The sequence below is a fragment of the Dipodomys spectabilis genome, unplaced genomic scaffold (assembly GCF_019054845.1).
Source record: "Dipodomys spectabilis isolate Male_0828 unplaced genomic scaffold, ASM1905484v1 ptg000069l, whole genome shotgun sequence".
NCBI lineage: Eukaryota > Metazoa > Chordata > Mammalia > Rodentia > Heteromyidae > Dipodomys > Dipodomys spectabilis.
The window spans coordinates 10,801,170-10,863,914 of NW_024870746.1; the positions used below are offsets into that span (position 1 = coordinate 10,801,170).

Here is a 62,745-nt window from a genome sequence, read left to right on the forward strand (position 1 = left end):
GGGTAGTTTAAATCCCAACCCCCCTATGTCCGCTTAAAGCCCTAATGGACAGTGAATTTTGGATGGGCACCAGCCACATGGATTCATTTGTTCAGGAAAGGAAGAGTTCTGTGGACCTGGGGTTGTGTCCCTATTGAGATCTGTTTAAAAGCCTACAGAAATAATTTAGGCAGGGGCTGGGGGTTTAGCCCAGCGGAAGGGCGCTCGCCTGGTGCGTGCAAGGCCTTGGGTTCAGTCCTCAGCCCTGGGGGGAAAAGTAATTTAGGCATTGTTGGGGTCACAGGAGATCAGGTTCCCCAACCAGCCAGAAAAATGCTTTTGCAGACTGAGGTATTGAACAAGCTATACTGCCATAGCCCAAGAAAAGGTTTGTGCAAGTTCCTAAAAGTTAAATGTTGTATGTAACTTATAGTCCAGAGTAAAATATTGTTTTTAAGGACATCTAGTCCTGGCAACCCCTTGGTAAAATAGGCTAAGGTTATAGGTTCCTGGCTAGGCAGAGTCAGCGCCTCTGGTCAGCCTGAAGAAGTTACAAAAGGACTGGGAATGTGGCTCAGTGGTAGAGTGCTTGCCTTGCATGCCTGAGACCCTGGGTTCGATTCCTTAGCACCACATAAGCAAAAAGAAAAAAGCCAAAAGTAGCACTGTGGCTCAAGTGGTAGAGCTCTAGCCTTGAGCTGAAGAGCTGAGGGACAGCGCCCAGGCCCAGAGTTCTGGCCCCACGACCGGACCCTCCTCCCCACACAAAAAAAAGTTACAGAAGATGGACCTTTGCCCATCAATCCCTTTTTAGGGTCAGGGGACTGGAGTCATTTTTGGAAAAACGAGGCAGAATAGATAGAAGGAAGAGGCATGGGAAATAGTGGTAGAGGCCCCAGCCCTCTGTGTCTATCTAGAAAATCCTAGCCTTATCAAAAGGAATATCTAGTTTAAGAAAAGTTGGTCACCCTGGTAAATTGTCCCAGACCACTGCCTAAAAGGTTGCCTTAAAGACCAGCTGGACATCAGCCTGCCACGCCTGTCATGCATCTTTAACCAGTCTATGTAGAAATTTACAGCCCAGCATGAGGTGTGACCATCCACTTGGAACTGCTGAGAGACCCTGGTGCAGCTGCCCACCCTTCTGAGTAAAGTTCAAAGACAGCCTGACAGTCGTCTGGAGGGGAAATCTACATCATCACCCTGACCACCTCCATCATGGTAAAAGTGGACTAAACTCCTGCCTGATTCCATCACCCACAACTGCTTTCTGGTGGAAAGCTGCTTTGGGTCTCCTGAAACTAAGATCTTGTGGGACATTCTTTTGGTGATATCCAGTAACCTTCTCTACTCTCAAGTGGATATTGAGGGCAAGGACAACATCACTGGCTTGCCTTAAGCACTTCAAGGTATAGGGAACTGGAAATCCACTCTATAGTCACAGCCTATTTGGCTCTGGTATGGTAATAACCTGCTTCCTCCTGGGTATGTGTTAAAGAGCAGACCCCACCAGACTAGACCCTGTCTCATTAGTTGTGGGTGAGCCCAGAGTACTGTATCCCTTAACATCTCCTTCCCCTACCAGACAGCTACCAACAATGGCTGTAAAGGAGAGATCTTTATCAGTGGAGGTAGTGAGAGGAATGAGACCCAGCCCCACTCAGCCTTAAAATCTAGCAAGCTTCTCCATTCCAGTGATACCTTGAGGCAGCTGAGATAGCTTGGTTCCACAAGCCAATGGAAAAATGGGCAGTTTTAAACTCTAGCCACAAAGAAGCTCAAGGAATTGTAAAGAAAGAGGGTAGTAAAGAAAGCCTTGGAAAAGAAATTTAAAAAATGGTTTCCTTTAAATAAGAAAGTATTTTAAAAGTAAGGGTTGTCCTGAAATGCTTATTAAGGGAAGAAGACAAACCCCAGAAAGTTTAAGTATGTAGCAAATGGTATGAGTATGTCTTAAAATGGAGCTTATATACAGAGAGTCAGGATTGGTGCACTGATGTGAAATTATTCTTTATGTCTATCTGTATGGTGGGGTGGGCTCATTTCAACTTCATGGAGCAGCCTCTGCTTTTAGGTCAACTGCTGGTGTGAGTAGGAATTGCAGGATCCACAGCATGGGGGATGCCAGCCCTGATAGTTGGAGATAACAATCTCAGAGAACTAATCATTGAGGTAGTCTTAGAAGCATTCAAAGACCCTCTTGGCTAAAAAGCCAGATCGTCTCTTTGGCAGAGGTAATCCTCTAAAATGGCTGGGGACTAGACTTCCTTTTCATGGAACAAGGTTTATGCATGGCCTTAGGAAAGGCCTGCTGCTTTTAAACAAACCCATCTGATATAATTAGATACTTTAGCCAAAGTAAGAGAGGACCTGTGTGCCAGTGAGGACAACCGGCAACGATCCTCAAATTGATATCAAAGCTTCTTTGATTGGAAACCATGGCTAAGGGCTTTTATCTGGACCTTAGCAGGGCCTCTAATAATAATTTTAATAGCCTGGACAGTGGGACCATGCCTGGTAAACACATTGATTTAACAAAAAAATAGTGGGGCTGTGGCTCAAGTGGTAGAGCACCAGCCATGAGGGTAAAAGCTCAGGGACTGCACTCAGGCCCTGAGTTCAAGCCCCAGACTGGTACCAAATAAATATGTAAAGGACCTTGTACACTAAAATGTATAACTAAATATATCCAACACTGTATTAGTTCTGCAAAACTCATGGTCCTGTGTTCCCGATATATGCCCCTAGCTAAGGATACTCAGGGGTCAAGGATTTGACCCCTGACAAAACAAAAGGGGGGAATGATATGGTGGGGGATGTAAAGATGGAATATGATATTTGGCTTGGATTGTGTAAAATGGATAATGAATGATTTTAAGATATAAATGTAAGTGTGCTGTGGATAAGACTTCCCTGGTAACTCATTACTTTAGCTAGTAACTGTAATTCCAACTCTGTAACTCCATAACCCTGTCACTCTGTAACTCTGCTTCTGCTGTGTTCTGAGCAATGGGAGCCCTAACCCAGTGGATGATCACCACCCTTTGTTCTATTCCCCTGCTTCCCACCAGCAAAACCTTGGCAGGAAATTTAAACTTAAGGTGTGTATTTGTTGTAACAATCATTGGCTAAAACCAACACCCAGCATCCCTATTTCCCCGCCCTAGCCTCAAATGCTTAAAAGCCCATATGGGCTAGCGCTCTACCACTTGAGCCACAGCGCCACTTCTGGCTTTTTTCTTTTTGCTTATGTGGTTCTGAGGAATTGAACCCAGGGCCTCAGGCATGCAAGGCAAGCGCTCTACCACTGAGCCACCTTCCCAGCCCTCCCTGAGCTTCTTTTGCTCAAAGCTAGCATTCTACCACTTGAGCCACAGCACCACTTCTGGCTTTTTTTGTTTATGTGGTACTGAGGAATTGAACCCAGGGCTTCATGCATGCTAGACAAGCACTCTACCACTAAGTCACATTCCCAGCTCTATATAGGATCTTGTATGCATATATGTGTAATTGAAATAGGGCATATACATGCATGAGGTACCATGGTCAAGACTCTTTGAATAATTAACATGTACTTTAACAAAAATGGCTATCAAGAAGTTGAAACACATCCTGCGTGAGATATAGATCCTAATGGGAGGGGGCAGGTGAATGGAGTACATATGTGAAAATAGAAAATGAAGTTGTTGAGTCTGAGTTAGGAAGGGGAAGTGAGTAGGAGGGTGAACAGGAGTGGGGTTAAATATAAATTATATGCATAATGTTGAGAAGCACCCTTGTACACCTAATGGATGTTAACAAAAAAACAAAAGCAAAAATAACTAGCCTTGGAAAAAAGGGCTCATATTGGTTTGGAGCAGATTGTGGGGCAATTTATGTTCTAGATTATTATAGAAGACAATAGTGCAATTCCTTGATAATTAAAGGAGTCTAACAGTTGTGTGTTGTACCAACAGAAAATCTACTTAACAGGCCTGATGCAAAGAGTAATGAGAGTCTGACTAAACTCACTTAACTATGACTGAAACAGGATAACTTAAGAAAACTGAAGCCCAGTGAAGGCAACTCAGAAATATGGTATTTAGAAACTATATGGTATTTAGAAATGCTGTCTTTTGCTTCAAGGAGAGACAACAGGATGCATTCCTCCTTGAGGGATGCATTTCTTACCAAAGGATTAACTGTCTGACAGGATGCCCCAAAATGCAGGTAGCGGGGCGCCTCCTTGTCTCAAGGATAAAGATCTGTTTTATGGCAAGATGCATTCTTACCTGGAAACTCAATAACACCAGGTGTGGTTAGAGCAAAGACAAAGCATCCAGCTTTGCATAACTTGAAGCCAGACTCCCTGCCTTTACCCTATAAATACCCAACAGCCCAAGGAGCTGGTGTCTCCTTGTGTGTGTATTTGCATGTTTGTCTCTCTGTGTCTCTATCTCCCTATCAGAGCACCCATAGACCCTGCTAGAGCGTGCCCTTGCCCTTCTGTTTGTTTGCTTTTTTGTCTGATGCTTGCCTGCTTGGTTAGTCAATAAAGCTCTGCCAAGTTTTCTTACCATTGTGATTTGTCCAGAAATTCTTTTTCTGTGAAAAAAGTCAAGGACCCTAAGTGAAGAGTTCTTACGTTTAAAGGGAAGCTTCACTAAACCTCACCTCCATCCAGTGACATTAGGATCCATCACAACCATCCCAGGTGTTAGATCACATGGATTTTGCCAGAAAAACCACAGACATCCAGGTACAGAGAACAAAGAAAGATTTATTGTGGGGAAAGGGGCTGGCAAGATCCCTTCTCACAAGGGAGAAGTGAGAAGTGCAGTTATTGTCTGAGGTGACCTATATAACCTAGGAGGTTTAGGAGGAGCTAGAAGAGGCTAGGAGGCAGAGACTCTAGAGTGGATATGAGGACCAGGGGCTTCATCATGGTGGGCTAAGATTTATGGCTCCTGTCCAAATAGTAGATTAGGGGCCATACAGCTGCCCAGAGCGAAGGTCACTCTAAGGGGCTCTTGTTGCCTTATATGGTGGTAGCTTCCCCCAGAGAAGTGACATCCCAAGGTAAAGGGGGTTGGAGGCTGATTATTTTCTGCCTTCACTACATGGGCCTAGGGTTGCCTAGGAAGGGAGCATGCCAAGCTGTGGAGAGGAAAAGGAGTGAACTAAGCTATGGGAAGGGAGCTCATTTTGCTAACACAATGGGACAACACAGAGGAGAAAGATTATTGTAAGGTTTATTAGAGGGGCCATAAATCCCCCTGGAGATGGAGCAATATGATGTTTGCCCCCATCCAGGTGGATAGCCCTGGGGCAAGTCTCCTGTGCAGGTAGGTCTGGGGGAATTAGAGAGGGTGGCCAACTATGTGGAAGGAACTCTAGGGCAGGGAGGTGACATCTGGGTGGAGCTGAGGACCAGAGGTGGGGATAATGCTAACATTCCCAGCTTTGTTGTTTAGTAGTAATAATAATAACTAGGGGTATCAGGCTGGGAATATCAGTGGAAGTTGTTTCTTCTGGTGCTATTTCCTGTTGTAAAGGGGCGAAGTAGTCAGGGGTTCCTGTTTTGTTGTTTGGCTGAGTTCTGTCTAAGAAGCATTTGCTTGACAGTTTGGTTGGTAAAGATCCTCATTTTCCCCATGAGAATAGTTATCTAAAATGCAAAGCACAATGAGTAAAAGGCAAAAATTGTTGCTATCAGGCCCCAAAGAGAAATAAGCCAGGGAGGGATTGATTCCCAGAAGGGGCTATCAAAAACCCTTTTTCTGTCTTGGTTTAGAAACAGCATGGTACCTGACTCCCCATATCCTGGAGGGGGGAGTAAGACTTTTCTAGCTCTAGGAGGAACCTGAGGAGCCAACGGGTATCATAGTCTCTTTTGGCTACATCCTGCTGGCTTGGGGGCAATGAGGAGGCACTGGAGCTGGGGTCTTTAGGGTCTGGTTCTGCACTAGGCAAAGCAGGGTGGAGTAAGCAAAGTCTCTGGTTACCTATAGTAACAAGACGGCCTTGACTTGTTCCCAGGTGGTGTCCTGGGTGGAGACTGTTATCTTGTTAAAAGAGGTGGCTCACGCCTGTAATCCTAGTTACCCAGGAGGCTGAGGTCTAGGATGGAGGTTCAAAGCCAGACTGGGCAGGAAAGTCAATGAGATTCTTATCTCCAATAAACCACCAGAAAACCAGAAATGGCGCTGTGGTTCAAGTGGTAGAGTACTCACCTTGAGCTGAAGAGCTAAGGGACAGTGCCCAGGCCCAGAGTTCAAACCCCACAACCAACCAACAAACAAAAAACCTTCAGCTTGTATTGGTTACTCTTGCTCACCTCTCATTTCTTACATCCTAGTGCCGAAACCCAGGAGGAGTGGTCTAAGTTTGGATGATTCCACTATAGGGGTTGATTGGTGCCCAGCCCTTCTCTCCAGACCTCCTCAAAGCAAGCAACCTTTACTCTCCTTTGCCAGCCGTTTGAGACTTCTGCATGCCTCACAATTGGATCTGCAAGGGTGAGCATTGACCTCCTGTTTCTACGAGCCCCCACGTACTTTCGTTTTGTTCTCCAAAGACCAGATGACTGGCCAGGGAAAGCTCCCATTGACTTGTCTCACTGGGTAATGACCCTTTGAGGTATTGTCCTACTCTACTAGGAATTGTGTGCTCCCAGGGACAGCCAAAGCAACAGAAAATTCCTCTACCGATATCTTAATTGCCACCCCCTGCCTAAAATGAGTCAAACTGCCTCAAAACACCCCTTTGGGCTGTCTCTTGGAACTGGGTCTCTCAGACATTATTAAACCCAAGAGACTAACTTTCTATTAATGTGGCATGGCCTCAATGCCAATTGGACAATATGTCCCAATGGCCCAAGAATGGTACCTTCACTGTTAATATCCTTATAGACCTGGATAACTTCTATCATTGAAGCAGAAAGTCTGGAGAAATCTCTTATGCTCAGGCTTATTCTGCCACTTTTCCTGACAAAGACCTGCCATTCCACCCTGCTGACCATTCTTCTTCCACATTCCCCACCCAACTCCATAGCTCCATCTCCTTCTCTACCACTCTATCAACCCCCACCTTCTTCTTCTTCTACCATTCCCTCCACGCCCTCACCACCTCTCTCTCCACCTCATACACATTCTCTCACTGTCCATCAATCATCTGCTATGGCACCAGCCCATCTCTTTCCCTTTCAAGAGGTGGCTGGCTCTGAAGGCATTGTTCATTTCCACATTCCTTTTTCCCTCTTTAGCCTGTCCCAAATGAAGTTTAAATACCTTAATCAAAAACCTATTGGGCAGGAAGTTGTACCTCGCTACAATCCAGGGCAAAATTACCAGCCTGATCACCCCCAACAGACTCTTAGGGACAACATGGTCCTCTACCTCCTCCATAGCCTTGACCTGACTACCCACAAGTCTATCAACTACAAAGTGAGGGAGGTAATTTAGCATCCCAATGAGACTCCCAGTAAATTTTTGAGCTGTTTGGCAGACACCCACACACTCCCGTAGGCATGACTCTTCCATTCCCATTTTATTTCTCAGTCCTGCCCCAATAGGAGAAAAACAACAACTAAAAAGGCTTAAGGGTGGCCCAAGCACTCCCCAGGGGGGCTTCCTTCCTCTATGTCCTCATGGACTCCTCCCCCTCCTCATCCTCACTAGACTCCCTTTACATACATAAAGCCAAAATGACTCATTTTTTAAAAAAAATTGCAGTTAAGTCTGGCCACCTTACAATACTCTCAGAGATTTGGACAATTTTTACCAACACAATGGTAAATGATCAGAGGTTCCATACATTCAAGCTCTCTCTCTCTCTCTCTTAAATTTGGAGAAGTACTGCTTCCTCCCCTTAAAAAAGTCTGGCTTGTGTAACTCCCTAATTCTCTTTACAGGCCCGAGATTCATAACTAAGAAGAGACAAAGACCATGTGGAGGGTTTACATGTGATCCCCACTCTACTACCAAGTTTACTCCTCTACCCATCTAGCAAGTATTCAAAGGCCAATTAACATGTTAATATACCTCTTTACCAAAACTGTGTTAAAGGGTTTTTTGTTCTGGTTAATCTATATATGTGAAGAGTCTGTTGAATTCTATTTGTTGCTGGCAAAAGTTGTAAATCTTGAATTTTGTCTTGCATTTTGTTTGGTGTTCCCTATTTTTCTAGCATTGACCATGTGGTTCTATCATGCAATGGGCAAAATGTCTTTTGCCACTGGAATTCCAAAAAAACTACAGCCAACTTTTATTTATTTTTAATTTTTTTGTCAGCCGTTGATTTGAACTCTGGACCTGGGCACTGTCCCTCAGCTCTTCAGCTCAAGACTAGCATTCTACCATTGTCATAGTGTAAGTGAAAGACCCCAGCCCGTGCTTGCCCACTAGGTACCCCAAGAAAATTGCTGCCCCTTACCCTGCATACCTAAGGGGGTGGTGGGGCAGGATAAGCGCAGGCCGCTAACCAGGAAACGAAACCTCGAGCCTCTGAGTCACCGCCTGCAGACCCTAGCCTGACCCTAGTACATGCCTTAAAGCCAGACATTCCTGGAAAATAGCCGACCCACCTGTCCCTTCCTGTAAAACTTAACCCTAATGGCAGGGTAGGGCAGGATGTAATAAATCACTTGTCAAAATTAGGGAACAAGAAGTTTCGGGGCATTCTGACCAGAACCGGCATGTCAGGGCAAGTACCGGCATGTCAGGGCAAGTACCGACACGTCAGCTCCCCCCCCCAACCCCACCTACCCCATCTGGCCAGCTTAACCTGCCCAATCCCTATCCTGAGCGTAATTTGAAAATAACCAATCATCCCCCTGTAACCACGCATCTCGCTTCTGTAACCTCGCTTCTGCTGTCCATAAAAAGAGGGTGCTTTCAAGCACTCGGCGCGCAAGTCTCCCGATAGACTTTGTCGCCCCGGGTACCCGTGTAACCGGTTCTCAGACACTTGACTCGAACCTTGTGGATCTCGTGGTTAAGTGCACCTGGGAGCCGAGGCATGCCCGAATAAACCTCTTGCTGATTGCATCCGCACAAGTGGTCTCGTTGTTCCTTGGGGAAGGGTCTCTTCAGACTGAAGGACACCCCAAGCCTTCGGGGGTCTTTCATGTGGGGGCTCGTCCGGGATAGAGACCCCCACCCAGGGACCACCGACCCATTTTCGGGAGGTAAGCTGGCCAGCGTCTGTGTATTGTCTGAGTGTTGTCTGTGTGCTGTTTGAAGTCAATCTGTGTGTCCAATTACTGTGCGCTTGCGAATCTGGTGAGTTCGGCCGTACTCGTCCGTATCTGGCGGACCCGTGGAGGAGCTGACGAGCTCGTACTCCCGACCGCAACCCCCAGGAGACGTCTTGGGGGTGTCCGGAGCCTGAAACAGTGGCTCATCCGGAGCCTGAAACAGTGGCTCATCCGAGGGCCTGAAAAAGTGGCCCATCCGGAGCCTGAAACAGTGGCTCATCCGGAGCCTGAAACAGTGGCTCATCCGGAGCCTGAAACAGTGGCTCATCCGAGGGCCTGAAAAAGTGGCCCATCTGGAACCCGGTCCTTTTGGACGCGTGGTTCATCTGGGAGACGAGAGATCCGGACTCTCAATAAAGTCTCCATCAGGTTTTGCTTTCAGTTTGTTAGCAAAAACGCGCAGCGAAGCTAAATGTTCTAAGTGTTGTCAGTATTGTTTTTGTGTTTGTTAAAATTTAAGCATGGGACAGACTGTCACAACCCCCCCTTAGCCTTACTTTACAGCACTGGAAGGACAGCCTGAGCCTAGATTGTCAGGTTTTAGGAACTTGCTTGTTTGTCAATTATGAAATTGCCACTGACCACCTGTGAGTGGCCCCAGTTAGATTTCAGCCTTGGGCCTTGGCTCAGGGGGTCTGAGCGTGGGGGAGAACCTGCCAGTCTGAGGGGACGGCCGCTAGGGATTTTTCTTTTCCCTTGCCCCAGATGACTGGGAATTCTCCTCCGCCTTGGAAGGCCCCTGGGTCAACGTCTGCAGGAAAAAAAAAAAAAAAAAATCCTCCGGAGGTAAATAGGGGGTTTGAGCCCCCTGGTAAGTGAATGGTGGTGAAATGTCGCCCCATTCACTGAGACTTGATTTTGTCTTTGTGGCCACTTGGTTGTATTGTTAACTTTAGTGTGTGTTTGTTTTATGTTTTCTGGGGTAGGAAAGTTCTGGGTGAGTGTGACAGGCTCAATCAGTAGCCTCTGGATTCAGCTTGCTGAGTGAGAACAGCACAGAGTTCCAGTAGGGATAAACTGGGGCTCATTAGTCCCCAACTCAGCCTTCAGTTCTTGTCTAGTTCTGTTTTAGAATTGGTACCAGTTTTAAATGTGGATCCTTGGTTTTTGTGTTTATCTGTGTTTTTGTTATTTATTTAAACATCTCTGGGGGAATAAAAGTTCCAGCTGGGCTGGGTCACAGACCTGCTACGCCCACCCTCCCTGTGAGGCATGGAAGGTTACTGGGCTAGTTTGGTTCCCTTCAAGCCTCAGGCTGCATTTTCTCCTTGTGCAGGCTGCTAGCAGGGAGGGTGTAAAAGGCTGTGTGCCTGGTTTGGACTTTTTCAACTAGTCCTGACAATGTAAAAATCTGGACAGTTTAGTTTTAGGTGACCCCCTCCCCCAGCCCTCCTCCTACAGAAGGGATTCAAAAGACTAATTAGTGAATCGCCTTGCTAGATAAGCAAGCTCTGGGAAAATAAAGCCCAACAAAGGTACCTAGTTAAAAGAAATACTGTCTTAAATTTTTGTTTAAGAACTTTAAAAGGTGTACGTACGACTGATTTTGATTTTTGCGCGCTTTAAGATCTGTGTGAGTGCTTTGTGTGTGTCCGTGAACATGTTCAAAGATAAGAATTGTCAGCATGCTGTAACAATTGGGTAAGTTTAAAATTTAAAATTCAAAAGGTTATGAGGTTTGGACATTACCAAAGATTTTAAAAAATCTTCACATTGTTTTAAATGGCTTTGTAAAGATTCTTTAACTTGCAAATTAGAAAACCTGGTATTTTAAAAGACTAATGTTTTAAAATGCATGACTGTTTATACTGTAATCAAATTATCTGGCTTAACAAAAATGCATTGGCAGTTTGAGATCTAATTCCCTTGGCTAAAATTTGGAGATAAATATTAAAAATTTAAATGTAAAGGTTAGTTTAACACTGTCAAAGATGTTACCTGTTCTGTCTGTCTAAAACTGTATTTCATTCGAGAACCAAGAGAAGAGATGGAGAAAAGAAACCAACAGAAGACCTATCTTTAGGGGTAAGGGGTGAACAAGCAGAAGTGCAGTTCAGCTGGCCATGCATGGTGGGACAGGCCCTGGGAAGAGTCCACGCAGGGTGAAAGAGGGTAAGCTGGCACAAACGCAGTTCATCTAACCCTAAAGAGTCAGATTGGGTGTGCCCATTCCATAGAAGGGGCCGAACGGCCCATCTTTGTTCTCTCTTTTCTCTGCAGTCAGACACTGAAAACATGATGGTTAAAATAAGTGATGTGATGATCTGATTAGTATTGCTAAAACTGCCCCTTGAATGTGTTAACATTAAAATTAGGAAGGCCTTAAAAGGGAGCTAAAAAGTTATTTGTATAATGTAGCTTGCTTTTAATGTTTTACAATTAAGATATTTTTAAAAGTTATAGAGGTGTTAAGTCTAGCCTCGTGGTATAATGATGGTGACTGTAATTTTTACATTAAGGAAAAATTGTCATTTGAGTTTAAAAATCTTAATGTGTGTCTGCTTTAAAACAAGCAACCAAGAGGCAATGAGTGACACCTGGCCTCAAGATTTCAAGGGATCTTTTCAAAACGCAAATGAAAACTAAAGTATAAAATATTAAAGGTGATTAATAAGAGGCTTTTAAAAAAATTAATTAAAAAAGTGGATTTTTGGATATAAAGTTTAAATGTAAAATTGTTCTTGACATTGGCCTCAATGTACACAAAGGGAAAAATTAAAATTACCAAAATAATTGCTATTCTAGCTTGCTCTTATAGGTTTTTTAAGTTTCCAGCAAGCCCAGAGCAAAGCACAGAGGATCCTTACAAGTTTGTCAGATGTAACTTTGACTCTTAATAAGTTTCAGGTAAGAGCATGCTTAAAAGCTACTTCTATGTTGACCACCTTGTTGCTTTTAATTGGAGTAAAGTGGCCTTTCATAAGACGCATTGATCTGCAAACTGGTTCGAAGCCAGCCCGGGCAGACAAAGGTCCCTGTGAGACTGTCACCTCTCTTCAGCCAGCAGAGTACTAGCCCTGGACTAAAGAGTCAGGGGACAGTACTCAAGCGCCAAGCTCAAGACTCATAGTGGCAGAGTACTAGCCCTGGACTGAAGAGTTAGGGGACAGCATTCAAGCCCTGAGTCTGGGACTCAAAGTGGCAGAGTGCTAGCCTTGAGCTGTAGAGCTGAGGGACAGTGCTCAGGCCCTGAGTTCGAGTCCAGCAACCAGCTAAAGGGAAATGCCAATGAGGCATTTATCCCAATGTGGAGAAGACACTCCTGGGACAAAAGCAATGGAGGAGCATCCAGAGGCAGTAAGCCACTGCTTGGATGGCAGAAATGTCAGATCTTAGTGTCATTTGTGCGTGGCCTTTCAAAACTGGTCAGAGCCGGGAGGTCATAGGAAGATAGTTTGGAAGCATGCCTAATGTTCATGACTACCTTGTAAGAGACAGGAACTTGCCAATCCTCTATGATAGTAAAAAGCTAATGTTATAAAATGTGGGGGATAGTTTAAATCTCAACCCCTTTATGTGCCAAAAAGCTTTAATTGATTGGCTGACACTAGTTACATGAAGTTCATTTGCTCAGGAAAAAGTTTGCAAACCTGAGTGTGTTTCTATTGATATCTGTCTAAAGGCCTGCAAAGGTAACTTAGGCATCTTAGGCATTGTTGAGATCACATTCCTAAGCCATCTAGGAAGATGCTTTTGCAAACCAAAGTGCTGAACAAGCTACACTGCTGTAGCCGGAGAAAAGGTCTGTGCAGTTGTCAAAAGTTAAATATTGTTCTTAGTGACATCTAACCCTGATAGCCTCTTTGTAAAATAGGCTAAAGTTATAGGTTCCTGGCTAGGTAAGATCAACGCCCCTAAAGTCAGCTTGAAGAAGTTACAGAAGATTGACTTCGCCCTTCTACCCCCATTTTTAAGATCAAGAAAAAAAAAAAAAAGACATAAAAAATAGTGTTAACTGTTGTAGGTATGCAAGGTGTGGAGACTGCATCTGTCAGAGATGGCTACAAGACAGCCTTCTGAGCCTTCTGTGTCTATTTACAAAAATATCTGGTTAGTAAAAATGTTGTGATTTTGGTAAATTGTCCTGGGCTATTGTTTAAAGATCTTAAAAACCAGCAGGATCAAAGCCTGCCAAGCCTATGCAATGTATCCTTAACCAGTCTGTGTAGGAATTTACAGCCCAGCATGAGGTGTGACAGTCCCTTGGAGCCACTGAGAGATCCTGCTGCTGCTGCTGCTGCATACCCTAATGGTTAAAGTTCAACGACTGCCTGACAGCCACCTGGAGAAACTCCTGCCTAAAGATTCCATCACCTCAGTCTGCTTCCTGGTTGACTGCTGCTAAATCTACGATCTTGTCGGACATTCTTTTGGGTGATATCCAAAAACCCTCTCTTCCCACAGTGGATATTGGGGACAAGGATATCATTGGCTTACTTGTCTTAGGCACTTCAGTGCATAGTGACTGGAAATCCACTCTATGGTCACAGCCTAGTTTGGCTCTGGTATGGTAATAACCTGAGTGTGTTATCAATGGAGGTAATACTCTTAGCCTTAAAATCTAGCAAGCTTCTACATCACAGTGGTGCCTTAAGGCTGTTCTAAGATAAAGGTTCTGCAAGCAAAAGGAAAATTGTGCAGTTTTAAACTACAGCTACAAAGATGCTCAGGGATTGTAAAGAAAGAGGGTGGTAAAGAAAGCCTTGGAAAAGGGATTATAACCTCAGAAAGTTTAAGTATGTAGCAAATGGTATGAGTATGTCTTAAAATTGGAGCTTACAAGTACAGCTGGTACAAAGGATCATGGAACAAGTCCCCATGGTTCGCTACCCTGTTATCCTCCCTAATGGGACCACTAATACTATTAATGCTAATTCTTACCTTAGGTCCCTGCATTATAAATCGCCTGATACAATTTGTAAAAGACCGACTATCGGTCGTACAGGCCCTAGTACTAACCCAACAATATCATCAGCTTAAATTAACGGAGGAAACGTCGGGTGAATGAAGGATTTCATTCAGGCAAAAGGAAATGGGGGAATGAAAGACCCCAGCCCGTGCTTGCCCACTAGGTACCCCAAGAAAATTGCTGCCCCTTACCCTGCATACCTAAGGGGGTGGTGGGGCAGGATAAGCGCAGGCCGCTAACCAGGAAACGAAACCTCGAGCCTCTGAGTCACCGCCTGCAGACCCTAGCCTGACCCTAGTACATGCCTTAAAGCCAGACATTCCTGGAAAATAGCCGACCCACCTGTCCCTTCCTGTAAAACTTAACCCTAATGGCAGGGTAGGGCAGGATGTAATAAATCACTTGTCAAAATTAGGGAACAAGAAGTTTCGGGGCATTCTGACCAGAACCGGCATGTCAGGGCAAGTACCGGCATGTCAGGGCAAGTACCGACACGTCAGCTCCCCCCCCCAACCCCACCTACCCCATCTGGCCAGCTTAACCTGCCCAATCCCTATCCTGAGCGTAATTTGAAAATAACCAATCATCCCCCTGTAACCACGCATCTCGCTTCTGTAACCTCGCTTCTGCTGTCCATAAAAAGAGGGTGCTTTCAAGCACTCGGCGCGCAAGTCTCCCGATAGACTTTGTCGCCCCGGGTACCCGTGTAACCGGTTCTCAGACACTTGACTCGAACCTTGTGGATCTCGTGGTTAAGTGCACCTGGGAGCCGAGGCATGCCCGAATAAACCTCTTGCTGATTGCATCCGCACAAGTGGTCTCGTTGTTCCTTGGGGAAGGGTCTCTTCAGACTGAAGGACACCCCAAGCCTTCGGGGGTCTTTCATAAGAAAAAGTATCTGTCAAAGTGCTCTTGTTTTTAATATTGTTATTTTGTTAGTTCTGACATTTCCTGAAATTATTTGTTTTTTGACTTCAAATGTAACTATTATCTGTGCTGTTTGTGACAAAAATTAGAGAATAGCCTTCTTGGTAATGTATTATACTTAGAATGTGATCCTAACTCCTTGATAAGGAGGAAGGACATTTGGATTGAGATTTAAAAAACAACAACAAAACAACCTAGCAAACTTCTCTGAACTGGTAGCCTGTCTCTAGGTAGTGTAACCATAAATTTCCTTGAGGAGAGTCATTGTGCACTTCTGAGGTAACCAAGACTTAACTGGCTCCTCAGGTCAAAAGGAACAATGGCCACTTTTAAACTCAAACTACAAAGAAATTTATCAGATTTGGTGCAAACAAATATGTATAATATGTCTATTTCCCAAGCATGTAAGTTACCCTGGATACAGAGCTGACAACGGTTTTAATCTTAATTTGTATCCCAAAGTGCTCATCAGTTGCTCTTTTTAAACTTGTATCATACCACTATTGAGTTTTGTTAGTACAGATTTGATTCTTTGCAGTATTTTCAGTCAGACCCATAGAGGGGTAAATAACTTACAAATATTTATCAGTCAAACTTCAATTCTTAACAAGTTGCAGGTAGGCCCTGCTTCAGAACTATTTCTATTGGTCACCTTGTTGCTTCAATTGGAAATAAAAAGGGACTATGGGCAGCTTGCCCTTCCAAAATTAGCCAGAGCCAGGAGGTCAAGAGAAAATAGTTCATGAGCAGGCCTATCTAATGTCCATGCTGGTTTATCATTTAACTGTGTAGGAACTTATATCTATCCAATATCTGCTATTTCTAGTGGGTTTTGCATCAATCTCAGGCCTCCCACTGAGCCCTTAACCACTTGAATCCAGCCCCAGTTTCAGACTGGTTATTCCTAACCAGTCAACCATGCTCTCCCCTATCCAGTCACCAGATGTTGATCAGTCAGGAGTAGTTAGGGACATGATCAACCAGCTCCAGGACTGCCTGGAACACTGGAGACAGGAAGTGGGCAAGCAATCCAATTTTCTTCTTTTCCACCTTAAACAGATGGTTGCCTTCTCTTCTGGTGTTTGTAGGTCCTCTAATAATGTTTTTTCTTTTCTTATTGTTTGCCCCCTAACTTGTAAGTCTTCTTTCAGACTTCATCCAAACAGGCATGCACATGTTCAACTCCAAGGAACAATTACTGGTGCCTTCTCCTGGATCAGATGACATTTCTACCTTCTACCCTTAAACCTGATGCCAAAAACCAGCAGGAAGCAGCTAGAGAATGTCTCACCAACTCTCTACCCTCTGCCTTCCACTTTTAAACATATATATTGTTTTCCCTGTGTGATATACAAATTCCCGCTCCAGTTGCAACAGTCTAGTTGCTAGAATGTGACTCTCTCCCCAACTCCTGTAGCCCACTTGAGACCTTCATAACACCTCTTCTCCAAACAGACCTTACCCCCAAATTCCCATAGTCTATGTAATGTGACCCATATGACTGCCCCCCAAAATTCTGCTTAAGTTCAACCTACACCTGTCCATGACTGCTGTCTCTGTTCTTACTTGGAGCTGCCCAGCAGGTCTGTCCCCTTACCCCTAATAAAACCTTGGTTGGGCTGGGAAGGTGGCTCAGTGGTAGAGTGCTTGCCTTGCATGCCTGAGGCCCTGGGTTCAATTCCTCAGCACCACATAAACAAAAAGAAAAAAGCTGGAAGTGGCGCTGTGGCTCAGGTGGTAGAGTGCTAGCCTTGAGCTGAAGAGCTGAGGGACAGCGCCCAGGCCCAGAGTTCAGGCCCACTACTGGAACCAAAATAAATAAATAAATAAATAAGCAAAGCCTTGGTTGCTCTTGCTCACCTCTCCTATCTTACAATGGACAAATAGACATGTTTGTGCACAAATCAGGGGGTGCACTTAGATTTTAATAATAGCTCTTTTAAGTTGTTTTGAATTTTAGCGGCAAAAAGATATTTTGCCTAATTATGATAGAAACACGTGGTCAGTGAAGAAAACAAAAACTTTGCCAACAAAAAACTTTTCAGGAGACACATGAACAGAGAGAGACTCGTGGCCTGCTACAATGGCGCTGATCGGGGAGAGAGGTTCAGCTCACGGGGGGGGGGGGGGGGGGGGGGGGAGGGTAACAGAATTACATATCAAGTTGGCACAAAACTGAGTTGGGAAACAGCAGCTGAGCAAGCAGCTGCAGCTCTGGGCAGGGTGACAGGGAGCTTCAGGTCCCAGCCCCAGTCTCCAGGAATTCAGGCACTCCCATTACCTGAAGTGTGGGTGTGACTCCACTTCCAAGAGATTTACCACAAAGATGCCAAGATGGCACTTGTTAAATCTATAATCTGCCACAGCCACTTGGTCAATGCTAGAGAGAACTCAAGATTTACAGAATTTCTCTCAACAAGAACAGAAAACCTTTTAGCGAAAGTTCTTTAAAACAAGGAAATAATCCTTTGAGACTGTTGCTAACACCCAAACCATTTTCTTTTACAACATGACAGTTTTTGTTTGAACAAGTTTCTTGCACACAAAGATCTTAAAGTGAGAAAAATGAATCCTGAATTTTTAGTGGGAAGAGACATTTTTGTCAATCTTAATCTAGTAGACAACCAAGATTTAAGATAAACTTTTAAACAAATTGCTTTGTTGTACTGTAAGGGGAATCATCCCAGAAGCCACATTTTGAAATATAGAATATTGGCGTCTTTATTATACAGTTAACAGGCTGCAAGCAGCCGGTTGTTACAAAGGCCTCGCACAACTACACATAAAACAGCTAGGAAACATGCTAAAGAAGAAAGAAATAACAAAACAATACCAACAAGCCAATTCAGCTTCAATGGAGAGATAAATTGGGATGCCATGATGACTGGAGATGAGCCAGGAGACAGGACATGATCACAGAGACACACATGACATGGCAAAATGGTGGCTAACCTGGTCTGGGCCTAAATAGGTAGGCCCAGGAGGCAGATCCACAGGAAATTCCCAGTCCTAGGCATTGGACTGACAGATTCAGTAGCCTATGGACCAAGTGCCTGTACCTGTCTCCAGGGATCCGGGCACGCCCATTACCTGGGAGGTAGGTGATGGGCAGGGAGTTTTCTTTCCCCAGCATGAAGACAAGATGCCAGACCCCATCCACCATGTGATCAATATGGTGCCGGCTAGACCTGACCTCCTTACTTCAGCTTTAGCATTTTCCACATTTTCCAGGGCTTGCTTACTAGCAAGCATATTAGCATATTTGTTGGAGAATGCTGGAGTTAAATTCATTCCACCTGGTGCTTGACTCTAGTCTTTGGTCCAGTTCTGACTAAAGCATTTTACATACCTTTGGAAGAAGGGAAGTGGGGTGGGGCGGGGTGGGGGGTAAATTACCTGAAGATAATCTCAGCTCATCTGGTAGCCTTTCTTTTGCCAACTGTAATTGTTAGCAGTTTTACAGGCAGGCAGAGTTTTGGGAGAGAGTGAAAGGGGAGAGGGGGTGGCCTGGAGACTGAAGAGTTTAAAATGAAGGTCACCAAGGTCCTCGGTAGTACTGTCTGTAAGGTCCATTCCTGGATGGGCAGATCCCGCCCAGTACCTGCTTTACCTAGGCAACTGGGACACCTGGAAGAGTTCACATCTGCATCCGCTGAGGTCACATGGATCTGATGTGGCCACACCTTTCTCCCACCTGGTCCCGCCTCTTACCTGGTCCCACTTCCCTTTACCTGGACACAGCTTTCCCCACCTCTGCCCTAGATAAGGCCTAACCCAGGGCCAGATGCCCTCTTTGCCAGCCACATGGAGTGCCAACCTGGCCTGGTCCCAGCAGGTCTACTGAATAAACCTACCCCTTACCTGAATACCACGTGTGTGATGCTGTTCTTACTCAGCTACCTCTTTTTAAAAACCTAACACTGTCCAGCCATATGAAGGGAACATGGCAGCAAATGCAATCATCTGGGTCCCTTGACCTGGAAGGCCCTTGAAATGAGGTCCAGAACTTGGCCAAGTTTTTGTTCTGGGACCCTGTGGCCCCCAGGAAGGCCCTGTGGCCTCTACAGAAATCAGAAATCTGAACCTCAGAACTAACTGGTCTCTAACCTGGGAGTATAAACAAATCAACTGCTGCAGGATGGGAAGGAGGCAGAGCACTTGGTCAGGAGAAAGTTACTTTGGTGGTTCTCTGTGGACAGCAATGTAGGGCTGCAGGCTAGGGACTGGGGCAGCTAGTCAGACCCCTGACCAAAGTATGGGGAGCAAATCCACCAGGGAACCTAGCCAGGTAAGAGGAGGTGGGACCAGGTGGGAGGAAGGTGTGATATATAATCTTATTCAAGTGATAAATATCTTCTTAATCCTAGGAAGTAGAGGTAAACAGTAAATAACTTACAATTTGCATGGCCTTTTGTCTACTCCCAACCTCTCAGAAAATTTGGGGTAGAATTAGCCTATACCCAAGATAGAAATCTGAATTCCTATCAAGCCAGGACTGATTGACCTTTTCAGGAAACTCTCAGTGTTCTAAGAGTATATGGGAGAAGGCCTTCCAAACTTCCAAACCTTTTGGTTGTCACAGCTCAACTTTTGGGAGCTTTCACAGATTCTTTTCATGAAAGAAAGACTACAACTCATCCTCTTTCTCATCTTCACTGTAGTCAACGGTTCTTTTCTCTGTGTGTCTCCTACTCAACCTTTCTCTATCATAACTGTTAGGTTTTTGAAGTAGCCGAGTAAGAACAGCACCATGCACTTGGTATTCAGGTAAGGGGTAGGTTTATTCAGTAGACCTGCTGGGACCAGGCCAGGTTGGCACTCCATGTGGCTGACAAAAACCTGGGAAACAGCTGGGAAAGAGTGCTGGGAAAGAGAGAGAGAGCTGGGAAAGAGTGCATCTGGGCCTGGGCTAGGCCTTATCTAGGGTATGGGTGGAAAAAGGTGTGGCCACATCAAATTCAGATGTGACCTCAGCGGATGCAGATTTGACCTCTTCAGGTGTGCCAGTAGCCTTGGTAACGCAGGTACTGGGTGGAGACTTTGCTGCGAGGAGAGTGGCGTCTGCTCACCATCCAGGAGCAGATCTTACAATAACCTAAGTAAATATTTTCGTAAAATTTTAATTTTAAGCCAAAATTAAATTGCTATTCCCCTTCCCCCAAACACACCTGCTGGAAGAAAACAATTGCAACTAAAGTACAAAAAGTGTTGTAAGGTAAATCATCCCAGAAGCCACATTTTAAAATATAGAATATTGGAGTCTTTATTATACGGTTAACAGGCTGCAGGCCGCCAGTTGTTACAATGGCCTGCAGAACGCAAATACACATAACACAGCTAGGAAACATGCTAAAGAGGAAGGAAATAACAAGAACAACCCCAACAAGCCAATTCAGCTCCAATGGAGAGCTGAATTGGGACTCCATGATGACTGGAGACGAGCCAGGAGACAGGAGACAGCACACGATCACAGAGACACAAGTAGCATGGTGTCCAGCGGCTAGGCTGGTCCGAGCCTAAATAAGTCAGCGCAGGGGGCAGATCCTCAGGAAATTCCCAGTCCCAGACACTGGACTGACAGATTCAGTAACCTATCAGCCAAGTGCCCGCCCCTGTCTCTAGGGGTCTAGGCATGCCCATCACCTGGGAGGCGGGTGATGGGCAGAGGGTATTCTTCCCCCAACATGAAGACAAGATGCCAGACACTACCATCCACCATGTGGCCAATATGGCACCGGCCAGACCTGGCCTCCTTACTTCATTCCCTCCTTGTTTTCTTATGTACATGAAATCAAATCATTGATTTCTCTGTAAAAGGACTAAATTTTTGCCTAGGCTGTTTACTCCTGTAAGTTATAGAGTCTCCAGCAGTTATAGAGTCTCCAGCTCTATATGGTTGTACCCATATAGTCAGGGGACTTTGCCCTGACTTTCCCATGTCAGGCAGGTTATGATTTACAAATCTATGTCCCACAAAAGAATGTCCTGCAACCAAAGTCTTAGGTTAAGCAGATCCAAAACAGTCTTTCTCCAGGTATCAGCTGCAGGTGATGGAGTTAGGCAAGAAGGAGTTCAGTCCACTTTGACCACGGTGGAGGTGGTCAGGATGATGTAGTCTCCTCCAGATGCTGCCAGACCATTTTACTCAAACAGGAATCTCCAGGTTAGAAGAGAAGGGCTTGACAGCAGCAGCAATGTCTCCCAGCAGCTGGGGTAGAGTGTCACACCTCTTGCTGATGTACCTACCATTTCTGCATAAACTGGTTAAAGAAGCTTAACCTAAGGTCTGACTTTAGTGAAATTCCCCATTACCTTCCTGGTTGTACACTGACTCTTGCAGGCTGGAACCCCATTGGTTTTGAAGGCAGTTTAAGCAGTAGCTCCTCCTGGGTAATTTACCAAGGTGACAACATTTTAATAACCAGAAAACTTCTTCAAGCTGATTCAGGGGCATTGAGACTAGGTAGTCAGGAACCTGTAACCTTAGCCTATTTTACCAACGGGTTGCCAGGATGAGATGTTATTAGGAGCACTATTTTATTCCAAACTGGAAATTATATACAACATTTAACTTTTAACAAATGCACAGACCTTTTCCGGCTATAGCAGTGTAGCTTGTTTAGCACACAAGTTTACAAAAGCATCTTTCTGGCTGGCTTAGGAACATGATCTCTAGTGACCCTAACCATGCCTAAGTTGCCTGTGTAGGCCTTTAGACAGATCACAATAGGGACACAATTTCAGGTCCCCAAACTTCTTTCCTGAATAGGTGAATTTAAGTGGCTGCTGCCAGCCCAAAAGTTACTACCAATTAGAGCTTTGAGCAAATACAGGGGAGTTGGGACTTTAAACTATCCCCCACATTTTACAACCTTAGCTTTTTACTACTATCACAAATGACTAGCAAGTTCCTTTCCCTTTACGAGGTAGATAATCAGGGACATTAGGCATGCTTACAGACTATCTTCCCATGACCTCTTGGCTCTGACCAATTTTGAAGGACCACACACAAATGACTCCAGGATCTGACACCACTTCTGCTATCAGAGCAGTGGCTTACTGTCTCAGGATGCTCCATCATTTGCCACGGTCCCATGACTGCCTTTCTCTATGCTGGAATAAATGCACCCTTGGCATTTTCTGTGGTCAGTTGCTAGACTTGAACTTAGGGTTTGAGTGCTGTTCCTCAGCTCTTCAGCTCAAGGCTAGCACTCTTCCACTTGAGCTCCAAAGCAACTCTGCTTTTCCAGCACTTTGCTGGTGGCTTAGCGATGACAATCTCTCAGGGACCTTTCTCTGGCTGGGCTGGCTTCAAACCAGTTTTCAGATCAATGAGTCTTATATATATGGCCACTTTACTCTAATTAAAAGCAACAAAGATGGTCACTGGAAGTAGTTCTATAAGCTTTGTCTAACCTGGAACCTTTTTGTTGGTCATGGGGCTTGAACTCTTGGCCTGACACAAACACAGAAGAAATAGCAGGCTAAATAGTTGGGCTGACAGGAGGGTGCTAATGAGGAGCTAATTTTGTAGGTGGTGTAAAGATTCTCGTTAGGATACTGGAAAGAATTATGGCAATAAATAATGGTGATAATTGCACAGCTTTATAAATAGACTTTGTATCATTCAGTTGTATACTTGAAATTATTGAAATGATGCATGTTGTATATTTATTTTTTTCTATATTTCTAATACATTTTTATTTTTATTATCATTATGATATGGTAGAGGAAGTAAAGATGGAATATAATATTTGACTTGAATTGTGTAAAATGGCTAATGAACGATTTTAAGATATAAATATAAGTGTGCTGTGGATAAGACTTCCCTGGTAACTAACTAGCTATTTTAGCTAGTAACTGTAATTGTAACTCTTAACCCTGTAACTCTGTAAGTCTGCTTCTGCTGCTTTTTGAGCAATGGGAGCCCTAACCCAGTGGAACCATCACACCCTTTGTTCTATTCCCCTGCTTCCCCCCAGCAAAACCTTGGCACCAGCAAAACCTTGGCGGGAAATTTAAACTTAAGGTGTGAATTTCTTGTAACAATTATTGGCGAAAACCAACAGCCAACCTCCCCCTTTCCCCACACTAGCCCAAAATGCTTAAAAGCCGATGTGGGCTGGCACTCAGGGCTGTTTCCTCAGATCTGGACTCCAGGTGCGGTCCTGGTGTGTCAGCACTTTTCGCTCAATAAAATCTTTTACATTTTCACTGCGGACTGAGTGGTCTCACTGCCCCTCCCCACTACAATTAAAAGGTGATTTACAGAGGGGTTACAGTTACATAAGCCAGGGAATGAGTATCTTTTTTATGGACAATTTCACCCCTTCCCTTGTTCTCTTCTAGTTTTTCCCTCCCACCCCTATTGAATACCACTGTATTTGTTCACCCTTTGTTTCTCCATTTCTTTCTTTTTTTTTGGGGTCCAGTCGTGGGGCCTGAACTCTGGGCCTGGGCGCTGTCCCTCAACTCTTTAGCTCAAGGCTAACACTCTACCACTTGAGCCACAGCACCACTTCCGGCTTTTTTCTTTTTGCTGTGGTGCTGAGGAATTGAACCCAGGGCCTCAGGCATACAAGGCAAGCGCTCCACCACTGAGCCACCTTCCCAGCCCTGTCTCTCCATTTCTGTGCCCTCTTTACCCTCCCAAAGACAGATAGATGAACAAACATGACAAAAAGAAAACAGCATCAACGATAAAGAACATTTCCATTTCCTGGAATTCAGATGATAAATATTTTATTTGTTAAGACACATAGCACTGTGCCTTTGTGTTCCTACCCTAAGAGTATCCTCCTTCATCTCACTATGGATACTTTATCATGTCCCATTGTATTTTAGATCTAGCTTCTGCATATTGAAATAGAGATACTGGTCTAACTGCCATCTTGGCACCTTATTGAGCGGTGGGGGCTTTTCACCAAGCTCTGAAAAGCCTAGAAGTGAGATAAGCAGTTCTCTAAATATGCAAATAGATCATACTGTTTAGCTCTAGGAGAACTCTGCTCCAGAGAGTTGCAGATGTGCTGTTTAGCCCGTAGATGTTTGCTTTGCTTATGTAAATACTTTTGTTCTATATTTTACAATATTGTTTCTATATTTTGTTCTATATTTTGCAATATACAATAAAGAATAAAATAATTTTTAAAGATTAAAAACATTTTGAATAGCACCTCAAAGAAATGTGAAACTTCATTAAGCTTATGAGCTTACATGTAATGAGAGTAGCAGAAAGAGAGTACTCTCCAGAAAAGAACACAACAAAAATTGAAAGAAATAAAGATAGAAATTTGATGATGAACATTAATCTGCATACCCAAGTTGACCAGTGGACACAGTTCACTTAAGCACAGTTTTCTAATAACCAGATGCAATATAATAAAGTACTAAAGGCCGAGGACAAAGATGAAATCTTATGAGAAAGAGAAAAATATCCCAGAGTGGAGATTCAATATGATTCACAACTGACTGACCAAAAACAATGAGGCTAGGAGAGGGTGGAAATGCACTGTGATTAAAAGTGGTTTGTCCTTTCCCAAACTCATTCTGGATCACAGATGAGTTATTAATTGAAGTAGGGATGCTGAATTTAACCAGTGCCATCTTGGTATTAGGTTTAACTGGCACCATCTTGTCTTCATGGTGGAGGCAAGGAAGTCCTACCTTCTGAGTGATGGGAAAGCCTGAATTTCTAGAGGTAGGGGTGGGGACTTGTACAATAAGTTCCTGGACCTGCCAATCTTGGGTCATGAACTCTCAAGCTCCCTGTGTCTGACGTGACCCTGGACTAGCTCAGGCTCGAGTTTGCCAGGCCTTCTGTCCCATGTCCTGTGTCTGGTCTCCTGGCTCTTCTCCCATCACCATGACATCCCACTTCAGCTCTACACTGGAGTTGATCTAGCTTGTTGGTATTGTTTTTCTGTTTCCTCTCCTGCTCTTATTGTTTAGTTTTCGACAGTGTTAAGGGTATTCGCGGGTCTGCAGGTCTTTACGACAAGAGTCTGCCTGCATTCACCAGCTTTCCAATAGACTCCCAATATGACCTCTCAAAATGTGACTTCCCTGTTTACTTTCCATACAACAGAGTGTAAACTCAATCCAACAAAAGCAATGTGCAGGGGGCCCAAAGTCATCTGGGTGTTGTTTTCAGCTTTGCAATAACCTTCTGTGAGAGGAACTGTTTTTTGTCAGAGATAATGCTAAGTCTCAGAGATAATAAGCAACCAAACTGATTTATGCCATTATTAGTGTTAGGAAATTGAGTTGTGAGGGTATTAGAATAAAGAACAAGCAGAAAGCAAACTCAACAGACCAGATCAACTTTAACAGAAAGTTGAAGAGGGATGCTGTTAAGAAAATGGAGGAGAATAGAAAAGGAATAGACTGGACTCAATCATCAACAGTCTAGGATAGTTCATTGCCAACGAGGGTCACAGACCTTCCTGCAGATTTGGAGGTTGTACAAGGGCCTGGATTTTGGGGTGGGCTTATATAGGTCTTAATAAGGAAACAGAATTTTTTTTTTTTTTAATGGACTATGGTTTCTTTGGGGCCAAGGATGGTGTCCTTGGCCAGGCCCAAAGTAGAATGCTCTACCTGGGGTGAAGAGGTTTTAGTTAAGCCAAAGTTAGAATGACCTGTCTGCAGACAAGCAGATGACCAGGCACCTGATATTTTGCTTGACTTGGGGGAATAAGGCAGGAGTCAATCTTTCATATTCCATCTTTAGATACATAAGAGGATTGGGATAAGAGGGGAGAGGCAAGTCCTTCACATAGGGTGTTTGGATACATAAAAAAGATTGGGCCAAGAGAGGAGCAACATGGAGTTGACAACAAAGCAGATTCCTATCAGACACCATGGTGACTAGAAGAGAATCAGGAGGCATGTGGAATTCTGGGGACAGGGGTGAAGGGATTGAAATAGGGTCATGTTAGGGTACAGAGTCACAGGGAGCTGGAGAGTTCAAAGGGTAGGAGCAGGGTTGCAGGGACCTCCAGGGTTCAAAGAGTTTTGCAAGTTTATGGAGCAGATCTGGCCCTGGAAAACTTTTTTTTTAATATTTAAAATTTTATTGTAAAGGTGATGTACAGAGGGGTTACAGTAGCATAAGTCTGGTAATGAATATAACTGGGAACCTATAGTTTGAAAAGTCTCCTGCCAGCCGGGCGCTGGTGGCTCAAGCCTGTAATCCTAGCTACTCAGGAGGCTGAGATCTGAGGATCGTGGTTCAAAGCCAGCCCGGGCAGGAAAGACCGTGAGACTCCTATCTCCAATAAACCACCAGAAAACCGGAAGTGGCACTGTAGCTCAGGTGGTAGAGCGCTCGCCTTGAGCTGAAGAGCTGAGGGACAGCACCCAGACCTGAAGTTCAAGCCCCTCGACCGACAAAAAAAAAAAAGTCTCCTGCCCCATCTTATAGGTATCCATCACCTGAGAGGGTGGGGGAGTGGGCTTTCATATTTAGATTAAGATTCTGGGCTGGAGAAAGGGGTTGGAGAATTTCAGAAAGATCCCCTAGGGGAGGGTAGTCAGTGGGCCAAGCCCTGGGAGCAATGTTGAGTTATGAGAACAAAGCAGATTCTTTTCAGTTTGGATGTGTGGCCCTATGCAAATCACTTCTACTTGAGGAACAAAAGTGTAATTAATCAAAATCGTCTCTAAGGTGCTTTTTTTGTTGTAGGATTCTAAGAGATGACAAAGCTAAAATGGACTGAAAATAAATTATCCCAGGAACTAGGAAGCCTGTAGGAGAAGCGATGTTGCTTCTGATACAGAATTTCCAGCTGCTGCTTTGGGGGAGGGGAGAGAACTCACACAACCCTTTTGGCTCAGTAGCCAACAGAGACCACTAGGCCAGACTAAAGTCCTGCTATGGCCAACTCAAGTTTATGTCTCAGGAGTTTCATAAATGAAGCCCAGCCCAATGAAGGATGAGCTTGAAGAATTTTATTCAGAACAGACCATATATGGCTCAAAGGCCACTGATGTTAATGTTAGGTCCTGGCCCCTTTCCTAGAAGTCCCTGCCCAGCATCCTTAGCCCAGGTAACTGGCACACCTGGGAGCAGTGGGAGGTCTCCCAGGTTCTGAGGTCACTTCCTCTTCCTCTAAGGTCTTGTCCTGAACTGCTTGGGTCACTGGCTCCTTCTGACCGTGAGGGTTTCCCAGGTTCTGAGATCACCTCCACATCCACCATGGCCACTCCTCCCTGCCTTCTCTCTACATAACCTGAGTCTTGCCATGAGTCAGCCCTCTACAAACCTCCTATCTCCTGCTGACCTCCCATTTTGTGTGTGTAGACCTCCCATTTTGTGTGGACCCATACATAGTTCAATTACCCCAAATAAACTTTTCAGCTTGAACAACAGCATGGCAGTCTCGTTTCAGAGAACCTTACAGTTACCATTGCTGCTCTGTCAAGTTGGTCTGTCCACTCTGGCTGTCTCTGTGTCTCTTTTTTTGTGTCTCTTGCTCTTTCTGTGTCACATTTTCTCAGGGGGTCTGATTCTAGGGCTTCTTATATCCTGGCCTGTGCTCTGATAGGTTGTTCCTATTATAATTAGGTGTTTTGAAAGGAAACACTTTATTGGTTGGGCCCCATAACATTCTGATTGGTTGTTAATAACTAATTAGGCCCCAAGATGCAGTTTGGAGGCCCTGGGTTCTAACTAATTTACTTTTTCACTTCTTATAGTAAAATAACCAAGTGTGTCTACCTGCATTCAAATACACTTAGGGCAGGGACTAGAGTAAACCCATGTAGCATTTGGAGACCTTGATCAGATGTATATGTGTACAAATCTCCATATATCTGATCTGTATTTTGTCACCACTATTGTTATGTGCTTGCTATGTCCCAGGCACTGTGTAAGTCTTCAGACATTCACTCCTTCTTGTTCTCTTGCCAGGACTATGCAAGCTATCCTTCCTTCACAGCTGTGAAGCACTGGAAATGACGGACAGAGCTATGGCAGCATCTAGGATCATAGAAACTGGTTGTCTAAAGAGCAGGTGCTGATAAAAAGAAGAGTTAGCCTACTTTCTAACCTTTGGCCTTGGGAGAAAGGGTGCTTCTTGATTTCCACACAGCAGGTACACCCCAGGCAAATTTTACTGTTTGTATTGCTACTTTAAAGACTTTAAACAAATCAAAATAAATTCACTAGAAATGAATTTTTGTTCAGGCCATAGGAAGGAGAGTAGGATTTACAAAATATAAAGAAGTTGAAACCTATTTAGTCAATTATATGTTTCTGTGAATGACATTTGGTGACTGTTGGAAAGTTCATCCTTGATTTGTATTGCCTTTCTACATATAATTTGTGCTTTGGGCTTTGAGACTATGATTTACACCCAAAACAGAGGTATGTATAACAAGTTGAGGCACACCTTGCAGTATCATCTTTATTATTACTATTTTTTATTTTTTTTTGTCCGTCCTGGGGGTAAACTCTGGGCCTGGGCGCTGTCCCTCAGTTCCTCAGCTCAAGGCTAGCGTTCTACCACTTGAGCCATAGCACCATTTCTGGCTTTTTTCTGTTATGTGGTGCTGAGGAATTGAACCCAGGGCCTCACACATGCGAGGCAAGCACTCTACTGTGGGGCCAACTTCCCAGTCCCGCAGTATCATCTTAAAGAGTTTTTTTCAGGAATTGATATGGAGAAAGTTCATAAAAAGGAGGTGTTTTTTGGTGCTGGGGAAGGGAAGGACCCCAGGGCCTCTGCATGCTAAACATATACTCGACCCTGAGCTAATAGTACTCATCTCCACCTCCATTTTTGTACAGGAATTCCGTTGAGAGAAAACAGAGAAGCCACAGTTTGACAGGGCAAATTGGGAGTCTTTATTAGAAAGTTGGTGACCGTAGGTGGACTCCAATCTCAAAGACCTTCAGCCTAGTACAGAGCTTTCACAAAGCTTTTAATAACAGAAACCACGTTTGGGGTGGAGATCCAAATTAAACAGAAAAGACCATATAGAGAAATGCTTAGGTACCAGCAGAACTTTCCACCTAGGGAAGTAGGTCAGGAGTCACCTTAAACTTTCCATATAGGGGGATAGTTCTCAAACTAAGGCCAGCATACTCTGTAGCAAATGCCTTCCTAGGGATGAACAGCATGTCTGCAATTCAATGAATGGCCTCTTTCATCTTTAGGCTTTTCAAACTGGGTGGAAAGCAAGGTACAGCCATCCATGTACCTTGCTGGCTGTAAGGACAAGGCATAATTGCTTAGACCCAACCTCCCTTCCTTCCTTCCTTCCTTCCTTCCTCCCTCCCTTCCTCCCCCTTCCCTCTTTCCTTCCTTCCTTCCTTCCTTCCTTCCTTCTTTCCTTCCTTCCCTTCCTTCCCTCCTTTTCTTCCTTCCCTCCTTTTTTTCTTTTAAAGAAAAAGTAAAAATTCCAGTAAAGTTCCTTGGGTTTCTAAGGCTGTGAATCTATTACATAATAGCCACCTAGAGAACACAGAAATGATTTTTACTGTGATTTTACCTTCTGAACACAGGTAGGGACACACTGCAACAGTCTTTATTTCTGGGCTTTTAATGGATGACTGGAATACCGTGATGTTGCTAGGACTGTTGCCACCCTCACCTTTCAGAAGTGTTACTTATGTGATCTCTTTTCTCAAAGTCCATGTTGCTTATAGTGTTAGGAGAGAGCATGGCGAACATCAGTGAAGGATTTGCTATTCCTCAGAGATTTTGTTATCAGCATCTTCCTGTCACAGTCAAACCTTTAAAAAAAATAGGTGAAGTTGACTGGTATGATTTGTGTGTGTGTGTGTGAGAGAGAGAGAGAGAGAGAGAGGAAGGGGGAGGAGGAGGGAGAGAGGAGAGAGGAGAGAGAGAGAGAGAGAGAGAGAGAGAGAGAGAGAGAGAGAGAGAGAGAGAGAGAGAGAGAGAGAGAGCACGAGCAAGCACACTCTGGGGCCTGAATTCAAGGAATGGAAATTGTATTGAGCTTTTTTTTGCCCAAGGCTACTGCTTTGCCACCATAGCTTCATTTGTGATTTTTTGGGTGATTAGTTGGGAGTCTCATGGACTTACCTGCGGCTTCAAACTGCAAACCTCAGATCTCAGGCTCCTGAGTAGCTAGGATTAAAGGTGTGAACCACTTGCACCTGGCAATGCGATTTTAATGAACATTGATGAGCTTTGAAGAAAGAAGGAATTGTGAAGACTTTGTATTATTCCCTGGTAGGGTCTAAGTATTGGTAGTCATTTGACAGCAGGTCTTATACTCAATAGGGGCTTCAGTCCTAAAAAGTCTTAAAAATGGCCTCTTGTAGCCAGGTGCTTGTGGCTTTGGCATGTAATCCTAGCTACTTAGGAGGGTGAGATCTGAGGATCATGGTTTGAAGCCAGCCCAGGCAAAAGAGTCCATGTGACTCTTAACTCCAATTACCCAAGAGGTGGAAGTGAAGCTGTGGTTCAAGTGATAGAGCACTGGTAGTCTTAGCCTTGAGCAACAAAAGCTCAGGGAGAGCACCAACTCCCCAAGTTCAAGCCTCAGAACTGGCACACGCACATACAAACAAGTCCTCTTCTACTTCTATGCCTACATTGAAATGACTGCCATAAAAACTACTTCCTTTGAACACAGTCTTTTGTTGATCTTAAGTTCATATGCAATTTTTTTTTTCTTGTAGTACTGGGGATGGAACTCAGCCATACACTTGGTAGCTCAGCAGTCTACCACTTGAGCCATCCCCGCCCCCCCCCTTCCCCCGCCGGTCTCTACACACTTCTCTTCTTAGCATTTAGTGTTTGGTATTGGAAGTGGCCACTTCCACTGGGTGTGTAGAACAATCATATACATGTGAAGTTTGGTGTCTCATAGGTCCCAGAAATTTTAGCAGAGTCCAGTGCAGCACAAAGAACAAAACTTTAGGTAGATGAGTCGATTAAATTCCACTGAAATTACTTGTCTAACACTGGATACGTTGCTTCCCTGAGTTCAACTACCCTATGTGGAGTAAATTCTGCTTTCTACGTGGCTGTGGTGAAATCTACAATATGTAAAACACATATGGTATAGTGCTTCCAAGACAGTAGCTACAGCTGGGCATGCTGGGGTACACCTGTAATTCCAGCAACTCAAGGATGAGACAGGACAATTTTCAATTCGTCACATCATAAGATCCTGTCTCAAAAAGACCACACACATACACATCAAAAAACAAAATCAAAAAGGCATTTGCTAATGCAGAGCTCCAACTCTTATGCATGAAATACAAAGAAAACAAGCATCACTGGTAACAACACATTTATTTCAGTATCCTGCTGTGTGACCAGGAGGTGTTTTCTGTGTTCCAATGATTGATTAGATTATAACAATTAAATTTCCAGAAGGTAACCTAGTGATTATTGTTGCTCAGAAGCATAAGTTAAACAGACATGGTACCACATAAAGGAATTTTTAACACCTCAAACCTTTTGGTAGTTTTGAATATGGATCATTAGACTTTGGCAATAGACGTATTAAGATAAATATACTTCTAAACCTCATGGTTTTCTTCTGACACAACAGGAAAGATCTGGACTTACTCTCCGAAGTTCAGAAATCTACCAAATAGTCTTAGAAATTTACAAAAGGCCATTATCTGAGGCTGTTCTACTTATCACCCATGTGCCTGTATTCTATTCAAAGGGAGAATCAGGGTAGGCAACTGTTAATGTCATTTTGTGGAATCAGTGCTTGCTCCAAGTAATGATTTCCTGCAGATGACAGGGTATAAATAGTTTTAACTTAGAACTTTTGTGTCCTTATCAAAGAATTTAGAAAGATTCTGAGTCAAAAACTGGACAGCATGTTCAGCTGGGTTTCCTGTTAGAATCAGCCATTTCTAAGCAATTGCATCATACAGGGCATTTCCTTTCAGGCCTTTTATTCTTGCCTTCAAATCTTACAGCATATATTTTTAAAGGGTTTGATACATGTAACAATTGGGTACTCATTGCTAGAAGAGGACATACACATGTGCTGATCACCAAGTATGATTTATATTACATTAAATTAAAATTATATTGTTGGAAATAAACAAAAGGGAGTTCCCAGATCCAGAGAACATTATGGCTAAGGAAATAGAGAACTCAAAAAAAGGAATCCACCTCCAAGAAACTAATTCAGTATAATAAAATAGAATTAAGTGCCCTGTCTTAGGAAAAAGCTCATTACTAATAAGAAACAACGGGGACACCATACATCATTTCTTTGGAGATTAAAGTGCAGGCTATGAAATGGCATATAAAATAATGCATAAAATAGTGCAATCCTAAGGTGCCATTCTTTTTTTTTTTATGACGCATAGCCTATTCTCACATGTCCATTTTCTTTCAAAAATCCAGCTGTAGTGACACCTTTTAGCTTATTTATTTAGGCATTACTTATACTCTGTTTTACCCACTTTGGGGGCTACATAGAATATTTTAACATTTTTAACACATAGAATAATAGCGCATACATCTTGAAATTACTAGAGATTAAGGCAAGCCCCTGTAAAGTTCAGTACTTCAAAAAATATATCTTACAAAAAAGTTGCTTCCAAAATCAGTGGCTTTAGACCTGTTGGCACTCCAATAGTCTTTAAACAGTAGGATTGCCCCAAATACATTTGCGTTTGCATTTCCAGGCTCTGTACATCAAAAGGTTGAGAAACAGGTTCTATGTAACCTCAGGATGTGCAAAAACCAAGTTGGCATCCATGTGGGAGAGAAGCAGAAGATCCATTTGGGGAAGGGCGGGGGGGAGGGCAGTCCTTCATTTCTTATAGATGCTTTTTCACATTTTCATCCATGTGTGTAGTTTTGTACCATGAATTTTATGTGGGAATGACCCAAACAGAAGTTTCCTCTAAAAAACAACTAAGGCAGATGATGGAAATGCTTTATGAAGTGTTGTACTATAACAACTCACAGCATTTAAACTAGAAATGTACAAAGTGTTCTCTCTTAGGTATAATTTTCCCATCACATGTCAGTTTTAGTTGATCAAAATAATTTGTGATTTGTAGAACCCTAAATACAAGCGAAAACCTCTACATAATGGTTGTCTTGATAAATGGTGAAGGCAATATCCTAATATGTTTTACCTATTCTGAGTAAGACTTAAAACTGTAGTGCTTTATTCTCCTAGTGAGGGAATATACATGCATTAAGTACAACTCAACCTTAAAAACATGGGTCTACAGGTGTATGCTGTAGAAATCTGGGGTTGGGAACAGAAAATTTACTTTCTAATAGTGTATATTCGTTATCAAAGTCATATGCTCATGAAACTAATGGAAGACTAGATACATTTAGGCTATTTAGATGTAGTTTAAAAAGAAAGTCAGGAAAACTTTCAATAATTGAAGACATATTCTGTGGCTATATCCCTTTGATGCATAAGGATCATAATTTATAAACCTGTGCTCTGATACTTAAAAAGTCTTCCTGCTACCAGAAAAGTAGACTGTTAAAGTATGAGTATTCCAGTAGGCCTCCTACAAATACAAAATTACAGTAATATGGCTAAATCCTCTGATTAAAAAAAAAAATGAGACTCGCTGAAAAAATGAGTTCCAGACAAGGACTTCTACGGATGACCTTGGCTGACAAATGTTTCTACGACATTGTTTATTTTAAAGTTACCTTCTCAACAAACCATAAAACACTTGGATGTTACTTTTTTTTTTTTTCATTGAAAACATACTACAGAATAAATGGAGCAACACATAGAAATGATCAAAAGCTAAGGACAATATAAAAATGGAAAGTTTCATTTGGTAAGGTTACCTAAAGGATGAATAACCATGTTATGCTGGACGGATTTTTTTTTAAAGGCAATAATCTTGTGCTTTTATTCTTCAACTCTGGTACTTACCAAAACCTTAGGTTTTACACAAGTGTCAACTCCCACCTAGTAAGGGACAGTTTTCTATATCACAACTAAATTTACTTTAACTAACTGAAGCTCAAAGCAACAGTTGTTAAAAAGAAGTTAAAAGAAAAATAACTACATAATTTAGCTCATGAAGATAAAACTAAAACAGTGATTAAGTTGAATGTATCAGAGACATACAACTAGAGAAAAGAACTATTATACACAATTTGGAAGTTGTTAAAGTGACCACTCAGAAGGTTGAACAGTGCAAGACATGCATTTCCAGTTACAAGCTCAAAAGAGTGCAAAAAAAATTTAAAGCTTTTGTTTAAAGTTTAAGGAAAGCATGAAATTAATACTTGAAAAAAAAAAAAAGCTTCTCTTAGGTCATCCCCCAGAAATGAAATGATCAAATTGTTTTTCATGGTACAATTTTCTTCAATGAAATTTCCTTTAGTGGCAAACTTGCCTCCAAAAAAGTTGGGTCCCCTACTGAGTTACCACATTTAGTCCATGAGCACACAGTGATAAGTGAGGATCAGTACTAGCTCCTGGAGATTTGATACCAATAGAAAGAGCCTTGGATTTGGGGTTCTGCCTTGGACAACATGCCTGAACCCTACAGAGAATAAAGCAATGGGCTTTAAGATTCTCTTGTTCCTGTAAAACTGGAGGACAAATGGACTAACAATTCTCCCCCTAGAGGCAAGCTGTTGTGGTGGAAGATGTTAAGCGCTAAGTCAACAAAGATGCCACTCTAAAAAGTGGATAAGTACAGAGGTTCAAGATTAATACCAGTGCAAGAGCTTTTTAAGTGAGTTGACTAGGCAATGCATGCATCCATCCATGCGAATGTAAGACATGGCCCCCAAAGAGAACTGAAAACATGTATATAACAACTGGAGACATCCCTTGCCAGTAGTTTATAAAAATATATAGTCAATACTGTAGAGGCTCCTTCTACAGTCAATACTATGGAAGTCCATTCAGTTACCCATTACTTCAATACCAAAAAGCATCAACTACTTTTCAGACATTCCAGACGAAAAGGTCACTTATAACAAAAAGTCATTTTTTTTTAAAACAAGATAGTGTCCATTTAAAAAGGTTTTTTTCCTCTTTCAAGTGAACAGGACATTTTCTGTATTAAACTTAACATCTAGTCTGTCAAGACTGGGTTTAAAATCCTTATGTAATGTGCATATATGCAGAAACAAACTTACTTTAAACATTATCTGCACAGAAAGAAGTTAGTTCCCCAAACATTATAGCATGGGTCTGTTTAGTACAAATCTATTGCAAAGTAAAAACATTCTGTGCATCAGTTCCATCAGAAGCAGGAAAAGAATGTCCCAACTGTAAGAGTTCAAGTGTAAGTTGAGTTTTGAAAGCCTAGAAACCTAAGGACACCATGTTTCTCTCAGCATCCTGATATGCATAATTGTTTAAGCTACCAAGCCATAATGTCTTCCTCTGGAACTAGAACCATATTCCAAAGACGTTACTTCCTATTCCGAAGACGTTTGGATTTCCTAAGACAGTCTATGGCTTCTGTTGCCTTTCTTCGTTTCCGAGGAGACTCCTCATTCTGCCCAGACCCTGAGGAGTTTCCTACTGCACTTTCCATTACTTCACGTAGCTTGCGTTCCAGCTCAGCCAATCGTGCATTCTGTTCACCTATGATCTGGGTCTGCTCTAGCAGTTTCTGGTCTTGGTCTTGAAGCTGTTTCTGCTGCTCTTGCACTTTGGTGCGAAGCTCAGAAATTTCACGCCTGAGAACAGTCACCCCAGCTCCATTGGTTTTAACCTGCTGCTGGAGTTTGGTAACCTCTTGTCTTGAAGGGTTTTGCTTGGAGAAGAGCTGCATTGTTGTTAGGGCTGCAGATGGTCCTGGAACTGGAGAAAAAAAAAAAAGCATCACTTAACAGGTTTCCCTACTAGCACTATTTAGACTTACATTAAAATAGAGTATCAATTTCTTGTTTGCAAACTATTTCTTCTAATGGACTCATCAAATACTTTGCTTTAATTATAAATGAGTTTGAATTGCTATTTTCCTGCTCATGTGGCAACATGTAGACTGCCAGCAAATTAATGGAGAAGATAATTTAATGGCATAAATATTGTTAAACATTTTTAGGACCTAGCAAGAAAACAATTATTTTCTAGCTGGGTCCCAGTGGCTCATACCTATAACCCAAGCTGTTTAGGAGACTGAGATCTGGGGATCTCTGTTTGAAGTCAGCTGGGGCAGCCAAATCTGAGATTCTTACCTCTAATTTCTCAGAGATATCTAAGGTGGTAGAGCACTGACACTGAGTGAAAAAGCTAAGCAAGAACAAGAGGCCCTAAATTCAAACCCCATTAGTAGTAAACACAGCCACTCCCCCTGCTCCCCCAAATTATATTTCCAAGTGGGAATTGATGGCTCACACCTATAATCCTTGATACTCAGGAGGGTGAGATCTGAGGATCATGGTTTGAAGCTAGCCTGGACTGAAAAGTCCCTTGGAGACTTATTATCTCCAACTGACCACTCAAAAACCAGAAGTGACACTGTGGCTCAAGTAAAGTTCTAGCCTTGAGCACAAAGAGGCTCAGGGACAGGGCCCAGGCTCTGAGTTCAAACCCCATAACTGACCAAAAAAAAAAAAATTTCCATCTATCTTATTTTATATAAGATAAACATTTATATAAACAAACATTTGAACACCAAGTATAGTCTCAAACCCAGGGTTCAAGGTCTAGTAATACCAAGAAGTACACATCTTTCCTGCTTTCCTCATTTCATTGCAGTACTGCGGTAAATTCAGGTCCCCTCACTTGCCTATCCTGTTCTTACTGTTCATTCTGCATGTAGTTACATGCAAAGGTTCTACTTGGCCAAAGTAGAAGCAAGGACTCCACCAAGGAGTAGGTCTCATCACACATGATCAGGAAGAATTCGACATGGTACAGGAAGGCTTTGGAACTAAACTTTTAGAGGGATAAAACTGGAACAGAAAATGGGCTTAGAATTCACTAACTTACTCTAATTAATTAAAAAAATTCTTATCTCCTCAAAGTTCTCTACAAGAATTAAATGAATCTATTCCTTAAGCCCATCATGCTAATTTTAACTTTGTGTGTATAAATAACCATAATATTTTCACTGCTTGAAGTATATTCCTCTTCTCTCGCCCAACTCTAAGGCTTAACCAATTCTTACCTTTCGACAACTCAGACCAGCAAATATTGACTTTATCTTCCTTAAGACTCTGCCATATTTGGCATGTAATTGAACACTGCTTTAATGTATTTCTCTTGCCCAGGAGAATTTAATTTGGATTCTGGACTTGCCTTATTCTCTGAATTTATATGAAATTGCATGATCCCTTAGTGTATATACCACATACTATACTTCTTTTAGTTTCTACAGTGCTGTAAGGAAATATGTACTTATTAAAAATATATACATTAATGCTGAGATGCCATAGGCTTTTATTGTTAAATCAGAGATCCACTGAAAAATGCAAGGAGTAATCTGAATAAAACAAAAAGGTTTATTAAATTGGCCCTCTAAAGTATTTGCAAGGATTAGGGATAACAAACAATTCAGTCTTTCATAGATAAGGACATAAATCTCAGTGGGCTTATAAGCTTTTACAAAATAACTACAATAGAAATATAAGAGTGCAAAACAGTCTTATATGTCCTGTCTTTCAAAGTAGCAGCCAGATACTTTGGCGGCAGAAATAATTTACTGGATTATATAGATGAAGAATATTTTGGAGCCAGGTCTGGTGGTACATGCTTATAATTCTAGCACTTATAAGCTAAGACTGGAGGATGAAGAAATCAAGACCAACCTAGGTTATATAGCAATATCCTGTCTCAAAAAATTAAAGAGTATTTTCAAGTTTTATCTGGAATACTTTTGTCTTGAAAAACTGAGAAACAGGGCTGGGAAGGTGGCTCAGTGGTAGAGTGCTTGCCTTGCAATGCATAAGGCCCTGGGTTCGATTCCCCAGCACCACATAAGCAAAAAGAAAAAAAAAAAGCCGGAAGTGGTGCTGTGGCTCAAGTGGTAGAGCGCTAGCCTTGAGCTGAAGAGCTGAGGGACAGCGCCCAGGCCCAGAGTTCAGGCCCCACAACCGGACCCAAAAAAAAAAAACAAAAACTGAGAAACAAATCAGTGTGTGTGTGTGTGTGTGTATGTGAATAAAAGTTACATATAACTTTTTACCCAGTAATGCTATCTTAACAAAAAAAGTTACAAAATTATGCATGAGAATTAATTATAAACTGAAGATATTATTATCAAGAGATACCTGGAGGAGAGCCCATGAGTCTTCCAGACACATCTGACCCTGGCAATTTCCTCTTTAGAATGGGAACAATCTTCTCATCAAAGTACTCCATTGCCATGGAGGAAATATCCCTTAACTCTTGAAGGACTTCATGAGCTCGTTGAGGGGCTCTGGTAGAATTGACATATCTCAGTACACGATAAATTTCATCAATCACCTAAAATAATGAATTCTCATTAGCACCAGTTTATTTACTTATTTTTAAAATAGCTAACCAGGCATAGAACTGATCACTTGTTTTGCAATTCATGTAAAGGCCTACCAGGTATGTTAATTCATACTGGTCATGCAGAATATAACCTACTGGTATATATAAATGCAATATAAGTTTTTGGGCTTTTTATAATACTTTGTTTTTGTACAACTGTGGGGCTTGAACTAGGGGCTTGGGAGCTGTCAGGGACAGTACTCTGACAGTGTTCTAAAGAGCTCAAAGCTAGCACTCTACCACTTTGAGCCATAGAGCCATTTCTGGTTTTATGAGTCTCAGACTTTCCTTGTCCAGGCTGGCTTTGAACCTGGATCCTCAGATCTCGGCCTCCTGAGTGGCAAGGATTACAAGCGTGAGCCACCAGTGCGTGGCTGTCATAATACTTTATATTTAAGAGTATATTTAAAGAGTCAAGATAAAATATGGCTTCTTCTCTGAAGGGAATCAGAGTAATTGGGGAGATACAACCATATACATTGTGACCAAGTACAAAAAGTTGCTACAGTAACTAGAGGACTAAACACAAAAACAAAATCCTGCATGGGAAAAGTGATAGTTTGGGGAAATAACCCATACTCATACTCTGCTAATCCTCCAAACCATATTCTATTCCCCAAAACTTCAGGAAACTCATTCTGATTCCACTTTCTCTTGCACTGCCCTACATGCTCTATTCCTTCAAGTTCTTTTTCACTAAGAATTGCCCTGGATTAGAATAGTCTCCCCAGATCACACTTTCTTGCTATCAGGAAAGAATAGCAAAAAATTCTTTTTCAATTTAACAGTAACTGCAATGGAGGAATCTAAGGCATGACATATATTGCTTCCCAATTCCCTCATTTCTTGCTAAACTGTAAATGAATTTCCTCAGGTATTTATGCTGTTAATGTTAATCCCTGTGAGGGTATCCTCAGTAATTCCTATGCCTTCACTATAGAATACAACATCAATTCCAATGGGTCTTTACCCTACAAGAACTGTGGAATAACAATCCAAACCATTCTATTACCAAAATCTCCAGCACTCTGCTTCCCACTCCATTTCTGCAGCCAGTTCCCAACACTGGACCAATTTTATACTCTGCTTACTCTTCTCCTTCAGAGAGTAAACATCTGTTTACTAAGAGAAGCATAACCTAGAAGAATACCTGGACCAAACTCACAGTGCTTAGCAATTTCTAGACTCTCAGTGTAATATAATGATCCTTGTCAGTCTAGAATTATATATACTTAGTAAATGTCAGTATATGTAGATTTTAGGTCTCTTTAGGAATAGTGAGGCAATCTTATGACTTTAAAAAGTATTTACATTGTGAAAAATCCTACCTTGTAGACCACAGTTTTAACAAGAACACATGGATAGCTAGCTGGCTGTTATCCTATCTCCTCAGGAGGCTGTAATCGGATGATTCAAATCTATCCTGGGCAGTAAAGTTCATGAGACTGCATCTCTAGTTAATCAGTAAAAAGCCAGGATGATGACCAGATTGGCTCACATCTGTAATCCTAGCTACTTGTGAGTCTAAGATCTGAAGATCATGGTTCCAAGTCAGCTTGAGCAGGAAAATCTACAAGACTCTTATTTCCAATTAACCACCAAAAAGCTGGAAGAGGAGTTATAGCTCAAATGGTAAAGTGTCAACTATAAGTAAGCAAGCTGAACTACCAAAAATGCAAACCTAAGTACTAGCAAGAGTGTTGGGAGCTGACAGTAAAGTTTAAAGGTCATCTTGACCCCGGTGCTCACTTGAAGGCAAGTACAAGAAACTGGCTTACTTAAAAAATACCAGGTGCCCGGGATTGCTTTGCTATGTCTGCAGAGTTTGTTTTACTTTTTACCAGTTGACCGTGTCTTATTTTTACTGCACTCTGTTTTTACTGAAAATTTCCTTGTTTTTCTGGACTACTGTAACCTTATGTTACCTCTTGACTTCTAATAGTATATATTAGGGAAAGGTAAAAATAAACGGTGCTGTAGTCTTGAGCTGCAGACCTCCCAACCCCATCCTTTGTCTTATGTCTTTATTTTTCTGCATCCTCGCCGCCTAATTCAGGCTTCCCTTTCGTTGCCGGCAGGCTCCTGCACAAGAGCAAATCAAAAAACTAAAACTAAAACAAAAAACCCAACTCTAGCCAGGTGCCGGTGACTAACACCTGTAATCCTAGCTACTCAGGAGGCTGAGATCTGAGGATCATGGTTCAAAGCCAGCCCGGGCAGGAAAGTCCGTGAGACTCTTATCCCCAATAAACCACTAGAAAACTGAAAGTGGTACTGTAGTTCAAGCAGTAGAGTGCTTGCCTTGGGCTGAAGAGTGCAGGGACAGTGCCTAAGCAGAGTTCAAGGCCCAGCGCCCAAGCCCAGAGTTCAAGGCCCACCACCAACCAAAAACCAAACCAAACCAAAACAAAAACAAACAAACAAAAAAACCCAACCTTCCCAACAATAACAAAAAAAATGGGTCATCAGGGATACTTGTGATAAGAAAAAGCAGGGACCATCTCTATCTTTTTTCAAAATAGTTCACTATCACTGCTCACATACACATACTTCAGTAGGTGCAAACTGAAGATGCAAATGTGAGTTTATTAAAAAGTTAAATTTCTATATGACAAACTGAAGATTTGAGAGATGCACACAGGAGCAAGCTAACCATCTAGAACACCTTTGTTCTCAGAGAAGAGGAATGGAATATCAATGTAGTGTTCAGGGTTGGCCAATTATACCTCTATTTAGCCTGGATAAGGCACACATTCATTTACTACATGCTGTTCATAACTGTCTCTCATAGCTGTGAGAGACCATATGACCCATAGAGCCAAAAATATTCACTATTTGGTTTTTCTACTGATCCTTATATCAGTGGCAAGAATCTCAAAACTGTGATAAATATAGGGCAATCTAACTTAAATCACATGTTGCTGTTACCAATACTCAGTTCAATAACTGGGAAATAAAAAGCTGACTTTAGATACATATGCATATATATTATATGTGCATATATCACCAAAAATGAGTTGTGCTCTTATGAAGTATGAAAGTCCTTTTAACTTCCATAATTCAGGGATGCCACCTTAGAATAATTTGCTAGAGAAATCATAAACCAAATTATAAATTAAGCAGAAAGAACACTATTGTGGGACCTAGTAAAAAGGAGTTAGGTCACTGGGACATGTCCTTAAAGAGCTGGCTTCTTCTTGTCTTCTCTGCTTCTGGTTACCATGGCCTCCACTTCATATGCTTCCATAATAATATACTGTGTGGCCATAGGCCCAAAGCAATAGGCATTTGAGCCAAATCTTTCATCCCTGAAATTTGTTACCATAATGGATAGATGAGAAACACAATGTTCTTATTCCAGTATGTGAAAATTAAGTATTACATTTTTCACATTTTAAAGGCAGTATCTGAAAGTGTAAGAAATTAAAAAGTCAAACAAACAAAAATGAGAGTAATAACAAAATAATCCAAACATTGCCAACTCTAATAAGTTAGCAAATTTAGTCTAAATAAAATGAAAAGTACCAGTAACATAAGAATTGTGAATATACATATTTTCTTTTAGGCAAGACATAAGCTTTAAGAAGGTACTTTCAAGAAATTAAATAATCCAAAATGAATTAAGTATAAAAAGACATATCTGAATTTTAAAAGTAATTTTTTGGTCATTTTCAGTCAAGTATAGGTTTTCTGGAAAACAAAACAAAACCCAGAAACAGAATACTGTGAAAAAACAGGTACTAGTAAAGAAAACCAGAAGAAAACAACAGAGAAGTAAGATTTGTCTAAATCACCACATAAACATCTCTATGCCCCCCGTTTTCTTAGTCTTCAAGTAACACATGGAAAGTGCTCTGAAAATGAGAAATTGTTTCACAAACAAAATCAGCAACAAGAGAAAAAGCTAGTAGACGTCCACATTATGAGGTAAAAGTGGGTACAAATATCCTTTCTAGTGAAAAGGCAAGGTATGCCAGGGACAAAGATACGCCCGCTCAGGAAATGCTATGAGGACCAACTACATCTCGAATACTAGAGACAGCGTCCACCACTGCCACCTTGGCTTTGTTTAAAGTGAGAAGTCAACAAATGGTTACCAGAAAAGAATAGGACTCAATTGGACCTAATCTCATTTGCTTAAATGCTAAGGATCATCAATCCAATCATTTCTTGACGAACTAGAACATGTAATGGAAACTACTGTAAAGGCCTAATGTTAAATATTTTGATCTTTGCAGCTCCCCTGCACTTGGTCACAACTGCTCTACTCATTAGTTACAAAAACGTCAGGATGTTCCTTAAAGTTCTTATCATTCAAAATGAGACATACAGTCAACACTATGAGTATGGAGAAAACAACATATAGTGGTTAAAAGGACCTTTCAGTATTAAGCCTTAGGTATCAGAACCTAAAGTTTCTTGTCGGTCATACTTCTATAGCCCCCACAAAAGCATTTGTTAGGTTAGTTGAAGAAAGTGCCAAATACTGAGAAATATTTTGAGTAAAATTATGATAGGATTCCATTAAAATAAACATAGAAAATTTAAAACTGGGAGACAATACATATACAATATTGCCAATGCTTATGATCCATAAATAATTAAAAAAAAAGAACTTCCACTTTTTACTAAGTATTAATCAATTCTAATCATGCTAAGGAATCTTTCTGTCAGACATCAACCAAACTATAAAATACTTTTTTAAGTTCATAGTCATATGTCATTTGAATTTATTCTTAATTCAAGAAATGAGGTATTATAAAAGGTTTAAGGAACACGCAGTATGGTAGGATTTTGTTGTTGTTGTTGTTGATCATGGGGCTTGAACTATGGACCTGGGTACTGTCCCTGAGCTTTTCAGCTCAAGGCGGGCGCTCTAACACTTGAGCCACAGCGCCACTTCTGGTTTTCAGGTGGTTAATTGGAGATGAGAGTCTCATGTACTTTCCTGCCCAGGCTGGCTTTGAACTGTGATCCTCAGATCTCCGCCTTCTGAGTAGCTAGAATTACAGGTATGAGCCACCAGCACCTAGCTATGGTAGGATTTTATTAACTTAGTAATATACTTACTTCTTTGTTAAAGAGGGCCATTACTTAGTTCTGAGTGTATTAATGTATAAGAATTGCTCTATGTTGACTGTAACCCCTTTTTACATCACTTTTACAATAAAATTTAAAAAGTAAATTAAAAAAGGAAAAACTAAAATTAAAAATAAAAACAAGGATAAAAACCGAAAAATTGTTTATTCTGGTCAGACTTGCAAATTTATAAAGTTGTCATTATGAAATATTTCTCAAGCAAAACAAAAATGAGCTTGTCCTCCCACTTCACCTCCCAAAAATTATAACAATCTTGAAGGCAGGACAATCCCTATGTTGTTCACTGCAATATCTCTGGCATCTCTGCAAACATTAAAAGTTCACATTTTTTTGAGTATGAATTCTTACTAAGCTTCTTTATAGAATACCAGAGCCTCTGTATATTTTATAATTAGAATTTCAAATATAAAGACCACATGAATGACACATATTCACATTGATAACTGTACAAAAGTTAAACAAACTCATTCTTTCAGAGATGTAGGAACAATTCAAACCTTTCAAATACCACTTTGTAGGTTTCTAACAATCAAATTTACATACAACCACAATCCAGCTATTCTGGGCAAGAGTCTATTTTACCTTTCCTGGGATGAAGCAACAGAGATTGGAATCCACGTACTTCATAAAAGTCATATTTAAGAGTGACAACCTGGTTTCCACAGCAGCAAGGATGTCTGCATGACGAGCTAGAGAATGGTTCCTCCTTTCTGACTCTCTCCTAAAATAATAATAAAGATAAAACAGCAACCATTAAAAAGCAGTAGTGTGGATTAGGATGTGAAGCAATAAAAATTCCTTAATGATGGTGGCCCCTCTGTGCAGCACCTTTATAATAATAAAATTATTTTTTGAAAAACTCCTCAATGAAACAGTCTTAGACAAGTCATTTTAGACTTCTTCAATGCCATCATTAACTGTTCTGATAAATGAAGCACATTATGAAGACATTCTTGATAAGAACTAGCACTCACTGACAAAGGATGTTATCAACTGACATAAACTGATTAATTGAATGGTAACCTTTTGTGCAACTAAAGGTAATTAAACATAATTAAAAATTATATACATACATGTGCGTATGTGTATATATACATATATATACATACATACAGAGAGAGAGAGAGAGAGAGAGACAGAGACAGAGAGACAGAGAGAGTGAGAGAGAAAGCTGATGGGAAAAAAAATCCATTCTTTACCAGCCACTGGTGGTCATCCTACCTACTCAGGAGGCTGAAATCAGAAAAATACCATTTGAAGCCTACCTGGACTAAAGAGTCCATGAGGAGACTTCATCTCCAATTAATCAGCAAAAAGGCCAGGCTAAAGGTATAGCTGAAATGGTAGAGTACCCGCCATGAGCAAACAAGCCAGGTGAAGTTATAAGTGCCTGAGCTCAAGTCCTAGTATAGGTACACACATGTATGTATACATGTATTACCTACATACACACACCACAAACACATGATGACAGCTATTGTAGACCATTTGCCTAGTATACACAAGACTATGTAGCCCAAACAGGCCTCATACCTTCCATTATCTCAGTTTCCTGAGTGCTAGGATTACAGGCTTGCACCACCACATCATCTACTTTTTGTGTTACATGTAAGAAACCACTGTCTATTCCAAACTCATGAAGATTTACTATTGTATCTTCTTCTAAGGATCCAAGAATTTACTACTGATATTTACTCTTAGAAGTTGATGGTCCAAGGTGGGCACCAATGGCTCACGCCTGTAATCCTAGCTACTCAGGAGGCTGAGATCTGAGGATCACGGTTCAAAGCCAGCCTGGGCAGGAAAATCCATGAGAATCTTATCTACAATGAACCACTCAGAAAATAGGAAATGGTGCTGTGGCTAAAGCGGTAGAGCGCCCGCCTTGAGCTGAAAAGCACAGGGACAGCGCTCAAGCCCAGAGTTCAACCAAAACAAAAAAAAAAAAAGAAGTCAATGGTCCATTTTACTTACACTCTTGCTTGGGCTTCTTATTTTCAGCTGGTCCCTACCACTTGAAGTACTCTTCCAGTCCAGCATTTTTTTGGTTATAGAGTCTTGAAGACCTTTCTGCCTAGGTTGACTTCCAACTGGGATTCTCCAGGTTTTAGGCTGAGTAGCAAGACTACAGATATGAGCCACTGGCAACCACCAAGCTTCATTTTTTTCACATGTAGTTACTCAGTTGTCCCAGCATCAGTTTTTTTGTTGGTCGTGGTGCTTGAACTCTTGGCTTGGGCGCTATCCCTGTGCTCCTCAGGTCAAGGCGAGCGGTCTACTACTTGAGCCACAGCACTACTCGGTTTTTTCCTAGTGATTTATTGGCGATAAGAGTCTCATGGACTTTCCTGTCCAGGCTGGCTTTGAAATGTGATCCTCACATCTCAGAGAGCCTCCTGAGTAGTTAGGATTACAGACATGAGCCACCGGCACCCAGCTTATTTTTATTTCTTTGAGACAATGTCTCTCAATTACCCAGGTTGGCCTTGAACTCATGATCCACCTGCCTAAACTCATGGAGTGCTAAGATTATAGACGTGTGCCAACTATGCTCAATTTTTAAAAACACTACTGTTTCCAAACTGAATTGTCTTAGCAATCATAGTGAAATCTGTCCTTTGCTACAAAGTTGAGACAATAAAAAATAAACAACATGCTCCAACTATAAACCAATGTCAAAGCTTGCTATAACGTACCTTGGAAGTTGTGCTTTAACTTGTTTCTGACACAGATTATGGTATCTCTCCACTTTCAAAAATCCCTGATTCAACATTCTCTGACAGACCAAGTCCATTCTTTTACAAACCTATGAGAGAGAAGGGAGATAGAATTACAAAAAAAAAAGTCAATAACCACATTATTAACAATGGATTTAGATAATCTGATGACTGAACATTTTGGGTGCTAGTACTGTTATACAGTTTGCTGTCTGAATCTCTTGAGTCAGTGTATGTGGGTGAATCTCTCTCTCTCTTCAGTCCATCATGGGGCTTGAACTCAGGGCCTGGACACTGTTCCTGAGTTTCTCTTGCTAAAGACTAGCACTCTACCACTTAAGCTACAGCACTACTTCCGACTTTTTCTCTGTATGTGGTACTGAGGAATCAAACCTAGGGCTTCATGCATGGCTAGGCAAGCACTGTACCACTAAGCCACCTTCCCAGTCCGGGTGAATCTCTTAAAACATGTATTCTTATAACATCTCATTAAAAACATGTATTCTTATAACATCTCATTAAAAAAAAATTGTTCTTAATCTGAGTAAATGTCATTCACTTTAGGTAATAAGTACAGTGATCCTTCACCTATTATGGGAGTTACGGCCCAGAGCCCCCACACGATGGGTGAATATCCACAAAGTAGCAGGGTTATTTTGTTGTCCCTCACTATCTCGTGGTTCACTTATTGGTACTTCAAGGATTTTCACCTATTGCAGAAATCAGGGGTGGGGGGGGTGGGGAGGTGTCTCTGGAATGTAGTTCCCATAATAGGTGAGGGATCACGATATACAATGAAGCTACAATAACCAAACCTGTGATATAGTGTGGGAAGACTGAAGTCCTAAAATCAGTCTAACTATGTACATGAAGGTTCTCAATAGTTTGAAAGAACAATTTCCATTCAGCCAACAATGTGTAAATTAAATTTAAGTCTAATCTCACAAAACTTACATAATAAATAACTAGAATAAGAATACTTATTTTTTCCTAGTGATTTGGGTCAATTATATCCTCCAAAATATTCCAGTTTATAGCAACAAGCAACTACTCTGAGCCCTTAAGCCAAAGACTAGAAGTCAGAACAGTTGGTGTGAGTCCAGTCTGCTTTTTTGTTTTGTGCTAGTCCTGGGTTGAATCAGGGCCTGGTGCTGTCTGAGATTTTTTTTTTGTTGTTCAATACTAGTGTTCTAGCACCTGAGCCACAGCTCCACTTCCAGCTTTTTCTGAGTTGTTAATTAGATAAGAGTCTCATGAACTTTCTTGCCCAGGGTAGCTTTGAACCATGATTCTTAGAGGTCAGCCTCCTGAGGAGTTAGGATTATAGGCATGAACCACTAGACTAATATATATATACGTTCTTGTACACGAAGCTATCACTTAAAAGCTGATATAGCAGGTATAAAATGTGGATATTATCTAACTCAGTTACTAGGATTAAATAAAATATATGCTAAATCACTTGGTAAACTTTGAGCTGCAATACAAAGTTGTTAGCTCAATAAAGTGTATCTTCATATTAATTTTAAATCTTTGTTCCACTTATTTAACTGCCATACTTGAGATATCCTAGCATCTTTCTTAATTAAACCTAGTACCTAAAACTTGTTTTTGGATCCCTAACAATTTTGTAATGGTTCAGTCATCAGTCTGGACGTTGAGAATACGGAGTCACTAGAGCTGGGAATGTGGCTTAGTGGTAGAGTGCTTGCCTAACATGCATAAAGTCCTGGGTTTGATTTCTCAGTACCACATAAACAGACAAAGCTGGAAGTAGTGCTGTGGCTCAAGTGGTAGAGTGCTAGTCTTGAGCAAAGGAAGCTCAGGGACAAGGCCCAGGCCCTGAGTTTAAGCTCCAGGACTGACAAAAAAAATAAAATAAAGAAAAAAAGAAAATACAAGTCACTGAAGTGACTGCCTATCAAGACCAAGTCAATTATGCTGAAGTGTCTCTTATGCTTCTTCCTCTCTCACAGCATCCACGTACACATGCTTGATCTATACTGTGGACATGAAATGCTGACTAAACCACTGATAAGTCTGCTTTCTCCTGAAAATGTAGAGGCCAAAATTCCTGCAAATTGGGCTGAACTTTATTTAGACTTTAATATTCTAGCATTAACACCACACTGCCACATAGTATGCCACATATACTGTATTTGAAGCAAATATGTATTTCCAATCTCTAAAGTGTATGCAAATATGTATTTCCCATCTCATAATTAAAAAACAAATTTTAAGTACTGAATAATTTATGATAAATGAATATAGTAAAACTTTTTCCAAAGATTTTAAACAAGTTATCAGTATTTATTGAGGATACGGTATAAAAAGGCCAATAAGCCCAACACATACTAACATGTTTTTAATCAAAACAAGTCTTCCTTCCAAAACTATTTAGTGAGGGATATTATTTTACACTTTGGAAATTTCCATTATATGCTTGCAAATGATTAAGTAAAAACATAAAAAACAAGAGTTACTTAGACTTTATGGACCCAAGGAGATCTTATTGCTCTAGGTTTCCTGGACCAAACTTCAGACAGTCTGTACCCTAATCCTGAATAACCACAATGAACTTTATGAGAAAAATAACTTTTGTTATACTACTAAGGGAAGAATAAGGTAGTTCATCCATGTGTATGATATGAAGGAAACAGAGCTAAATTCCCATATTTCACAGTAAAAACACATCAGATGTCTAATACCAGACTGCCTCTGGTGAGTAAAACTTGGGGACTATAATTTTTGTTGTTGTTGTTTGTTGTGTGGCTTGAACTCAGGGCCTGGACACTGTCCATGAACTCTTTTGCTCAAGACTAGTTAGCCCTACCACTTTGAGCCAAAGCTCTTCTGGTTTTCTGGTGGTTAACTGGAGATTGGAGTCTCAGTCTTCCCTGCCCAGGCTGGCTCTGAACAGCAATCCTGAGTAGGTAGGATTTCAGGCCTGAGCCACTAGGACCTGGCTTGTAATATTAACTTTTTACAGCCATTTGACACATTAGATCATCACATGGAGAGACACTAAAAAGAAAAAAAAGTATCCTTAATAACCTTGTACAACACTTTCTTGTCCTTATAGACTCTATCTTGTTAAGTTCTGAGATGAAACTTTTTTCTAAATTTTTAAATTGTTATTCTAAAGGTGGCATACAGAGGGGTTATAGTTACATAAATCAGGTAAAGAGTACATTTCTTTTTGGACGTGTCACCTCTTCCCTCGTTCTATCCCAGCTTTCCCCTCCTGTCCCCACCCAGTTCATTTTCCCGTACTGTTCAGTGAGCACCACTGCTGCATTTGTTCACCTTTGTCCCTCCATTTCTGTGCTCCCCTTGCCATCTCAAAGACAGAACAGCAAGACAAAAAGAAAAGAAAACAAAAACAACCAGTTCTTGGAAACAAGTATTTTAATATACTTTTTTTTCCTTTGAGACATTGTCTTACTATGCAGCACAGACTGACTTTGAACTTTGTGATCCTACTTAGCATCTAGATGCTGGGATTATTGGTGTACCATTATCTGGCTATGCAATGATGTGTTTGTGGCAGTACTGGTATTTGAGCTTGGAAAGAAAATTTTATCAATCACTTATTTACAGAAAAAGAAGAAGGGCAATTACTATTATAATTTTCAAGGAATGATTAAAATTATTTTGAGTTTTGTTTTATGTAATACGCCTAATTCTACAAATTCTGGGGTTTACGTATCTTTTACTAATCATCTAGAAATTCAATTAAACATGAGCACTAACTAGTGTAAGTACGGAAGTATGGTTGACGAGAATACGAACAGCCACATAAAGTCAAGAAAGGGAGACCTCACAGGAAAAAGGAAGAGGGAGCAAGGACTACAGAGTTCTAAGTGACAGTGCAGGCAAAAGCATAAAATCTGGAATGAGCAACCAAAGACCTATAAATATTTCTCAAGATTAGCAGGTGTATGGACTATGGTAAGAATTTCCAATGCTTGAGCAGGGAAACCAAATGATAGTTTTAAAATAATTTTAAAATGAAAAGAGCAGGGCTGGGAAGGTGGCTCAGTGGTAGAGCGCTTGCCTTGCATGCATGAGGCCCTGGGTTCGATTCCTCAGCACCACATATGCAAAAAGAAAAAAGCCGGAAGTGGCACTGTGGCTCAAGTGGTAGAGTGCTAGCCTTGAGCTGAAGAGCTGAGGGACAGCGCCCAGGCCCAGAGTTCAGGCCCCACGACCGGACCCAAAAATAAATAAATAAATAAAATGAAAAGAGTACTTATCTTTTGAAAGATCTAGCACTAGGATAGTCAGCTGACTTATTTTCAATGAGCACTGTAATATTAGAATATGACTCCTAGAAAGATATGGTTCTGAAAATTTCACTGGTGATAACTGAAATCAATATACATGAACATCAAAGGAACAAGTCAATTATAAAAAAGGCTTATAAATAAAGCTTTAAAAATGACATTCACAGTATCAAAGGTAGTAAAAGAAAAAACAGATCAGAAGAAAGGAAATCCCAAAGACAAATTAGAACAGCGCTAGAAAAGTCAATGTCAAAAATATGCAAAGCATTAGTAGCTAGTATAAGACAATCAATGTTTTAATTTGGTCCTCCTTTCATGGATGTTCAATAAACCCTGACAGTACAGTATAGAAAAGCATATATATATATATATATATATATATATACACACACACACACACACACACACACATATATATATATATATATATATATATATATATGTCTTTTGTTTTCAGATTCAGAAGGAAGCAAGGTGACCATAGGAAAATAGGAATATACCATATTCCCCAAGGCAAGTAATTTAATGATCACTGCTAACAATGTTGCATGCTAACTTGCACCTCTAGATTACCTCACTTAGATTATGGATATAGCTCAGTGGCAGAATGCCCAAAGGTCTTGGGTTTAGTCTTAGGCTCTTCAAAGCACACCAAAACAAAACCAAAGAAATCTCATTTAAAGCATAGCTCTAAATTTAGAGGTATATTAATGATTTTAAAGGAAAAAACGTTTCTCTGATTAAAATCAAACGAACAAAAATCTTAGTAATTTGACAATCTAAGATGGTTAAGTTAAAAATATGGAGACTAATAATAACAAAACAAAGATAATGACAATGTCAAAATTATCAGGGCTCATAGCAGCAAAGGGTAGAATGATGAGTAGACAAGGCTGGAAGGACTGGGGATGTAGTAGAGCACCTCCTAGCAAGTACAAGGTCCTAGGTTCAAAGAAAGAGAGGGCAGGGGAAGGAAGAATAAAGGTTTGAGGAAATACATTTACCTTGATTCAAACATGATACAATGTATTTGTGTCAGAAAACCAAATGGGCCAGACATTGTGATACAAGCCTGCAATTCTAGTGATCTAAGACACAGCAATTCTAGCAATCTGAGACACAGGTGGAAGGATGCTGAGTCCAAGGCCAAGCCTGGGTTTAACAATGAGTTCTAGATTAGCTTGGGACACACAGACACACAGCAAAACCCTGGCTCAAACAAAACAAAACCCTAGAAAAAAAAGTAGGTAATACTATGTCTCAGTTAAAAAGAATGGTTGACCCTAGAAACACAAAGAAAAAACAAGAAATGTGACTGCTGTTGTAGTGAATAGCCTGTATTTTTTTTTTACCTTTTAAGTATTATGATCCAATGCAAAAATACATTTCTTTTCTCTCTCTTTCTTTCTTTTTAGCAGTACGGAGGTTTGAATTCAGGACTCTGCACTTACTGTATTATTTTTTCCTTTCTTCTTTTTTTGGGGGGATCAGTTGTGGGGCTTGAACTGAGCCTGGGTGCTGTCCCTTAGCTCTTCAGCTCAAGGCAAGTGATCTACCACTTGAGCCACAGCACCACTTCTGGTTTTCTGGGGATTAATTGGAGATCAGCATCTCGTGGACTTTCCTGCCCAGGCTGGCTTTGAATCGTGATCCTCAGATCTCAGCCTCCTGAGTAGCCAGGATTACAGGTATGGGCCACCAGCACCTGGCTTCTTAAGTTTTAAGTATTATGATCCAATGCAAAACCACATTTCTTCTTTTTCTCTTTTTAAAGTGATATCGGGTTTGAATTCAGGGCTCTGCACTTGCCAAACAAGTATGTAACTCTGGCGTGTGCCACAACACCTAGCTGGATCCCCTTATATAATATGCTCATCAAGTTTAATCTATTTTAAATTTAAAATAAGAGGCTTTATATGTCATAAGTTTTTCAATGTACACCTCTCTCCTTTTAACAGACTATTAGGGTACTAAAAGATTACTAACAATATAATTACAAAACATGCAAATCTCAAAATAAAAGAACCTATTGAATAAATTATTATGCAAAATGATACTTATTTTAGGTCCTTAAGTTGCTGCTTTATTATATGAGAATACATCTATTTTTTTCTCAGTTTGCTTATTCAGGATTTAAAATGTGTTTGTTCTTGGGGCTGGGAATGTAGCTTAGTGGTAGAGTGCTTGCCTAGCATGCATGAAGCCCTGGGTTCAATTCCTCAGTACGACATAAACAGAAAAAGCTGGAAGTAGCACAGTGGCTCAAGTGGTAGAGTGCTATTCTTGAGCAGAAGAAGCTCAGGGACAATGCCCAGGCCCTGAGTTCAAGCCCAGGAGTGCCATTTTTTTTTTTTAAATTGTGTTTATCCTTTATAGTACTCTCTAACTTAATTGTTAACTTGTATTTAGTTATAATCTTTTTAGATTTGTGTACCTTGATGGTCTTTCTTAATACCATAAGACAATTAGTTACACTACAAATCTGGGAAACCTACAATTTTGCTCACTCTTGACAGCGTGGGTCAGACTAGGTGATGTCTAATAACTGTAACTCAAAGCATAGTTTTCTTTTAGCCACCTTGAAAGATAGTACTCTGGATTTTAAAAGACTTTAAAGCATGCTGTAAGTAAAGCTCTCCTGGGGGGAAAGTATTGTTATAATACACATGCAGTGGCAGATATATTCTGATTTTACAAAAGTTAAAATATGAAACGAAACTATCTTAGTACCAAGAAAGTAGTGTAATGGAAACCAGTATTTAAAAAGGTGTTCATTTGGTGCTTCTACAGTTTCAAATAAATTGAGAAATGATTTTTCTTCATGTAACTCAGAACCTATTATTAAAGTGCCTATTAGACACCTCAGTTCAAACTTTTTTTTCTCCAATACTGTGGAGCTTGAACTCAGGGACTCCTGCTTGCTAGGCATACCCTCTACCACTTGAGCATACTCCCAGATCTTTCTGATTTATCTTTCAAAAAGGCAGCATCTCACTTTAATTTAACCTCCCCTCCCCCTACCAAAGGTCTAGACAGTAATCCTACTTATGTTTTTTGTGTAGCTGGGAATTACAGGCATGTGCCATCACACTATTTTGCTGAGATGGGGTCTTGCTAACCTTGCTTGGGCTTAGCCTCAAACTGAAATCTTTCTAATCACCACCTGAGTAGCTGAGCTTACAGGTGTGAGCCACCACCTCAGTTTAAACTATTGATAACAGTTTAAAAACAGTTTAAAAAGACAAACATCTTGGAACAAAGCATGACTTTATATACTTTGTTGCTGACTGGAAAATTTCATTCCAGTTAATAAGTAAGAATTCTCAATTTAACCTGTAGTCAAATTCCTGTTCTTAACCACTAACAATTCCATTAAGTTTATATCTATCCATTTGAAACATGGGAGAAAAACTACTAATCTATCTCTAGAACACCTTTTAAAACCTTCCCTAGTTCTTTACAGTAGACAAGAAGCTTGTGTTTATGAATCAAAGCTACAGGTTCAAAGTTAGGTTTGAACTTCTTATACTTAGCCACTTATTTCAAAGTCTCTCATGTATCTGTTAAGGAACTCAGGTGACATACTTAAAAACTCTATCAGCACAAATTTGTTTTACTGGGAAAAGAACTTAAAGTACATGTTTTATCCTTCAAAAGTATTTAAAATTTTAAATGCATTGGAAAAGAGTTAATATTTAAAATTATTTCTTTATACCTGGGATTTCTAGGCTTTGGATATATTCTTGGAACACAATGACAGAAAATGATCCAATTTACTGAGGCATTCAGCTAGTCCTTTGGAAATGTCTGGACTGAGATTCAAATTCTGGACTGAGTGAAATTTCAATTATTTTGTTAATATAAAAAAATCCTATTAACAACTAACTTGCAAAAATAATTGAAAATGTTATTGCAGCAACTCCTTTAAAGAAAAATACTGAAAAACCAGTAAAGTGTATCTGTCCTCTTAAGCAAGTGCTAACAACAGTTGTGAACAAGGTCCTTTCTTATATAATAAAACAAGTTAGCAAACTGGAAAGAAAAAAAACAAAACATATGAACAGAACAGCTCATCAGCTTCCAAAATCGTTGACATTTAGGTCTATGGGAAGTAATTTGGTTCTTAATATCACTCCATTTCAAGCACATTCAGCCCTAATTCTACCCAAGGAAATATAGTGAAAGGAACTATGTTATAACATACAATGGATACTTAATCATATATATATATATATATATATATATATATATATATATATATATATATACTTAAATCATTTTCCCCCAAACAATTCTTTACATATAAATGGCCATTTAAATTGAAAACACATAAAGCACCTAACTAGTCAGTGTTTTCTGTCAGTTTCATATAAGAATCATGGTTAAATTAATGCTGACACTTAGTGACAAGCACATCTTTCTTTTATGTTACCGTAAGTTTACATTCAGAAACCAAACCAATGAAAAACCCAAAACACTTCTAAATTCCCATGACTTAGTCTGAGTCATTCATTAACTGTAAGTAAAGAAAGGAGGAAAAGAATCCTTATTACTAAAAAATATCTATTTGCAGACCTAAAACTGGTTGTAGAATCTGTTCTGGGAGGTGGAACCTTCTTAAGGAAAATATTTGAAATTATAAATCTTTAACCTTAAAAGCCCAAAAGAGATAACTGCTTAAAAATTAAGTCTGCAACTCAATATTTCAATTGCATTTGGAAAATGTACCATTTATTAAAATTGTGGGATGTATTTTAACTCTTGTCTCCTAGCATGGGCTGCTTTTCCCTCTCTAAACATGTTTTAACTTCAAAAAAAGTATAATGAGGGCCACTGATAGTACACTTACATGTCTAGCATGAACAAGTCACAGAGTTTCATCCTCCCCACAAACAAAAAGAAACAAAACCCCTCAAAACCAAAAATGACTAGTCAGTTTTTTTCAATACTTTCAAAACAGAACTGTAAACATTTCAAGCTTTACAAAGCCATTGTCTGTATGACTGGCTCAGTTCAAATATTATGCTCATGCAGAAATTCTGTCAATTTTGGTCAAACATTACTCTTAGTAAAAAAATATGAAAGAGTATTTAAGATTGTACATTAGTTACTAGGGTGAAACGCTTTGAAAATGAGAGATAGGCAATTGTGAAGTATTTTCAATGGAAGAAATTCTGCATTTTGCTGTATGGCTGGCATGGTCGAATTGTTGTGCTGACTAGAAAAAAAAAACCGCCCATCAGTTTGAGGTAATAATGATAAGCTTTCTTTAAAACAAATATTTTTTTTTTTTTTTTTTTTTTTTTGTCGGTCGTGGGGCTTGAACTCTGGGGCCTGGGCGCTGTCCCTCAGCTCTTCAGCTCAAGGCGAGCGCTCTACCACTTGAGCTACAGCGCCACTTCCGGTTTTCTGGTGGTTTATTGGAGATAGGAGTCTCACGGTCTCTCCTGCCCGGGCTGGCTTTGAACCGCGATCCTCAAATCTCAGCCTCCTGAGTAGCTAGGATTACAGGCGTGAGCCACCAGCGCCCGGCTTAAAACAAATATTTTAACAAAGCAATTACAGTCAAACTGTTGTAAACCATACTAAGATATATTTTGATTAATAAGAAAATGACATGCATAGCACGTTCAGATATGTCTTTGTCCTCTTTCAAACAATCTCAAGTAGATTTAGTGTCTACACAAAACTGCTCTGCAATCACTTCAAAATGTCCACCTCCTTCAATTTCCTGACCACTTAAAGATAAATGGTGACACGCGAAGGAAGCAGAGTATCTGTCTGAAGTGAGACATTTATCAAACCTTCAGTGAAACCTCTGGGCTGAAGTGGAATTCAGAAGGCAAATTTGGTATTATTTTCAGATCTTGGAATAAACAACTGTGATTTTAAGATATAAATAAATTTCTCCTACTGCTAACGGGTGGGCGTCAAGACAGCACTAGTCAAAAAAAAAAAAATGAATTGCAAGAGAGAAGAAAAAAAAAAAAAAAATCCTGCCAAGGGGCAAGTTGCTTCATTGGATGCGATGTGTCAGGGCGAGGTAAAGCCAGAAGGGTCATTTTTCAGGGCTGTACTTCAGTGGTCAACTAGGGCGCTGGGGTTAGAGCCACGACACACACACACACATTCTAATTTCCTCAGACCCTTCTACTGGGGTGAAATGGATCAACCCCTACCTCATCTTCTCCAACAGGCAAGCCTGTGTGGATGGGGGAACAATACGTGGTTCTTGCAAGACAAACCAAGCCTGCCGGGGATCATCGGCTTACTTGTGAGTTTTTTTCCCCCCAACTCCGTCGGGGGACGGAGGGGCGGTATACAGGATCGATCGACTGATCGGTCGATCACAAATAGATAATAAAGGCAGGCGATGAGACCCCCCTCGGGGGAAGGGTGGGGGGGAAGGCTCGCGCTCAGACCGAGCAGAAGATGGGAAGCCCAACTTCCGCGGCCGCTTCCAGGCGGGGCGCGGGGACACCCCCAAAGCCAAGCCCAGCGCCCCCAGCCGCGCACCCGGGGCGCGATCCGACACCGGCCGCCTCCCGCCGACCCGCGCGCGCCCCGGGGCGGCCTCCGGCCGGAGGGGGGCACTCCGGGCTGGCGCCGGCGGGGCTCGCGGGCCGGGGGACGGGGTCCCTCCCAGACCTCGGCCCCGAGCCGAGGGCGGCGGGGTCCCGGCGGGGGGCTCACCAGGCGGAGCTGGCTAATTTCGTCGTAGGACAGAAAGCTGAGGATGTTCTCGATGGCAACGATAGGCAGCGCCACCAGCGTGTTGTTTTGTGGCAGCTGGTCCGGAGCCATCGCCGGAGGTGCCTGTGACCCCGACTGCGGGGCCTGGGACGAGGGCACAGGGGGCTGTCTTTGAGCAGAGCCGGCGGCCGAAGAGGAGCCGCCATCGCCGTGGCCGCCGCCTCCTTCCTCAGCGATCCGCTCCTCTGCCGCCGCCATCTTGGAAGTTTGATTCCTTCCCCCCCCCTCCCAACTGTGAGGGCGAACAGGAACACTTCCTGTGCGTCACTTCCGCCTCCTGCAACCTCCGAGGGGGCGGGGCAACAGAGGAAGAGGGTGGAGCCTCTGGGGTGACGGGCGGAAAGAGCGGTCTTGTTTGCTGGAAAGGAAAAAAGATACTGTAAACTTCAAGAAAAGTGCTTGTCTAGGCCCTTTTATTTAAGATTGGAAAGCACTCGAGGACAAAGTTAAAATGAACTTTACTGGTGCCGTTTTATCTTAAAAAAAGAACTTCTTGACAAAGGATGAGCAAAACAATGTTGCCATAATCAATATAAATGGAACATTGCAGTTAGAATCTCACTATTCGTTTTCTATGGTCATAATTGATTTAGGCAAACAAAAAGGAATAAATGTCAAAAGTACTACGTAGATGAACATTTAGAAACAGGAAGTGAAAAAAGTCATGCACAAAATGCCATTTTTTGGTCTAATTTCATTTATACGAAACATGATTTAGACAAATCTATTGCGACAAGAAATATATAGGTAGGGGGTTGGGGGGAGGATGGGAAAGGATGGGAAGGGGAAACAAAGGAGGAGGCTACAATGCTTGATAAGAAATGTACTCATTGGGCTGGGATGTAGCTCAGTGGCAAAGCACTTGCCTAGCAAGTGCAACGTCCTGGGTTCGATCCCCAGTACCAAAAATAAAAGACAAAAAGATACAGTTAAAAAAAAAAATCTTGCCCATGGAATTGTAACCCCTCTACAGTATTTTCACAATAAAAAAAAAAAGAATTAGGAAACTAAAATACATATATATATGTGGTTGCCAACGCTGGGGAGAGTGTGAAAGGGAAGTGATGGTTAATAGGTGCAATGGTTGCGTTGGGAATGATGAAAAATAGGGTTTGATAGTCATGATGGGTGTACATCTTATAATAAAGCACTAAATAAAAATAAATTTTAGTATTGATGTAAATAAGAATTGTCAAAAGATGCTAAAACAAGCATCTAAAATATGATGGGAAGCATATTTAGAGTCTTCAACTAAGTTCCATATGTTATATATTAATTACAAAGACAAAACAAGTTTATAATGAAGAAATATGGTGGACCATTATAATCAAGTGATCAAGACCAACATCATGAGCCACATGTGGTGGCCAATGGCTGTAATCCCAGCTGTTGGGAGATGTAGGTAGGAGGATCATGGATGGCCTAGGTCAACCTGGAGGAAAAACAGGAGATCCTTTCTGGAAAAAACAAACAAACTACTAAAAGCAAAACAGGGACTGGGAATATAGCTGCCTAGCAAGTTTAATGCCTTGAGTTGAAACCCCAGAACCACCATCAAAAATGAGTCTCACAAGTGATGGAGATCATGAGTCTTCAGCATAATGTTTTCATACATGAAGATGTATAATTTGCTTTAAGGCTCATATTTAAATCAGTAGCCCATGTCCTTCCAAGTTATTAATGGCATGAAAGACAAAGACTAAGGAATTAGGCCAAATTAAAAGAGCACACAGAAGGCTCAGGAAGGAGAATCTCAGATTCCAGTTCAGCTAGGGTATATCCTTGTAAGTCCAAAAATAAAAAGGGATGTGTGTATGTGTGGAGGGGGGAAAAGGAGAGAGGGATACAGGGAGTGAGAGAAGAGGGAGGGAGGGTGTCGGTCTTGCTTCTTCTTGTCTTTCTTATTTTTCAATAGTACTGATGTTTGAATTCTGAGCTTTGAGGGATTTTCACTGCTTACTTTTAGAACCAGGGCTTACTTCCCACCTAGGCCTATATCTGAGGCACTGTCTAGTATAGGCTTCCTGTAACACTGGGATTACAGGGTCACACCACAGGTCCAGGTTCCATGTGGAGATGGAATCTGTTTGGCTTTAAGTCACAGGTTTGCTTGGTACCACAATGCTTATCAGTTTCAGCCTCTCAGTAGCTTGTGAGGCTAGGCGCATGCCATAATGCCCAGCTATAGGCTAAAAAGGGGTCTCACTTACTTTGTTTCTCAGGCTTTGAACTGAGATCTTCCTATTCTCAGCCTTTCAAGTAGTTTAGGATTATGGGTGTGAGCCATCAGCACCTAGCCAGTCTTGCTTTTTTAATAACAATCTCTCCAGTAACCTAATAATCACTTTCTATGAGACTCCACTTTTAAAGGTTCTAATATCTTGTATTGTAGACACATTCAAACCAAACCCAAGCCAAAACAAAAGTTATTTAGCACTCAACATATGCTCTATGTATAACTCTTTCTGAGATGTTGGTGTACTTATAGTGTGATCATTTTATCTCCTAATAGCTAATAATTCCACTTTTCTACTTTAGGAATTGGCTATCACTTCAAAGAACTGACTCCAATGTAATTGAAATTGTATTCATTTTCTAGCTTGTTTCATTAAAGTTAGATACTTTTTGATAGGTCAAATAGAAATCGAATTTCTATCAATGGAATCATATTCTAAATATATAATGGGAACTCTCCCATAGGAAACCCATAGAATATCCTTTTAAAAGTGAATCTTCACTCTCTATGCATGCAGACATTTGTATGAGCACTCTTATGAAAAGCATCACTTTAATGCTATTTAAGGAAAAAATTAGATTTCTTCTTTCTGCCTCCAGATGGCATAAATAGTATCTTGGTCTACTTTTTACTTATAATTCATGGAGTAATCCACGTCTGGCTGTAATTTTTTTTTTCTGATACCATGCATTATTTGAGAACATTGGTACCTTGTGAGCGCCTGGAAGAGCTAGGTTGTGGTTTTTTAATAAGAGGGAATAAAGAGGAATGGGAAACATATACTTAAGGGTAGCAAATCAATTTGTGGACTGAAGGTTATATTGACTCTTTCGGGTCCTCATGACGTCATTCAGTATCCTAAATTAGTGGTTGCTAAAACATGAGTGCTTATTTAAAAATAAAAATTCCTTGATACCTCTTCTGAAGATTTAGGTTTAGTGGATCTGGCTGGACTGAGTCCAGGAAAACTCTTAAGTTCTTAGGGCCCAGCAAGTTTGGAAAACTATTCCTTTAGCTATATATTGGTAAATAATGATGTCAAGACCTGAGAGTATACATTATTTTGCATGGTATAAAATTTTCTTATATAAGCTGGGTGTTGGTGCCTCATGACTAATCCTAACTACTCTAGAGGCTAAGATCTGAGGATCACAGTTCAAAGCCAGCCCACACAGGAAAGTCCATGAGACTCTTACTTAATTAACCACCAAGAGCTAAAGTAGAGCTGTGGCTCAAGTGGTAGAATACTAGCCTTGAGCAAAAAAAGCTCAGGGACAGCTTTCAGGTCCTGAGTTCAGGGCCAAGGACCAGCACAAATATTTTCTTTCCTTATAGAAATTTATCAGATCAACATTAAAAAAAAACTTTTAAATGTAACTGAACAATATTTCTACCGTTTGAACACAGCAGATTCTCTGTAATTTATTCTATACTAGAATTTAATATATTTATAAATATAAACAAATTGAGATCCTTGGAGATTTTATTCTTTTTTTTGTATAACACATTAGATACATATTTTTCCTTTGATGTAATATAAGGTTGGTAACTTGGTCCATTCAGGTTGCTAAAGCAAAAATAACATAAGCTGGAAAAAAAAACCTTCATAAACTGGGTAGTTTACAAAAAACAAAATTTTATTTCTCACTGTTCTAGAGGCTGGGAAGTCTAAGATTAAGGCACTTGCAGACTTAGTGTCTGGTGAAGATTTGTTCTATTTCACTGATAACACCTTCCCAAAGTGTCCTTATCTGGTGAAAGAGAAAATAAGCTTCCTTAGGCCCCTTTGCTAACAATTCTATGCATGAGGGCACTATCCTCAGAAAGCTAATCACCTCTTCTAATACTGTCAAATTGGTGATTAGGTTTCAGCATATGTACTTTAGGAAGACACAAAAATTCAGACCATAGTAGTTGCTAATTTTAATATCTAGAATTTACCTATCCATTTACCAAGTGTTAAACACTTTGCCTATTTTTAATTTTTTGTTTATTTTATAGATGATGTAATACATAGTTGGTGCATATGGCTTTTAACTTCAAATTACTTTTTTTTGTTGTTGTTGTTGCTCGTGGGGCCTGAACTCTGGGCCTGGGCACTGTCCCTCAGCTCTTCAGCTCAAGGCTAGAGCTCTACCACTTGAGTCACAGCACTACTTCCAGCTTTTTCTGCTTATGTGGTGCTGAAGAATCAAACCCATCAAACTCATGCATGCTAGGCAAGCACTCTACTGTTGAGCCACTTTCCCAGCCCTCAAGTTACTTCTTGAAGTACTTGGTTCTACATTAAAAAATATTATATAGCCTGGCGCCCAGTGGCTCACGCCTGTAATCCTAGCTACTCAGGAGGCTGAGATCTGAGAATTGCAGTTCAAAGCCAGCCCGGGGAAGGAAAGACCATGAGACTCTTATCTCCAATAAACCATCAGAAACCAGAAGTGGCTCTGTGGCTCAAGTGGTAGGGCACTAGCTTTGAGCTCAAAGAGCTGAGGGACAGAGCCCAGGACAAGGCCCATGACCGACCAAAAAACAAAAACAAAACAAAAATATTATTATGATGTATGTACTTTCTTTGACTTATATAACTGTAACAAGTTTTTTTTTTTTCAGTCGTGGGGCCTGAACTCTGGACCTGGGCACTGTCCCTCAGCTCTTCAGCTCAAGGCTAGCACTCTACCACTTGAGCCACAGTGCCACTTCAGGCTTTTTCTGCTTATGTGGTGCTGAGAAATCGAACCCAGAGCCTCATACACGCAAGGCAAGAGCTCTACCACTGAGCACCTTCCCAGACCTAACTGTAACAAGTCTAAAATTAACAAGGCTACACCTGGCTACCTGTAGGCATCTCCTTAAATTTACTGTTCAAGGAAACATAGGAACTATACAATCGCTTCTAATGTGATATAACTATCCTGCATACAGATAAAAAGGCAACAACCAGGCTGGGAACATGGCTTAGTAATAGAGTGCTCTGTGGCTCAAGTGGTAGGACACTAGTCTTGAGCAAATGAAGCTCAGGGACAATGCTTAGGCTCTGAGTCAAGCCCCAGGGCTGGCAAAAAAAAAATAATAATAATAATAATTAATTAAAAATAAAAAGCCAACAAATTCTCAGAAAATGAGGTAAAATTCTTGAGTGATGTTTGCTATTCTCCTTGATATGTCATATTTTATAT

At 41.1% G+C, this 62,745-nt stretch overlaps 1 protein-coding gene across 1 annotated transcript; it reads right to left on the minus strand.

Moving 5' to 3' along the window:
- Window positions 1-31,305: 31,305 nt before the first annotated feature.
- On the minus strand, window positions 31,306-57,549 carry Fbxo28 (F-box protein 28). The gene is made up of 5 exons (XM_042681495.1): window positions 57,274-57,549; window positions 46,274-46,383; window positions 44,160-44,298; window positions 38,231-38,426; window positions 31,306-35,816 (listed from the first exon to the last, which is right to left on the minus strand). Exons 1-5 carry the CDS (start codon window positions 57,529-57,531, stop codon window positions 35,422-35,424), a joined length of 1,098 nt encoding a protein of 365 aa, XP_042537429.1. The 5' UTR covers window positions 57,532-57,549; the 3' UTR covers window positions 31,306-35,421.
- Between the last annotated feature and the right edge of the window lie 5,196 nt (window positions 57,550-62,745).

Excerpts from the sequence above, each read along its gene's own strand:
- Fbxo28 (XM_042681495.1), bottom strand. The coding sequence starts at position 57,531 with ATGGCGGCGGCAGAGGAGCGGATCGCTGAGGAAGGAGGCGGCGGCCAC. Across the intron at positions 46,384-57,273 it reads AAATTAGCCAGCTCCGCCTG|GTTTGTAAAAGAATGGACTT; the intron begins GTGAGCCCCCCG and ends TCTCTCTCATAG. Across the intron at positions 38,427-44,159 it reads GTTGCTTCATCCCAGGAAAG|GTGATTGATGAAATTTATCG; the intron begins GTAAAATAGACT and ends TCATTATTTTAG.